Consider the following 64,817-nt stretch of genomic DNA (forward strand, 5'->3'; position numbering starts at 1 on the left):
TTCCTGGAGTGAGCAGTAATATACAGAATTGTTGTATCAGTGTTGGACACCTGAAACTAACATAACATTACATGTTGATTATACTTCAACTAAAAAACCAATGCTTTCTGAAGTTAAAAATGTACACTTCTCTTAAAGTCTTGGCTATATTTATTTATGTGATTTAAAAAAAGATTAAGGGCAGCCTGGGTGGCTCAGCGGTTTAGCGCTGCCTTCAGCTCAGGCCATGATCCTGGGGACCCGGGATCGAGTCCCACATCGGACTCCCTGCTTCTCCCTGTGTCTCTGCCTCTCTCTCTCTCTCTGTCTCAATAAATAAATAAAAATCTTTTTAAAAAGTGTATAATACATTCATTTGATTAGTAAAATATTCTTGCAAACCATGAGAGGCCTAAAGGAAAAGAGCATTTTAGGGCCAGAGCCACCTACAGAGTCACCAATCTGTTGCATCAAAGGAATTCAACGTACCTGTGTGTCTGCTTCATAAGGTCAAATCTACATCTAAACCTTTAGATTTTACATGAACAATGTGCTTTCCCCCTCCCCAAAACGGCCTCTGATAAGCTTTACAATAAAACCCACCAACATGGGACACCTGGGTGGCTCAGTGGTTGAGTGTCTGCCTTCTGATCAGGTCGTGATCCCAGGGTCCCGGAATCAAGTCCCGCATCAGGCTTCTCGCGTTTCAGAGAGAGCCTGTTTCTCCCTCTGCCTGTGTCTCTGCTTCTCTCTCTGTCTCTCATGAATAAATAAGTAAAATATTTAGAAAATAAATAAAATAAACCCCACCAATATTATAAAACATTGACTCTGAAGTCCTGAAAGAGGGAAGGATTGCAAGGAACAGAGCTGAATATAGTTAACAAGACAAAGCTACCCTGGTCAAAGGAACAAGTCTGCCCTTCACGGGAGATTGCTGTCAAAGAAAGATGTATTGTTGTACATGTCATTTGGAAGAAAAGTAATTTTTCATTGAATGACTGTAATTTATCCATGTTAGGGATTGCACTGTGCAGGCAGTAAGAATGAAGTTTCAGGAAGGAGGGAGAACTTTACTTTTGACTTTATATACAGACTCCAGTATCATTTTTTTTTTTAAGATTTTATTTATTTATTCTGGAGACACACAGAGAGAGAGAGAGGCAGAGACACGGGCAGAGGGAGAAGCAGGCTCCATGCAGGGAGCCCGATGTGGGACTCGATCCCAGGTCTCCAGGATTACTCCATGGGCCGAAGGCAAGTGCCAAACCGCTGAGCCACCTGGGCTGCCCTCATTTGATTTTTTTAAAATAAGATTTATTCATTTGAAAGAAGGAAAGAAGAAAGAAAGAGAAAGAAAGAAAGAGAAAGAAGAAAGAAAGAAAGAAAGAAAGAAAGAAAGAAAGAAAGAAAGAAAAGAAAGAAAGAAAGAAAAAGAAAGAAGAAAGAAAGAAAGAAAGAAAGAAAGAAAGAAAGAAAGAGAAAGAAGAAAGAAAGAAAGGAAGGAAGGAAGAAGAAAGAAAGAAAGAAAGAAAGAAAGAAAGAAAGAAAGAAAGGAAGAAAGAAAGAAAGAAAGAACAAGGTGGGGGGACAGAGGGACAAGCAAACTCGTGATGAGCACAGAGCCTGATATCATGACCTGAGTCCAAATCAAGAAAGGGTCTGACACTTCACCGACGGAGCCACTCAGGTGTCCCAATATCAATTTTAAAGAAAGATCTCTCAGGACACCTGGGCAGCTCCGTGGATTAAGCCTCTGCCTTCAGGTCATGATCCCAGGGTCCTGGGATAGAGCCCCGTGTGGGGCTCCCTGCTCAGTGGGGAGCCTGCTTCTCCCTCTGCCTTTCCCCCTGCTTGTGCTCTTGCTCTCTCGCAAATGAGTAAGTTCTTATTAAAAAAAATAAAAAAGCATTTCTCACCTCTGCAATGAAACCAAGCCAAAACACCCACCCAAGTTTTAAAGGAAGGGCAGTGGAAGTTAAGCACAGAGCATGTCGCCAGGGCTGGAAAGGTGCCACCGCCAAGGGAAGCTGTGTTGTGGACAGATGGGCCACCAGTAGCTACAGGGCTGCCCCTGCTCCCTAGACCCGAGGTGCCTCCTGTGTCCCCACCAGCGGCCTAAGACACCTGGGCTGGGATATGAAACCGATGACAGGAGAGGGTTCCCCCTCCCCCAGGCCCTGCGGTCTCCCAGCAGGCATCTGCCACACACCCATCACCTGGTTATCCCGAGGGAGCCTGGAGTGAGCCCACGGGGGTATGCCCCCCACCCCCTGCACAGCCTTCCTCCCTCCTTCCCTACCCAGGACACCGTGAAATGAGAAAGGACAGTAAATACCTTTTTAATTTCTTAGACTGCAATCTGAGAGGACGTTCTGTCCTGCACCTTACACACTGTTGAACGAGGGGGAACAACGGGCGCATCTTTATTTCAGCCCTTCCCAGAAGCAGAAAGGACCCAATTGAATTACGATTAATATTCTGGAAGCAAAAATTTTGAAATCGTCTTCCGGGAAGACACAGGGCTGAATGATGGGCTGATTAGTGGTCGTTTTTCAGGACTGCAGAAGAATGTTTATAGTTAGAATCAATATTATTATTCCCTTGTCATTTAAAAAATGTGCCAGACACACGGCGGTGGCTGAGGGTTTTGCTTCTGCCCACAGCTGATGGAAACCTCACCCAGGGCCCCCCAGGGCCTGCCGGGACTGGGCTCACACACAAAGGACCAGGGCTTTATTTCCAGGCTTTATTTCATTCTTTAATTTTGTTCACAGCTTAAAACATAACTTACAGCTTAACATTTCCAGTGGTCAACCTCTAGAATTTGGTATTTTCTTTTTTGAAAAACAACAACAACAAAAAAATCCTTCAGGCTCAGGAATCAAATACTTCCCAAGACAATGTTCAGAATGGAGGAGCTTTAAAAGTGCAAATAAAGAAATGGAAAGCTGGGGGAGCAACTTTTCGTGAGTTTTGGGGGGCAGTTTATTTTACATTTGGGTTTGTCAATGGAAGCCTCTCACTGGGTATGCTTTTCCATTTCTTTTTCTTTTTCAAGATTTTATTTTTAAGTAAGCTCTACACCCAACATGGGGCTGGAACTAAGAATCCTGAGATCAAGAGTCACATCTCTACCTCCTGAGCCAGCCAGGTGCCCCTCCATTTCTCCTTTTATTCTGAAGATAACCACACCTGACTTCTGACAAGCTGAGAAGTTCTGGAAAGCAGGAAGTGTGACAGAGGACACAGAGATGCCAGCAGCTGCCCAAATCCAAATCGGTTTCCCACTGATGGGCCTTCTGTGTGAAAGAGGAGAAAAAAACTAATCAGATTATCCTTGACTCTCTTTTTGTTTTGCTACTCCCACCCCACTTCTTCACGGCATTGGGGACTGGTACAAGAAACCTGTCCCAGCCCAGAGCCTGGGGAAAGGACCCAGGTGTGCACAGGAGGTGGCCTGAGAGTGAGAACCTTCTGTGGCAGGTGCTCAAGCTACAAATCAGTTGTGTGGACCAACTGCTCTCTTGCCTTTTGAATCGAGTAGTGCCTTTAGAGTCCTTCTGGAAGATCGAAGAGCTCCTGTCTGACTACTCCAAAAGATCTCTTCTGGTAACCGTGAATTTAGAGAACGGCTTCTTACCCAACTTCTCCATGCAAATTCTTATTTGCCACATGGGAAGTAAAACAGATGTAGACATTGAAGACTTAAGGAAAAGAGAAGGGAATGTTCTAGCTCTCCTTCACATCCACATGGGTGAATTTGCAGGTGACATAGCTCCTGACCTCAGCCTTCACTGTAACCAGGATGGTACTTCTGCTCTGTAGCTAACAGTGTTACAGAGAGAAAAGATAATGGAACATAAATTCATGCTACTTTAGAGCTTGCCAAATGCAAGGCGGGATGGAGACACTTTCAAGTAAACACAGTGGCCAACAAGCTGAGGATGAGAGCCAAGGCCAGTTGTGATCCAGTCCCTCATTTCAGCTGGAGCCCCAAGACCCCAGAGCATTTTATGGGTGGGGAGCACTCAGTAGAGTGCTTACTGCTTTCCAGATCCTTGAAGAATCCTCATGCTTTCCTCCAATTGTTCGGTGGGCTGTCTGGACACTGTGGGCTGCACGGATACCCTGACCCTGAGGTAGGTGAGTGCCAAGCGTTCCTCAGCCCACTCGGGAGAGCGCGAGGGCCCGACTTGACACAAAGTGTTGGTGACTGAGGAGCAGCGGTCTGAGGCCCCAGCTCATTTGCCAGTCACACCACCCGGTGCAGGCTGACTCTCACACAGGCACCATGACCCGGCTGGGTGGGAAGCCATCTGGACCCCAGTCTCCGCCCACTGAGGACAAGAACATCTGTTTTTCTCACACCAGCCTAAGTTGGGGCTACAGGAGAGAGAAATCCAGTGAATGTTGGAAAGGTTATTTTCTCCCTATTCCTGCTTCTAGGGCCGACTCCTCGGGAACAGGCGAAGCGCCTTCTCCCTAAAGCGTCAGCCCAGGACCTGGGCCTGCTCGGACCACCTCACCAGGGCCTGGCAGCCTCCCGGGCTCTCCCTCTGTGCGGCAGGCACATCCTCTAGCTTCTCACAGTAGCTCCCACAGCAGAGCGGACAAGAGCACGGGCGGCCAGGCCGGGCTGGCTGCGCACTCGGCGGGGACGTGCGGCCTGGGCCACCCTGGCGTGGGTGCCCAGCAAGCAGCCAGGCCGGCGCCAGGCCCTCCATGCGGGGGGCAGGAGGCTCGGAGGGTGCACGGGACGCCTTGGCTCCTTTGGCTGGAAAATGCTATTTTCCCTGTGAGGTAGGAACGTAAGTGGGCGCAGCCGTGGCTAACACTCGACGTCCTGTAGCTCGATTTCCTCCGTTGCGCTCTCTGCAAAGCAAATACAAGTGGCTCAGCCGCGGATGGGCCGCACGTGGTTTCTGGGGGGGACAAGGATGCCCCGCACCCCTCCGGCCGTGAGCGTGAGGCCGGCTTATCAGGGGGCCCAGAGAACTACCTGTGAGTTTGTGGCGTCTCTTCCGCTGGAACTTATATGCGCACTTATTACAGACCCACATGAGGCTGATGAGCAGCGCGGCCACGGCGGCCAGGAAGGCCAGGAAGACGGCGACGAAGTGCAGGTCTTCATAGAGGATCTCTGCGGGCGGGAAGGGGACGGTCAGGCCTCTTCTTGGCATGGGGTGTCTCTCCCACAGCCTGGCCATGCCGAGGGTGCCCGGCCCCGTCTTACCCGACACGTGCAGCACGATGGTGCCCAACTGGCTGCCCCCCAGGCGCTCTGTCACCGTGATGACGTAGTAGCCAGAATCTCTCACGCTCACGCTGAAGAGCTGGATGGAACCGTTGTCGAAGGTGCAAAGCCTGTCCTGGTGGCTCCGGGAGATGTTGGCCTGAGTCCCCGGCCGCCACTCCACGAGCTTCTGGGCTCCCCAGCTGGATGTGTACTTCCACTCGATGGTGGGGACCCCATGGCAGGAGTAGTCCACCGACAGCAGGATGTCTTCCTCCACCGTGGCATTGATGGCGGCCTGGGGGATGTACAGGGACACACCCTGACCTGCGGGATGGAGTCCAGACGTGGGGCAACGTACAGATGAGCTGACAGGGCAGTGGACTTCCGGGATGTGTTAATTAATTTAGCAAATATTTGCTGAGCGCCTCTTACGGGCCAGCCTGTCTTCTAGGTTCTGGTGCCGAGGCCACAGTGGTGAATGTTATAGACTGGATGTCTGCATCCCGTGGCCCTGAAATCCCTAAGTTGAAGCCGCAACCTCTAGGGTGACTGTCTTTGAAGATGCAGCCTCCAAAGAGGGAGTTGAGGGTCAATGGGATCATAAGGGTGGGGCCCGGCTCCAATAGGATTAGTGTCTTTTTAAGAAGAGACACTGGAGAGATCTCTTTCTCTCTCATTTCTCCACAGGGATACAAGAGCGAATTGAGAGAAAGTACACTGAGAGGTTGTGGTGAGAAGGTGGCTGGTCTACAAGCCAGGAAGAGAGCTCTCACCAGAAATTGAACTGTGCTAGAACTTTGATCTAGGAATTTCCGGCCTCTGGAACTGCAGGAAAGTAAACTTCTGGTGCCTCAGCCCCACGGGCTGTGGGATTTTGCTATGGTCTAAGACCATGAACAAGACATGAGGTTCTTGTATCCTGGATGAACGGGAGGCTCCCTGGAGCTCCATCCTATGAGGGAGACATGCAAGGGTGCACTAAACCAGCAAGATCATTTCAGATCGTGCCAAGCGCTTGGAAGACAATACAACGGGACGGGGCACCAGTGACCGGTGAGGGTGAAGATGGCACACGGCCTTCGAACAGGCAGGGAGGACCTCGTGCGGAAAATGACATTTGAATGGAGACCCGGAGGACGGGCAGGCGGCTGTGGAGACTGGAGGAGGGAGTGAGCACAAAGGCTGCGAGGTGAGGCCGAGTGCTGGGCTCCTTGAGGGACAGAAAGCAGGCCAGCATGCTGGAAGGCGAGCCCTGGGGAGAGACGGGATGAGGCTGGACAGCTGGCAGGACACAGGCCGCGACGGGAGGGTTAGGGGCAGGGTTTCACTCAAGGCAGCTGGGAGCCACCGAGGACTTAAGCGGGAGGAGGCACTCTCCATTAGGCTTGAGAATGTCTGCTGTGGAGAACGTTCTCGGGCTGAGGAGACGAGAGCAGAAGCAGGAAGGGCCATCAGGTGGCTGCGACAGGGGAAGCTGTGTATTTGGAAACAGGAAGGACAAAACATGCTAACGACCTAGATGTGGGCGTGAGTGAGGCCAAGGCACCAAGCAGAGCTTTCTCTGCGAGTGTGCGGATGTGCAGTAGTGCCCGCCGTTGACCAAGGTTATGTATATATGCCGTTGTGCACGTATTAAGCAAACACCACGCATAGGCCCCATGCCAACCACTTGATATGCATTGTCCCACTAAGGTCCCACACACAACCTACCACAGTTCCATCAAGCATAGAGCAAGCCTTGTTGTCAACAGGACTAACTAGCTTGTCAAAGTTCATTCTGCAAGGCAAACAGCCACATAAGGGCTGCTCGCTCCAAAGCTCACATATTTGACCTCTAGGTTCATGTCAGTAGTCAGTGGTTGGCAGTGGAGAGCACAGAACGTGACAGGTGCCCCCACACCCAGAGAGACTGGTCAGAGCTGGCTGGACCCTGGATAATGAGCAGGGCAGGGCCTACACTTGGAGCCCATCCCCTGATTTCCATGTCCACTTCCGGTTCGGCCCCCTCAATCTTTGAGTGCCCAGTTGCCCCGAGCCCCTGCTGTGTGGCTCCGGGTAGCCACACCTGTTACTTTCTCGCTGTCCTCTCCCATCTCATCCCCAGCACAATCCATCAGTATTCTTCTAAGGCTCTTGGCTAGGTGACTGGAAATAATCTGATAAACGTCATGCTGAAAAATTGGGAAGTAATAATGGTTTTCAAGAGTTACAACTGCCAAGTAACAGAAATACAGTTTTTCCCCAACTCTGTATTTTAAAACATGTTAAATTCAGAGAGAAGTTGAAAGGCAAGTACCATTAACATGTACCCTCTCCTTAATTCACTAGTTAGGACCATTCTGCCATATTTGCATTCTCTCTCTCAGAAAACAGAAGTCAAATTCTAGATCAGCCCACAGAGGGCAGGAGGTATATATTTTCTTCATCTTTGTGTCCCCTAACAATTCCTCACATGTAGTGATTGGTTAAGTGTTTGTTGAGTGAATAAAAAAGTGAGTGACAAAATATTTATAACAAGAAGGGTGAGCTTTCCTGATAGAAACATTGTGCTCATTTTTCAGAGCCCTTCAGCAACGTCTAAAAAGTAACACACATATAATTTAGCCCAGACTTTATGTGCCGGTTACTATAATATATACTTATTGTACTTACCAATCCTTCCCTAATGTTTTACATAAGTCAGCAACATGCCCATGTAGCAAGGAAATGGAAAAGATGGGACTTAAATGCAGCTGATTCAAAGCCCTGTGTTTTTCCCTAAAGACACCAGCAAAAAATTAGAAATAATAAATGAATTCAGTAAAGTTGCAGAATATATGGTATATAGAACTGTCGTATTTCTATGTACTATAATGAGGTAGCACAAACAGAAGTTCAGAAAATATTCCATTTACAATTGCACTAAAAATAATAAAATACCTAGGAATAAATTTAATCAGGGAGGTAAAAGACCCCAATGAAGAAATCAAAGAGGAAATAAAACAAATAAACACAAATAAAAACACAAATAAAACACATACACACAAATAAAAACACAAGCCAAAATCTGGGACACAGCCAAAGCAGTTCTAAGTGGGGAGTTTATAACAATGTAGGCCTACCTCAAGAAACAAGAAAAATCTCAAACAATCTAACCATACATATAAAGGAGTTAGAAACAGAAGAACAAAGGCCAAAGCTCGTAGAAGGAAGAAAGTAAGATTAGAGCAGAAATAGAAACTGGAAAAAAAAAAAGAAAGAAACAATAAATGAAACCAAGAGCTGTTACTTGGAAAAGATAAACCAAACTGATAACCCTTTGGCCAGACTCATTAAGAAGAAAAAAAAGAGAGAGAGAGAAAGGAAAAATACAGCAAAACCAAAACCAAAACAAAACAAAACCCTCCCAAAAAAAACCAACAAAATAAAAAAAAAAAGGAGGAAGGAGTCAAATCAGAAATGAAGTAGCAATAACAACTAACACCACAGAAATACAAAGAATTATGAGAATAATAAATATGAAAACTTATATGCCAACAAATTGGACAACATAGAAGAAATGGATAAATTCCTAGAAACATATACACTCTTTCACAAATGAATCAGGAGGAAATGGAAAATTTCTATTACTGATCAATTACTAGTAAAAAAAATTTAAATGGTAATCAAAAAACTTTCAACAAATAAAAGTCCAGGACCAGATGACTTCACAGGTGAACTCTAGGACATTTTTTTTCCCTAGTTTTCCTTCCTCTTCTATTTTTGGAATAATTCGAGAAGAATAGGTATTATGTCTTCCTTAAAGGAGTCCTAAAGGGGCGCGTGGGTGGTGCATTTGTTAAACATCTGCCTTTGGCTTAAGTCATAATCCCAGGGTCCTGAGGTCAAGCTCCACATCTGGGCCCCCGACTAAATGGGGCGTCTGCTTCTTCCTATCAAAATGCCAATAGCATTTTTCACAGAACTAGAACAGTTAATTCTAAAACTCACATGGAACTACAAAAGACCCTGAATAGCTAAAGCACTCTAGAAAGAGGAGCAAAGTAGAAGGTATCACAATCTCAGATTTCAAGATATACTACAAAAGTAATTAAAACAGTATGATATTGACAGAGAAAGACACAGATCAATGGAACGATACAAGGACCAGAAATAAACCCACATTATATGGTCAATTAACCAATGACAAATGAGGCAACATTATACAATGGGGAAAAGACGGTCTCTTCAATAAATGGTGTTGGGAAAAATGGACAATCACATGCAAAAGAATGAAACCGGATCTCTTTCTCACACACAAAATGTAACTGAAATGGGGCAGCCCAGGTGGCTCAGCGGTTTAGCGCTGCCTTCAGCCCAGGGCCTGATCCTGGACACCTGGGAGTCCCACGTCAGGCTCCTGCATGGAGCCTGCTTCTCCCTATGCCTGTGTCTCTGCCTATCTCTCTCTCTCTCTGTATCTCTCATGAATAAATACATAAAATCTTTAAAAAAAAATGCAACTGAAATGGATTAAAGACCTGTGAGGCCTGAAACCATAAAACTCCTTAAACAGAGGCAATAATCTCTTTGACATAAACCTTAGCAACATTTTTCTAGATATGTCTCCTCAGACACGGGAAGCAAAAGCAAAAATAAAGAATCAAGAGTACACCAAAATACAAAGGAAACCATTAACAATACAAAAAGGCAACCTATTGAAAATATTTGCAAATGGTACAGCCAATAAGAGGTTAATATCCAAAATACATTAAAAAAAAACTATAGAACACAACACCAAAACATCTTAAAAATGGGTGGCAGATGATCTGAATAGCTATTTTTTCCCAAGAAGACATCCGGGTGGCCAACAGACACATGAAAAGATGCTCAACATCACTCATCATCAGGAAATATCACCTCACACCTGTCAGAGTGGCTAAAATCAAAAAGTTAATAAGTGTCAGTGAGGATGTGGAGAAAAAGGAACCCTCATGCACTGTTGGTGGGAATGTGAATGAGTGCTACCATTGTGGAAAACAGTATGGAGGTTCCTCAAGAAAAGACAAACAAAACTGAAAACAGAACTACCATATGATCCAGTAATTCCATTGCTGGGTATTTACCTAAAGAAAACAAAAACACTAACTTGAAAATATATATTCACTGGTGTGTTTACTGCAGCATTATTTATAATAGCCAAGATATGGAAGCAGCCCACGTGTTCTAAAATGAATGGATAAAGAAGATGCAAGGTACACACACACACACACACACACACACACACACACAGGAATATTACTCTTAAAAAAGAATGAGATTTTGGGGATCCCTGGGTGGCGCAGCGGTTTGGCGCCTGCCTTTGGCCCAGGGCGCGATCCTGGAGACCCAGGATCGAATCCCACATCGTGCTCCCGGTGCATGAAGCCTGCTTCTCCCTCCGCCTGTAGATTTTGCCATTTGCAAAAATATGGATGGCTCTAGAGAGTATGATGCTAAGTGAAATAAGTCAGAAACTCAAAACCATGTGATTTCACCTCTGTGAAATTTGAAAAACAAAACGAACAAACAAAAAGCAGAAACAAACACATAAATTCAGAGAAGAAATTGCCGGTTGCCAGAGGGGTAGGGGTAGGGCAATGGGCCAAATGGGTGGAGGGGAGTGGGAGGTGCAGACCTGTAATTACGGAGTAAGTCATGAGATGAACGGTACGGCACAGGGCGTATAGTCAATGATATTGCAATAGTGTTGTACGGGGACAGAGCCACGCTTGTGGTGAGCACAGATGGCATAACAACGACCTGTTGAATCACTTTCAAGCTGTGTACTTTGTGTACTTGAAACTAAGGTAATATTGGTTTTTCTTATGATAGTATAACTGACATACATAAAAACAGACAAAAAACTTTTTCCACTTCACTTTGTGACTATCGTCTATTTGTCTATGTTTTTGGATTTCTCTGACCCCAAATATGAGCAGTTAGAATAGTAATTACTCTCAGATTGGAAGAATCACATTTTGAACTCATGACAAATCTGGATCACAACATATGTGTATTTCATGTACACTCTGTGTTACACATGTTGGTCCAGGTTACCACCAGGCTAGTTTCCTGAACTACCCTTCCAATACCTTTAGGGACCTGCATTTTAAGCCTTTCAGGTTAAACTCTGGCCCAAGAAATAGCAAAACTGAAAAGCAAATAAACAAAAGTAACAAGCCCCAGTTTCTGAGGTGCTGATATACCACCTGGGTGGCTCAGTCAGTTAAGCGTCTGACTTTTGGTTCAGTTCAAGAGTCATGATCCCAGGATCCTGGGATTGAACCCCACAGTCAGGCTCTCTGCTCAGCAGGGAGTCTGCTTCTCCCTCTCCCTCTGCCCCCATCCCCTTGCTCTCACGCTCTCAAATAAATCAATCTAAGAAAAAATAAATTTTTAAAGAAGCCTTTTAATAATCAGACAAACTAACCAGGCGTTTAACTAGATTTTTGGAACAGAGAGTTCCTTCTATCTATCACATGGAATTAGTAATAAATTGTCTATAATAAAGATGGAAAATTAACAGTTCCAAGAACTTAAAGGCAAACTGCTTGTCACCTATTTAAGAAGTTGAATTAATGAGTAACCACCTCTGTACTTCATGCTAAAATCATTCAGAACAATTCTAGAGAAAGCTAGTAGCTACCCCAATACTCAGACCTGGCTCAAAGGTTCTATCCAAGAAGTTTGGTTCAATAAATGGGATTTTACTTATAAAATGAATATAGGCAGCCATTAACAAGAATGAGTTTTGGGGCACCTGGGGGGTTCAGTCGGTGAAGTGTCTGCCTTTGGCTCAGGTCATGATCCTAGGGTCCTGGGATCGAGTCCCTTGTCAGGCTCCCTGCTTGGTGGGGAGCCTGCTTCTCCTTCTCCTTCTCCCTCTGCCCCTTCCCCTGCTTATGCACTCTGTCAAAGAAATAAGTAAAATATACATTTTTTTAAAATGTCATTCTGGGAGGCAGGGAGGTATTGTGGAGGCACCTGGTGTGAGCAGGATCCACATGGTTTGACCCCAGGGCCTCCTCTCTGTGAGACGTGGAGAAGTATCATCACCTTCCAGAACCGAGGACTGGAAAGCCTCTGGAGGAAGGCTGCGAGGCTGAGGTGACAGGACCGGTGTGAGGCCTAGCAGCGTACAGCCCTTAGGCCCCCACACCTGCCTTCCTGGGCTCAGGTCTGTGTCACTGGCCTTGGGGTGGCCAACCGTCCTTGGGTGCCAAGGTCTGAGTGTTTGCCCAGGACTAGGGAGTTTTGGTGCTTAAAGCAAACCAGGACAGCTGGCACCCAGACATTCAGAGCAATGCTAAAGAGCAAAGAGAAACCTCTAAGGTATACAGGAGCAATTTCTGAGGCTCCCAGGGGTGGGGTGCAGAGGCAGAGTGGAGGGAGGACCAAAGCTACTCCTCCCTTACCCCTCTGGCTTCCTAGCTCACCTTCATGGTCAGCGATCCCACCACAGCCCCACAGTCACTGAATGCCACCCCCACCTGCCATCGCTTGCTCTGAGGCAGGGCACTGGCTCATGGGCGCTGGCCTGGGGAAGAGTATCATGATTATGCCCATTTAAAAAAAACTTTTATTTATTCATGAAACACACAGAGAAGGCAGAGACACAGGCAGAGGGAGAAGCAGGCTCCTTGCAGGGACCCTGATGCGGGACTCGATCCCAAGACCCCGGGACCACGCCTGAGCCCAAGGCAGACACTCCACTACTAAGCCACCCAGGCATCCCTGTTATGCCCATTTTACAGAGGGGCAATGGCAAGTTCCCTGAGGTTAGGGATGTTTGCAACATCAAAGTGGCTGAGCCAAGAATGAAGTCCTGTGTCCTCTCCATTGTCTGGGTGGTGAGCCAGGAAGCCTGCAGGAGCTGGGGAGGGGAGGGAAAAGATATTCATGGAAACGGAGGCTTGAAGAATATAATTTTAAAAGCGTGGAAAAGAGAGGAAGAGCAATCAGGGCTGGGAGAAGGGTGAGCCCACCCCGTGAGGCACGAGGGATCCCCAGCTCTCAGCCCAGCTGAGTAAGAAGCCAGGTTATAGGCTGGGGAATCTGTGACAGGCCAGAGGTTCTGTGAGGGAGCGAGCCCTCGGGCAGGGAGTGATGGAACGAGTTAGGGACAGACGGGGCTAGGCAGGGAAAGGCCCAAGGCCAGGCTCCCAGCAATCTATGGGCTCCCATAAACCCCAAGGACACCAAAAGGCCCCAGAGTCAGGCTCCTACTAATCCCAAGAAAACGGAGTTAAGACGGTAAAAACAAAAAATAAACCTGGCTCCAAAATGTTAGGGAGGGTCCCTCTTTTAATGGCTACTAAGTAATCACAGAAATCCCAGCTGTAGGAAATGTGGGGAGGAGACAGTAACCCGAGAGAAGGCAACACCTGGTTAGGGCCCGGGATATTTACAAAAACACATCTTGTTCGTTATTAGGATAGTTACAAGTCCTCCCAGTTTGTTCTGAGTATCGGCTCTTTGATAAGAAATTCACCGAGTTCCCTGGTCAGTTGCCTACAGAGGGACCCTGCAGGCCCTCAGGGCCACCCTGCCGGACCCCTCTCGCTTCTGCGGCTTCTCTGTTTCTCTGCCCGATAAACGTCTATCGCCTGGCCCACTCTCTGGTGTCCGTGAGATTCATTCCTCGACCCCGTGACACAAGAACCAAGCTCTCCCGTAGCAGGAGGACCGGGGGTGGTCCTCAAATAGCGGCACAGCATGATCGGAACTGGGCTTCCCGAGGGCAGTCTGGCCTCAGATTTATCGTTTACACACATCCCTTGCCCTGCCCGATCACCACGATCACCACGGGCGCCTGTCCCACGCCCCTTCAGCCCCAGGACAGCCCGCGGAGCGCTGGGGAAGGCCCAAGGCACCGGCTGGCAGCCCTGGGGCAGGGCCGGGCAGCAGGAGGAGCACACGCCTAGGAGGCCTGCCCAGACCTCCTGTCCCATCACGCAGCTCAGAAACCCGGGAGCCCAGCACAGTGCCTGACACTTTGTGGGTGCTCACGATATACTGGTATAATGAACAAGTAGACACGCGTGGCCTGCTTGTCCAACTGCTGCCCCTTTGCGGGGCTGGGGGAGGGGGTGGAATCAGAAACAGGGAGATCTGTGTTGAGCTGACGGAGATGCTGGTGAGACTCCTTTTCCCAGCCCCAAATCTGCTGAGGAAAAAAAAAAAAAAACACCACTCAAAGGAGAAACGGTTGTTTTAAGCTGCAACTAAAACATCCACACCTCTCTCTCAACTTCTGTCATTCTTGAAACAAGCAAGCCTGGAATTTTGGAAACAGGTTTCCTTGTGGGAGGTCAGCTGAGCAACTCGAAACATTGGGGCTTTGGGGCTGAGATGCCATGGAACAGTGTTGCCGACAGACATCTGTGCACAGTTTACAGGTTCTCCATCCCTCCTGTTAGCTTAGGAGTAAATTCCCCCTCTCGGTGCCTGCTTACCTGGTGACCAACACTCAGCTCGTCTGCCCCCCACCCCACCCCCACCCCCACCCCCACCCTGGCACCATACTGCTCCCTGGTGATCTTGCTGCATGATGGCCATGGGGAGTCACCCAGATGTCAGCCAAACCCAAACAACATGGATAGAGCAGACTTAGGCGGAGGCTGGCAGGCTGCTCCCCGTCATCAGGCTCCTGTAGTGGCACCTCAACCACAGGAAGATACACAGATCACTCCAGAATGGCGACAGCCACCATTTCAGTTGGTAACCAACCACCTGTTGGGTACTAGCTGTCATATGCAGTTATCACAGCCCAGTGAAACCCAGGCTGGGAAAGCTGAACGCCTGAGCCACTATCAGCTGGGAAAGATGAAGAAGTTTGATAACGTCATGTCATCAGAAGTATGCAGAAGTCACACTCCCACATTACCGCGCAGTTGTAAATGGGTGTAACTTTCTTGGAGGGCACTACGGTAGAATCTATAATAATTATTAGCACATATGCACCTTGATCCAGAAATGCCACTTTTATGAACTGATCCTACAAGTGATAAGGGCACACAGAGGTAGGTTTTTCATGGACGCAGAGCGTGGACCATAGCAGCAACAAAGGACTGGAGACATCCTATGTGCTCACTGGTAAGGGACCAGTAAAGGAAAACAGGCTCTTCCACTACTCTGGATACTTCTGACACCAACCACCTGGTGCACACCCCACTCTGGAGAGTGCCCCCACCTCGGACACCGACCACAAGTCCATGCCTCCTGTACTTCTGACCACCTGGCCATAAATCAGCTGTTTCCACCACCCCTTCCTCAGGTTCAATAATTTGCTAGAACGGCTCACAGAATTTAGGGAAGCACTTGACTCACTACTACCCGTTTATGATAAAGGATACAAGTCAAGAACAGGACATGGAAGAGATGCACAGGCAGGTATATGGGACTGGGTGTGGAGCCCCCATGCTCTCTCTGGGTGACCCCCACCCTCCTAGCACCTTGATGTGTTCACCAACCTGGAAGCTCTCCAAACTTCTTCAGTTAGGGTTTGGGGGAGGTTCCTTACTTGGGAAGAATTGATGACATCATTGGCCGTTGGTGATGGACTCAATCCCTAGCCTCTCTCCTCTCCCCAGAGGCTGAGGGTGGGGAGGGAGATCAGGGCTGAAAGTTCCAACGCCCTAATCCCACCTTTATTTCCTCCCTCAGCCAGCCTTCCTTTTCCAAGAGTCACCTCGTGAGCAGACTTAGCACTCTGGAGATTCCAAAGGTCTTAGGAAGTTGTGCATTAGGAACCAGGGGATAAGACCACATATTCTAACAGGAGATGCTCCTATCATTCTTGTCACCCAGGAAATGACTAGGACTTCAGGAGCTCTGTGTCAGGAGCCAGGCAGAAGGGACCAAATACAGATTTCTCACTGTCGCAACTGGCTAAACAAATGATCAATATTTACATTCTCATACTACAGACATTTAAAAAATGAGATACATCTATATGCACAGATATTAGGTTATCTCAAAAATAACATGAAATGAAAAAGCACAAGGAAGAACAGTATGTAGGGAATACTTGCATTTAAGTAACTCTATGTGCATAGCCCACACCAGCTCATCCATATACAGCACAGAAAATCTCCGGGAGGATACTGCAAAAGCCAGGGCTGTGGGGATCTCTAGAGAAGGACTGGACGTCTGCGTGGAAGAAAGTTTTACATTTCACTTTCTACCCTTTTGAATAGTTGGGACTATCTTAGCAAGTTTGTGAATTGCTAAAAATAAATAAATAAATAAAAGCGGCATGGTCCTAAAAATAAATAAGATGCATGCCAAGGTTGGGTCTGAGCAACAGATTTTTTGCACTTGAAAATGCACGTGTGTACAATTAACAAAGTGCTTCACAAGCACTGTCTCCACCAGGGAGGCCGGCAGGAGACCTGAGTTAAAGAACTATGCTTTGGGGGATCCCTGGGGGGCTCAGCGGTTTGGCGCCTGCCTTTGGCCCAGGGTGTGATCCTGTAGTCCCGGGATCAAGTCCCACGTCGGGCTCCCTGCATGGAGCCTGCTTCTTCCTCTGCCTCTCTCTCTCTCTCTCTCTGTGTGTCTCATGAATAACTAAATAAAAATATTTTTAAAAATGGCTTCTCTTTAAAAAAAAAAAAAAACTATGTTTTTTGCTTCACTTGCTTATTTGATGTTTACTTTAGGGCAAGGACACAGAGGCCCCGAGGAAGAATGAGCCTGAAGTCTCACCAAGTAGAAAATGAGAGCTCTGGTTAGAACCCAATGTGTCTTCAGTGCCCCCACAACTGCCTCTAATAAAATAAAACACTGAGTATAGAGGTGGAGTATTATACCTCTTATGTTTCCCAAAATAGCAAAAGGCTCAGTGCTGGTAGAGACTTAGGAGACCCATGTCATTAGAACCAACAGTCCCCTTACCTGGGCTTGCCTGAATGGGAGCTGCTAGCCACATGCTACTTTTTTTTTAAAGATTTTGAGAGGGCAGCCCAGGTGGCGCAGCGCTGCATGGAGCCTGCTTCTCCCACTGCCTGTGTCTCTTTCTCTTTCTGTGTCTCTCATGAATATATAAATAAAATCTTAAAACAAACAAAAAAAAGAATTAGAGAGAGTGAGAGTGCATGCTTGTGAGCCAGAGAACTTGAGCAGAGGGAGAGGGAGAAGCAGGCTCCTCGTTGAGCAGGGAGCCTGAGTCCAGTCCCAGCTCCATCCCAGGACCCTGGGATCATGACCTGAGCTGAAGGCAGATGCTTAAACCACCTGAGCCGCCCAGGTGCCTCTAGCCACATGCTACTGAGCACTTGAAATTAGCTAGTCTGAATGGAGATGTGCTTTAAGTGTAAACTACACACTGGATTTTGAAGACAGTACTCAGTATGTTAAACGGAATGTAAAAGGATCTCAGTAATTTTTTTTACATTGATTACATGTTGAAATAATATCTTGAGTATATTGGGTTAAAATATAGTATTAGATTACACCTGTTTCTTTTTACTTGTTTAATGTGGCCACCAGAAAATTCAAAATTACATATGTGGCTTGCAATATATTTCTCTGGGACAGCACTGGTTTAAGAGAATCACTTCTTGGGACGCCTGGGTGGCTCAGCAGTTAAGCTCAGGGTGTGGTCCTGGGATCAAGTCCCACATCGGGCACCCCGCAGGGAGCCTGCTTCTCCCTCTGTCTATGTCTCTGCCTCTCTGTGTCTCTCATGAATAAATAAAAATTTTAAAAAGTCACTTCTCCACTGCCTTGCAAAACAAAATTCTGTTCTCTTGAAGTTGCTCCACGCTCTCCTCAACAGCATGAGAAGTCCCTCAGTTTTTTTGTTTGTTTGTTTGTTTGTTTTTAGATTTGAGAGAGTGCAAGAGAGATCACAGAGGGAGAGGAAGAAGGAGAAGCGGACTCCTTGCTGACCAAGGCGGAGCTCGATCCCAGGACCCTGGGATCATGACCTGAGCTGAAGGCAGCCGCCTACCAGGTTGAGCCAACAAGGCGCCCCTCCCCGACTCTAGTCTTCTTCATTCCTCAAGCACATTGGCAACTCTATCATGGGGTCATCGTTGTAAGTACCTCCAGCAGCCCCCACCCCCTGGACAACCCATCCAGCATGTTTGCCTACCAGAACGTTCTCCCTCGGCCTCCAGCGGAGCAGCCTTCTCTCGGGGTTTGCTGTTCCACGGCTCCCGCTGGCCTCCTCGGTCTTTCCCCTCCGCCTCCCTCCGCTCTTCCCTACCCCGAGTCCTCACTTCCCTCCGAGCCAGCCTGGCTCCCGCGGCCTGGCGTGTTCCACACACTCTTGCCAGCTCCTTAAGCTCCATCGGCCTCTGTGCTTTCATATCTGCCTAGACCAGGGCCAACAAGGCTCTGCTTCCCCTCTGCTCAAATGTGAGCAGTCCACACCGGGCAGACGTCCCTCCACAGCAGCAAAGCACACGGTTTCCAGCACGGGTTCACGGGTCCATGCACGTGGCCTCCGGGGCCTTCCATCCTATCTCCCCAGCTTCTTCCTGTCCACCGACTCCCTTTTGCACGGTTCCTCCGACCAAGTCCCTCCAAATTCCTCTTCCTGCTCCCGGTGTCCCTCATGGCTCCTCTGACCACGGGGTGGAAGCCCCGCAGGCTAACAGGAGCTCTGGCTTCCTCAGATGCTGGGAAGGCTCCCCTGCCTGCCGGAGCAGGGGGGCCAGGGGGCAGGTGCGGCCGGGGAACCCAGAGACCCGGGCGCCCCGTGGGCCGTGCCACACCGGCTGGCTCACTCGGAAAGGCCTTGACCTCTGGCCTGCCATTTCCTCATCTGTAATTAGGGACTGTCCCCGCTCAGCTATCAATAATCCAATAATAATAATAATAATAAACCAACCAAAAATCCATGTGGGTGTGAGAACTTGACAGGAGGAGCAGTTTCCAAGGGTGCAGGAGGACCTCCCTTCCCTGACTTCTTGCCCAGACAATGGCCCTAAGAACTCAATCCAGTCTCCTTTCACTCAACAAGCACTTAGGGAGGGACGCGAAGGGACTGACATTTGCAGAGCACCAGCTGGGGCCAGTGGCCTTGTGTGGAAGGCCGTTATTAATTCGGTGCCTAAGGCACTCCCCGCCATCTTTCTCAGAGTCCCCAAAGAGAAGGCCTCTCGGCTGCCTCCCCGGCCACCGCTGACTGGACCTAGGTGGGAAGCTAGGCCTCATCCACCTATTCCCACCATGGCTGAGAATCCTGATTGAATCCTGACATCCTCAACTGACCATCAGATCATCTAGGGAAGCTTTTAAAAATCCTAGCCTGGACTAATGAATTCAGAATCTTTAGGGGGGGGTGGGGTGGGGGGTAGGGGTAGGAGTGGGGAGGACCCAGGCCTCTGTGGATTTTATAAAAAAGATTTTATTTATTCATTCATGAGAGATACACACAGAAAGAGGCAGAGGGAGAAGCAGGCTCCTCCTCCGATGTGGGACTTGATCCCAGGACCCCAGGATCACGACCTGAGCCAAAGGCAGATGCTCAACCACTGAGCCACCCAGGCATCCCACTTCTATGGATTTTTTTAAAACCCCTGGGATGCAGCCAAGCTCGGTGACTCCTGAGTGAATCTGCAGTAAGGAGTTAACAGCTGAAACTCCTAACCCTTCAAAGGGACACTTACTAAAGCCTAAAGCCAAAGCAGTGAAGGGCTGACAGGTGAGACAGGAATGTCTGCGACAGCCCTTTCGGTGAGCTATTTGGGGGAAATGAATTTTTTCTGGCATCTCTCAAACTGTATTATTTCTAGTGATGCTCTGGGGTTAGGGAGCAGTTCCACTTCCCAGTGCTCTTCTTCCTCAGTGCAATAATCATTTTCAGCATCAGAATCACTGCAGGGCCTGTTCAAATACAGTTGCTGGGCCCCCTCCCGTTCCTCATTCAGTAGGTAAGGGGTGAGGCCGCGGAGTTGGCATTTCTAACATGTGGCTAGGTAATGCTGCTGCTGGTCCTAGGACCACACGGTTAAAGCTTTGACAGTTATGATTCTGCAAGCTTGGCCAGCCCGGGTGGCTCAGAGGTTTAGCGCTGCCTTCAGCCAAGTGCGTGATCCTGGAGACCCGGGATCGAGTCCCACGTCGGGCTCCCTGCATGGAGCCTGCTTCTCCCTCTGCCTCTCTCTCTCTCCTCTCTGTATATTCTCATGAGTAAATAAATAAAATCTTAAAAAAAAAAAAAAAAGATTCTGCAAGCTTTTGGGGCCCAGGAGGTACTAAGGACGCTGCTAGCATTCCTGCAGGCCAGTCCTTCCTCTTCTCCAACAACGCCAACACCACTTATACCACGCAGGGGACCTGCCTCTGCTGTAGAACTTGTTATCTTGGAGAAAGGAAGATGTGGGAGACCGGATCATGGCCAGAATGACATCTAGTGGGTAAAGACTGAGAGGACACAGGTTCTGGTAAACAGAATTGAGGCTGTGCGGGTATAATGGACGCATTCTTGGGCTCTCGAGTCAAAATTTAGGTTGGCCAGTAATTGCCACGTGATCTGAGGTAAATTCCTTAGTTTCTGTCATTCTCAGTTATAGTACTTATGAAATAAACATACTATGATAGTGCTGTGCTCAGTTCCTGCAGCAGAATGAAGTGAGACAGTACATATAAGGAGCTTGGTACCGTTTGGCACCGTTTCTAATGCTTGGTGATCACTCAATAAATACTACCTATTATTATTATTATTATTTTTTAAAGATTTCATTTATTTATTCATGAGAGACACACACAGAGAGACAGAGGCAGAGACACAGGCAGAGGGAAAAGCAGGCTCCATGTAGGGAGCCCGATGAGGGACTCGATCCCGGGACTCTAGGACTGTGCCCCAGGCCGAAGGCAGGCACTAAACCGCTGAGCAACCTAGGGATCCCCAATACTAGCTATTATTAGTGAAAATTCCTGGAAGATCCACTGAGCTGCTCACTGAGGTAGTGAGCTCCCCATCACCAGGGGTGTGTAAGCAGAAGCTGGAGTTAGGCCAGGGATTGAAGCAGTCTATTTGAGACTAGAGGCTGGAGTGTTGGTGGAGCCTGGTCCTTCCCAAATCACATAGCAGGTATAGACTGGAATGAGCATCTGTAAATCTGTGATTTCCTTGTGAAAGTATGTGAAGAGACTGGATGACCTGAAACTCCTCCTTGTGGAATTCCTTCTGGAATCTTTCTACCATAAGCAAGAGCCATCCTTGCTGGAAAGCTGAGCTCTTCTGAATGGCCATGGGCTGCATTTCTACTCAGATGCCAGGGAAGCCAAGCACAGTGGAGGCGGCTGGCTGGTCCTGCACAGGCTGGGGGTGGGGCACTGCCGGGGCTGCCGTCTGCACAGCGGGGCTGCAGGGCTTACGGTTGGACCTGGGCCAGCGCCCAGCCTGGGAAACTGGAAAGTACGGTTCTCGGGTTCCTCTGCAGTAAATGTGTGTGGAATAGGAGGACTGAGGAAGAAATGAGGTGCGGTGACATCCCAATAGTTCCCTGGGACGAGTTTATAGGGCGCCTGAAGGCCTCTGGAAGAGGGGCATAGAGCAATCAAAGGATTCAGGCACACTCATGACTGGGTACCACGGCCAGGGCACGAAGCTGCTCCTTCAGAGAGACTAAGGGCCAATTTTAAAAAAAAAAAAAAAGGGCCAATTCTTCATCCTGCAGATTTTAGTTTAAACATCACTTCTTCCAGGAAGCCTTCCCTAATCGCTCAACACCAGGCTGGAGGTCCCAGCTCTGTGTTCCCAGGGCTCCCTGTTCCTAGTCACACGCTTACCCCAGTTCCTTGTATTTCCTCTCGGTTAGTGGCTCATCCTTCTAGATCAGCTCTCAGCTCTGAGCCCAGGGGCGGATCCATGGTCACTGTTGAACCCTCTGAACCTCAGTTTCTTTACCTGTATAATGGGGACTAATAGCACCTGTGTGACGGTGAATGGAAAGCAGCCGTTGCAGTACCAGGCACAAAGCACGTGCTCCATAAACAGCCACACACACTGTTGTCTTGTAACTGTTATTAACAATCACAAAACTCAGGAGAGGCTGGCTTTTCTCCTCTTCAGCTCCCGGCCTGCCTTGCGTTCATTCTAGAGGAGCGACTGCCCATCTCCCCGCTGGAAGCGGCCGGCAAGCGCCCGGCCCGAGCTCAGGTCTGTATCGCCGGTGCCCAGCAGTGTGTATGATATGACAGATATCAGGCTGCGGCTGTCAAACCTGACATAAAAGAATAAGCTCTGGTTCAGGAACCCCTGAAATCCCATCCCAAAGTACACAGAAGGCGTGGTTGATGGTAACAGGAAAGAGCAGGTCTGCTGTTTTGCTTCTGGGCATTGGCTTCCAAAAGGAATGTGATCCACTCCCCTGGTGAGCCTGGGGCAGGGATATGAGTAGAGAAAGGAGCCTCAGAGGAGGTTCTCTAGTCACTGCTTGGTGCTAAGGGACCCACATCTCCCTCCTGATTCTGTGGCATTAGTGTAAGGGTCTATCAGAAGAACGATTCCAGCACCTTCCACTAAGATCCAAAGCCTTCCCAAGCTCTATCCCTTTACGTGCTACAGAACTTGTAAGATTACATAGGAAGAAACTGGCAAGTGTTGGAAAAGCTGGTTTAACTAAAGAATGGTCACCCTGCTACTGGCACAAAGGGAAAAAAGATGGCAGTGCTGTGTCTGTGTTTATTATTTCCTGTTACTCAGAACCTTCTCCCTCCTGGCTCACCTGGCTACCTCCTATTTGGCCTTCCAGACTTGTTCTTCAAGAAGCCTCTTTCCAACTCCAACCAAGCTAAGTAAATCCCTTTCTGTGCCCCAGGGCACCTAACAGCAAATCATCAGGTTAGGATCTGACATCCCCCTGGGCCATGCCATCCCCTATTGCTGAGTATCCTTAGTTCCTGGCACAGTGCCTCTCACATAGTAGGTACTCAGGAACTATTATTGAGCAAACCGAACTCCCAAGCCAAGCAGCCTTATCTCCTGACCCAAGCCTGGTGGGAAATTATCTATAGGTTTGTCAGGATCAAACCATAAATAAGACATAAATGAGGGGCGCCTGGGTGGCTCCGTCGGTGAAGCGTCTGACTCTTGGTTTCAGCTCGGGTCCTGATCTCAGGGTTGTGAGATTGAGCCCCGCATCAGGCTCCTTGTTCAGCTTGGAGTCTGCTGGAGATTCTCTCTTCCTCTCCCACTCCGTCTCCCCCTCCAGCTCATACTCTTTCTTTAAAAAGTAAATAAATAAATCTTTAAAAAAAAAAAGTGAGACTCAGCCATACAATGATGGATGTTCTGAGAACAGAAGGTAGAAGAAACACACATACTTCCTGACAAGTCGTTTCCATAGGGTAAGACTAATGGAAGGAACCTAGAAACGGCCTTGTTGAGGAGCACCTCCTGGCCACATATTAGAAGCACCCAAGGAACTTAAAATTGAAACAAAGCAGTACTGGGTCCTGCCCTTGGAGATACCCACTTCACTCTCTAGAGTAGGTCTGAACATCTGTAGGGCTCACAAGTCCCCCCAGGTGGCTCTAATGTGTGGCCTTGGCTGTGAGCCACTGAGCCAGCCCATCCTCCTTGTCTTGTGCAAGCAAGGGAAGAAGGTGACTTGTATGTGTTATCTTCCTCTGGGACTGGGACCAGTCACCCAGGCTCTTCCCCTTCTCCCTCTGAGGCTTTCTTGGGAAATTTCAGACCAGTCAGGCCCCTCTGCGGTCAGGATGGCACAGGCCTGAGCTGTCCCTCAGGGTGCATCTTAGCATGGGACCGGCCAATGTGTTTCCTGAACCACACATGAACGATGAACATCCTGTGCTCCCTTCACGGTCTGGTGTGTCATCTCCCCTTTGCCCACAGGGCTGACTGGTGCCTCCCCAGCCCAGCAAACCAGTTCAGGAGAAAATCATTTTCTAACTCTGAACTTGCCAATCTGGCCTCTCTCCTACCCTCATTTCTTCTGGATAACTAAATAGATTCCTACCTCATTTTCCAGGGAAAACAGAGGTGCGGGCAAACCAGGGTCCTGAATGCACTGGACCAGGGACTTACAGCGTCAGCAGGATCTCAGAGGGAGGTTTCTGCTAAGATCCTGGTAGAGGATGCTAAGGCAGCAGCTTCCTCTTCTGTTTTTTAGCACGTCCAGACCCTGCCAGGCCCCCAAAGCAATAATGCATCTATTTTTTGAATGCCTGCTGTATACCTAGAATTCTCTTCTCCATCTTGTCTTATACACTTACTTCAAGACTCAGCCTCACCTCCTCCATGAAGCCTTTCCTACTCCCCAGATAAGCTGCCTCCTGGTGACTGCCAGAAGCAACACATGTCCTCTCAGGAAAGGCTTCACTTCAGTCCAGGCCAACAGAGATTATAGAAAAGCTACTGATTTGCTATTGATGCATTCTGACCTTAGAAAATTTTAAAAATATTTTAAAAAGTACCACAGCAGACAGGATAATGAAAAGTAACCTTTAAGCTGAGCAGCAAAAAGGGGGAAAAAATCATAAAAAATGAGAACAAGTTAAGGGAACTCCGAGAAATCATCATGTGTAATAACATTTGCATTATAGAGATCCCAGAAGGAGATGAGAGAGAAAAAAGGGGAGACGACTTATTTGAAGAAATAACAGTTATCTGGGGAAGGAAACTGACATCCTGATCTAGGAAGCAAAGAGAACCCCTAACAAGATTAACCCTAGGAGGTTCACACTAAGACACATAATTAAAATAACAAAACGTAGGGGGTCCTGGGTGGCTTAGTCAGTTGGGCATCCAACTCTTGGTTTCAGTTCAGGTCAGGGTCTCAGGGATGTGGGGCCAAGCCCCCCGTAGGGCTCTGCAATCTGTGGAGCCTGCTCGAGATTCTTTCCCTCTTCATCTCCATCTCCCTCTGCCCCTCCACTCTCTCTCTCTCAAATAAAGAAAAAAAAAAATCTTAAAAAAAATAAAATAACAAAAAATCATTGAGCTTTAAATTTTAAAAACAGCAAGAAAAAAGAAAACAATTACATATAAGAGGAACTCCACATGGCTATCCACTGATTTCTCAGCAGAAATTTTGCAAGTCAGAAGGAGTGGCCTGGTATGCTCAAAGTGCTAAAAGGGAAAAACCTACAAACAAAAATGCCCTACCTGGCAAGGTAATCATTCAGAATAGAAGGAGAGAATTTCCCAGACAAACAAAAGTTAAAAGAGTTCATCACCATGAAACCAGCCTCACAAGAAATGTTAAAGGGAATTCTTTGAGTAGAAAGAAAAGGCCATAACTAGAAATTTAAAGAATTATAAAAGGGAAAAAATTTCATGAGTAAAAGCCAACACCTAGTTAAATAGCAGGTTGACCAGTTACAAAATTGATATGGAGATTAAAATACAAAAATAGTAAAATCAGTTATAGCTACAAAATTAGTTAAGGGATATGCAAAATAAGAACATGTAAAATAGAGGCAGCCCGGGTGGCTCAGCGGTTTAGCACCGCCTTCAGCCCCGGGCATGATCCTGGAGACCTGGGATGGAGTCCCACATCGGGGTCCCTGAATGGAGCCTGCTTCTCCCACTGCCTGTGTCTCTGCCTCTCTCCCTGTGTCTCTCATGAATAAATAAATAAAATCTTAAAAAAAAAATACTGTTAAAGAAAAAGAACATGTAAAATATGACAACATATACATAAAATGTGGAGGGGGAATAAAATTTCATGCTTTTAGAATGTGTTCAAACTTAAGCAACTGTCAACCTAATATAGACTTCTTTACACATAAGATGTTATAGATGAACCCAATGTTAGCCACAAATCAAAAACCTGTAATAGGTGCACAAAAAGCAAAGAGAAAGGAATCCAAACATAACACTAGAGAAAACCAATCGAAACCACAAAGGAAGAGAGCAAGAGAAGAAAGAAACAGAAGAACTACATAACTACCAGGAAAAAAATGAACAAAATGGCAATAAGTACACACCCATCAGTAATTACATTGGGGATCCCTGGGTGGCTCAGCGGTTAAGCGCCTGCCTTCGGCCCAGGGCGTGATTCTGGAGTCCCGGGATCGAATCTCACATCGGCTCCCTGCTTGGAGCCTGCTTCTCCCTCTGCCTGTGTCTCTGCCTCTCTCTCTCTCTGTGTGTCTCTCATGAATAAATAAAATCTTTAAAAAAAAAAAGTAATTACTTTACATGTAAATGAACTAAATGCTCCAATCAAAGGACATAAGGTTACTGAATGGATTAAAAAAAGAGACCCATTTATGCTGCTTACAAGAAACTCATTTCAGACCTAAAGACACATACAGACTGAAGTGAAAGGCTTGAAACACATACCATGCAGGGCTACCTGGGTAGCTCAGCTGCTTGAGCAGCTGACTCTTGATTTTGGCTCAGGTCATGGTGTCAGGGTTGTGGGATCAGCCCTGCATCAAGACTCTGCACTGAGAATGGAGCCTGTTTGGGATTTTCTCCCTCTCTCTCTCTCTCTCTCTCTTCACCACCCACCCACTGGCTCTCTCTCTCTCTCTCTAAAAACCAAACCAAACAAAACCAAAAGCATATACCATACAAATGGGAGGAGAAAAAAAAAGCCAGGGTAGCAGTATTTCTATCAGACATAAGAGGCTTTAAAATGAAGACTGTAGCAAGAGAAAAAAAGACACTACATTATGACAGAGGAATCAGTCCAACAAGAGGATATAACAATTGCAAATATCTATGCACCCAACACAGAGTTCTTTTTTTTTTTAAAGATTTATTTATTTATTCATAGAGACAGAGAGAGAGAGAGAGAGAGAGAGAGGCAGAGACACAGGCAGAGGGAGAAGCAGGCTCCACACATGGAGCCCAACACAGGACTTGATCCCGGGTCCCCAGGACCACACCCCGGGGCTGCAGGCGGTGCTAAACCGCTGCACCACCGGGGCTGCTCAACACAGAGTTCTTAAATACATAAAGCAACTATTAACAGAGATAAAGGAAGAAATTAACATAATACAGTAATAGTAGGGAACTTTAACACACTACATATATCAATGGATAGATTATCCAGACAGAAAATCAACAAGGAAATAGTGGCTTTGAACAACACATTAGACCAGACAAACAAATATGTACAGAACATTCCATCCAAAAAAAACAGACTGCATATTTTTTCAAGTGAACATGGAACATCCTCCAGAGTAGGTCACACAGTAGGCCACAAAACAAGTCTCAATAAATTTAAGAGGATTGAAATTATATCAAGCATCTTTTGCACCACAACCATATGAAACTAGGAATCAATTACGAGAAAAAGACTGGAAAAAACACAAACACATGGAGGCTAAACAACATGCTACTAACCAAGTCAATAAAGAAATCAAAGAGGAAATGATTACAGCAGAAATAAACGAAAGAGACTGAAAAAAAAAACAGAAAAAAAAATTAATGAAAGCAAGAGCTGGTGCTTTGAAAAGATAAAATTGATCAACTTTTATCCAGACTCATCAAGAAAAAAATGGAGAGGACTCTATTAATTAAATCAGAAATGAAGGAGGAGAAATAACAACCAATACCACAGAAATACAAAGAATTACAACAGAATATGATGAAAATGCATATGCTAACAAATTGAACAACCTAGAAGAAATGGATAAATTCCCAGAAACATACACTCTTTCAGAAATGAACCAAGAAGACATGGAAAGGGACACCTGGGTGGCTCAGTGGTTGAGCGTCTGCCTTTGGCTCAGGATGTGGTCCTGGAGTTCCAGGATCGAGTCCCACATCGGGCTACCCTTGAGGAGCCTGCTTCTCCTTCTGCCTATGTCTCTGCCTCTCTCTCTGTACCTCTTATGAATAAATAAACAAAATCTTTAAAAAAAAGAAAAAAGAAAAAGGAAGACATGGAAAACCTGAACTGATCAATTACTAGTAATAAAATCTGTTAAAATAAAAAAAAAACCCCAACAAACAAAAGTCCAGGACCAGAAGGCTTCTCGGGTGAATTCTATGACACATTTAAAGAAGACTTAATACCTATTCTTCTCAAATTATTCCAAAAATAGAAGAGGAAATAAATCTTCCAAATTCATCCTATGAGGCCAGCATTACCCTGATACCAAAACCAAACACACGAGAAAAAAAAGAAAGAAAGAAAGAAAATTATAGGCCAATATCCCTGATGAACATAGATGCAAAAATCCTCAACAAAACAGCAAACAGAATTCCACAAAACCATAAAAAAGTCATTCACCACAATCAAGTGGGATTAATCCAAGGATGCTAAGGTGGTTCAATATCTGCAAATCATTCAAGGTGATACATCACATTAACAAGAGGAAGAATAAAAACCATATGATTATCTCAACAGATGCAGAAAAAGCATTAGACAAAGTACAACTTCCGTTCATGGTGAAAACCTCAACAAAGTGCGGTTAGAGGAGACATACCTCAACATAACAAAGGCCATGCATAAAATCCACAGCTTATAACATACTCAGTGGTGAAAAATGGAAAGTGTTTCCTTTAAGATCAGGAACAAGACAAGGATATCCACTCTCACCACTCTGATTCAACATAGTATTAGAAATCCTAGCTACAGCAAGCAGATGAGACAAAGAATGAAAAGAAGCCATACTGGTAAGAAAGTAAACCTAGGGGCAGCCCCAGTGGCACAGCGGTTTAGCGCCGTCTGCAGCCCTAGAATGTGATCCTGGAGACCCAGGATTGAGTCCCATGTGGGGCTCCCTGCATGGAGCCTACTTCTCCCTCTGCCTGTGTCTCTGCCCCCTTCCCCCCCCCCCGAATAAATAAATAAATCTTAAAAAAAAAAAAAAAGAAAGTAAACCTATTTGCAGATGACATGATGCTATATGTAGAAAATCCTAAAGAAATTAATCCAGTAAAGTTGCAGAATACAAAATTAACATACAAAAATCGGTTGTATTTCTATACACTATAATGAAGTAGCAGGAAGAGAAATTATGAAAACAATTCCATTTACAGTAGCACCAATAAGAACAAAGTACATATGAATAAACTTAACCAAGGAGGTGAAAGACCTGTACTCTGAAAACTATACTGATGAAAGAACATTGATGAAAAATAGCATTGATGAAAGAAATTGAGGACAACACAAACAAATGGAAAGATATACTATGGTCATGGATTGGAAGAATTAATAGCATTAAAATGTCCATGTTATCTTAAGCAAACTACAGATTCAATGCAATCCCTATCAAAATGCCAATATCATTTTTCACAGAACTAAAATTTGTATGGAACCACAAAGACCCCAAATAGCCAGCCACTCAGTCCTGAGAAAGAAGTACAAAGCTGAAGGTTATCTCAATCCCGGATTTCAAGATACACTACAAAACTATAATAATAAAAACTGTGTGGTAGGTGCACAGAAACAGAGATCAAAAGAACAGAACACAAAGACCAGAAATAAACTCATGGTTGTATGGTCAATTAACTTACAACAAATGAGGCAAGAATTTATAATGGGGAAGACAGTCTCTTCAATAAATGATGTGGGGAAAACTGAACCCCTTGCTTACATCACACACAAAAATTAACTGAAATGGATTAAAGACCTAACTGTGAAACCTGAATTGATAAAACTCCTAAAAGAAAACAGGCAGTAATCTCTTTGACATTAGCCTTAGCAACATTTTTCTAGATATGTCTCCTCAGGCAAGGGGTACAAAAGCAAAAAATAATCAGGACTACACCGAAATACAAAGCATTTGCACAGCAAAGGAAACCATCAAAACAAAAAGGTAATCTATTGAAGATATTTACAAATGATATATCTGATAAGGGGTTAATATCCAAGATACATAAAGAACTTCTACAATTCAACACCAAAAAACCACAAACAACCTGATTTAAAAATAGGAAGAATATCTGACTAGCCATTTTTCCAAAGACATACAGATGGCCAACAGACACATGAAAAGATGCTCAGCATCAGCAATCATTAGGGAAATGCAAATCAAAACCACAATGAGCTATCGCTTTGCGCAGGTTAGAATAACTACTATCAGAAAGACAAGAAATAACAAGTGTCGGTGAGAATGGAGAAAAGGTAACCCTCATGTACTGCTGGTGGGAATTTAAACTGGTGCAACCACTGTGGAAAATAGTATGGAGGTTCCCCCCAAAATTAAAAATAGGACTATCATACAATCCAGTAATTCCACTGCTGGATATTTATCCAAAGAAAACAAAGGCACTAATTTGAAAAGATACATGTACTCCTTTGTTTACTGCAGCATTATTTACAATAGCAAAGAAGCAACCCAAGTGTTCATTGACTGAGGGATGGATAAAGAAGATGAGGTGTGTGTACACACACACACACACACACACACACACACACACACACAATGGAATATTACTAGGCCATAAAAAAGAATGACACCTTGCCATTTCTGACAACATGGGCCAGACCTAAGGGGAATTATGCTAAGTGAAATAAGACATGGATAACACAAATACCATATTACTTCACTTAAATGTGGAGTCTAAAAAACAAAACCAATGAACAAATAAACAAGCAGAAACAGATTCTTATATACAGAGAACTGGTAGTTGCCAGAGGGGAGGTGGGTGAGAGGATGGGTAAACAGGATGCAGAGGCATAAACTTTCAGTTACAAAATAAATACAATATGGAGATGAAAAAGTACAGCATAGGATACACAGTCAATCATTCAAAAAAAATTTTTAGGGCAGCCCGGATGGCTCAGTACTTTAGCACCACCTCAGTCCAGGGCATGATCCCGGAGACCCAGGATGGAGTCCCACATTAGGCTCCCTTCATAGAGCCTGCTTCTCCCTCTGCCTGTGTCTCTGCCTCTCTCTCTCTCTCTCTCTGAAAAAAAAATTTTTTTTAAAGATTTTATTTATTTTTTTTTAAAGAGAGCACAAATAAGCAAGGGGAGGCACAGAGGGATAGTGAGAGGGAGAGAGAATCTCAAGTAGACTCCACCCTGAGCAGAGAGCTTCACACAGGGCTTGATCTGAGATTATAACCTGAGCCGAAATCAAGAGTAGGTCCCTTAACCAAGTGAACCACCCAGCTGCCCTCAGTCAATCATTTTTTAACAATGTTCTTGGTGACTATACTTATCTTGATGAGCACTGAGTAATATATAGAATTATCTAATCAATATGGTGTACACTTTAAGGTAGCGTAACATTGTATGCCAATTATGCATAAATAAATAAGTAAATAATAATAAATGTTAAAGAAAAAGTTTTATAGGGAATGAAATATATAGGTGTCCTTAGGTCCTGGTGATAATTAATGGAGAAAGGAGGGTCTCCTGACTGTAGCCCCATCCCAGACCAGCATAGACTATATCAGATCTCTCTTGGAGATCAGAAATTAAGAAATCTGGATGATTTTCTGTTTGAAAGCCCTCACCACTCCCTCAATAGCTTCATTTAATCCTCCAATAATTTTTTTGAGCACTACCCCTGTGGAAAGGAAGTGTGTGTGCAAGGCATGCCATGTTGTCCATATGATGTGCGTATCACTAGCCATTGTACTTGTCATCCTGTGATGGGGGGCTGCTCTCGCCTGAGTGGGGGCTGAACACTGAAAGCTCAAATGTCTAGCAGGACAGGGCTGGCTAAGTACAAAGCAGAATATTTATATGATGACACAGGTATAGCAGCCAAGAGCAATGAGCAAGATCTCTGCTTCTCAACGTGGGTAGAGCTGAAAAGAAAGTGGTGTAAACACTAGGTTTCTGAATAACGAGTACAGCATATTGCACCTTTTTTTTTTTTTTTTTTTTTTTGCTGAGTACTGTTATATGTATACAAACCCACTGTATATACATCTAAAATGACAGTGCAGAGAGAGACCTCAGCTCGTATGTCTCTGTTTCATCAAGGGCCAGTGAAGAGCTTAATGCTTAATAGGTGCTCAGTAAATGTGAGCCACACAGACGGCAGCACCAGGTGACCAGTAGGGCCTTGTCTTGGAGTAATGGATCTGGGCCTCTCCAGGGGCTTCAGTGAGATTCCTCCTACACTGACTCTCCCTCCCCCACCCACCCGTCCCACCCCCAGCGGAGCCCAGACCCCACAGCTCCATTCTAGTCGTGGGTGCTCCTGGCCTATCCACTCCCTCCCCAGACCCAGACTCAGCCTGCTCTCTGTTCCCCTGTTCTCCTGGGGACTGGGCCATGAATGACTCAGCGGGCCAGTTCTCCATGCCAGGTTCTGAACCTCTGGGGCTCCCAGAACATTAGCATCTGCAGCCTCTCAGGGCTCAGTGCTGCAAGCTGGTGCCCTCGTTTGCTCTCTAAGGGCACGACTGTGAACTAGGTTCCCCCACTGTGGCCTGCTTCCTACAGGCCGAGGGTGCCAGCAATGGGAATGAATGAATTATGCACTGTGGCAAATGGCTGGCCCAGAGTGTCAGGAACATCTGCACAGATGTTGTATAAGAATGGCGGGTGGAAACGTGTTGGAGGGCTGAAAAACAGCTGAAAAGCTCACTGCAACGCCAGACACACCGACCTACCCGAAGGACTAACAACCAGTTATTTCTTTCTCAACAGGCCTCCAGAAGTGTACATGATCTATCCCGATCTTTCTAGGTTTCTGAGGTTTGCAGTCTCCAAAGCGGGGCTTTAGCCAGAGCAGTGTAAAGGGTCCAGAGCGAGATTGCCTGGGTCTGGACTGAGTATCTGGTGACTGTACAAGCAAAAACCTCTGCGTGCCTCGGTTTCCTCACTTGTGAAACAGTGAAAAGTGATCGAGTGGCACTTACAGAAATGCCTTGTGGATTCGAAGACAGAAGTCTTGTAAAGGCTGAGGGATGGTGAGTGCATAGGTCTTAATTGTGCAGGCTTTTACTGCGGGTGCTCCCACCTCCAATGGCCCTGCACCAGTTACTCTAAATCTCAATGGACTAATCTGCAAAATGGGGAGGACAATAATGTTCCGGATGAGATGAGAAGGTTAAACTGTTACAATCTGTGGCTCGTGTCGTCGGGAGTTTGCGCAGACTCCTCCAGATCGGGAGACTCTAGGGCCAACCCGCCCGGGCCCGCCCCTCGGTGCACCGGCGAGGACACCTCCAGCCTAAGGAGCCCAGGCCCCGGGACCCGACCCGAACCCCCAGGACCCCTTTTCTTCAAGAGAGGTGGCTGCGGGTTCATCTGGGTGACCGGGGAAGCCCGCGGAGGTCGAGGGGTCCCCACCGTCGGAGCGGGGCCCGCGTGCCCTTGGGGGTCGGGGACGCCTCGGCCGCAGTCCTCGTTATTCCAGGAAAAAGAAACAGAAAATACTGCAAAGGAGGTTATCTCCCCGCCGGCTTCCGGCTCTGATAACGCCCGGCCGCGCGGGGCCGCGGGCACCTCGGAGCGCCCCGGGGCGCGGGCGGGAGAGCCTCGGCTCAGCGGGTGCCCCGCCGCCGCCGGCGCCGCAGGGGACGCGCCCACCCCTCGCCGGGCCCGCGGGGGGCGACTCCGTGCGCGCCCCGAGCTCCGCGGGCCCCGCCGCCCCCTCCCCGCGCCCCGCCGCCGCCCCCCGAGCTCCCCGGGCCCCCCCGAGCCCCCCGCCGCCCCCCGAGCTCCCCGGGCCCCCCGAGCCCCCCGGACCCCCGCCGCCCCCCGAGCTCCCCGGGCCCCCCGAGCTCCCCGGGTCCCCCGGACCCCCCGCCGCCCCCCGAGCTCCCCGGGCCCCCCGAGCCCCCCGGACCCCGCCGCCCCGCGCTTACCTTGCAGAGCCCGCGCCGCCGCCAGGCAGAGGGCGAGGAGCCCCAGGGCCGAGCCGCAGGGCTGCCTAGAGCCGCGCGGCGGAGGCCTCATGGGCGATCCCTGGGCCGCTCGCGCCGGGCACCGGCTCCCAGGCTGCGCCGCCACAGCGCCGCGCGGCGCCCTCCCGCCTCGGCCCGCCTCCCCGCGCAGGTCCTGGCGGCCAAATGCAGATGAGCAGCCGGCCTGCGCGGGAGCCGGTTCCCAAGAAGCGGGAAGGAAGGAGGAGAGACAGGGAAGGGGGAGCGGCGGGAATGCACACGCTCAGAAGCAAATAATGGCAAGTGACGAGCTGTCTGCTTCCGTTCACACCCAGTTCACTAGCATTGATTCCAGAGGGCTGGTTGCTGGATGGCAGGAGGGAGGGGAAGCACCGGCTGTGGCTGCTGCCCGAGGACCAGTAGAGACCGTCTGATGGCTCTGCGGGCAAGGAGAAGGCTTTTTGAAAGTGAAGTGACAAACTGGTGAGAAGGGTGACAAGGGGGTCTCAGGCTGCTCTGGGTGAAGCCATTGGATACTACCGTCATAGTAGTGATATCCGTCCACCATCCATCATCTACGCATCCATCCGTCCGCGCATCTAGCTGCCATTCGCCCATCCATCAACCTTCCCATCCATCCACCCATCCATCCATCAGTCCATCCACCTCCACCCCCCCCCCATCCATCCCTCTCTCTCTCGAAGTGTTCACTGACAGCCTCCTTGTTTGCACAAGGACTGGCACATAGTAGATACTCAGAGAGCATGGAGGAAACGTTTGAACCACATAGTGTTTGGTTCAGGGACGGGCACATTGGGCCCTCCAAGTCTGTGCTTGGATTGCTAAAATCAGAGGATACAAACCTGGGAATACTGGAGGAGCATCTTGCCTGTCACGTGGAGAGGCCCTGAATTAAGAATGAAGCCAAGATGACACAAACTGAGCCACAGGGAACCACCAAGAGAGATTGAGCCCTAATGACATGGTTTGAGCTCTGGGATTCTGTGCACTTGCCTTTGCCACTTACGAGCAAGTAAATGATCTCTCTTGACTGGGAAAATTTAATTTAGATTTGTATGACATAGGATTGAAAAAAATGTCTTGACTAATAAAAGTGATCTTGACACTTTTCTGTTTTCTTTATCCCACATATGGGGATTTAGAAATCATTTGTATTTGTTTCTCTGTCAAACTTTTATCAAATCTGCCTTTGTACTGAGTAGTGTGCTAGGCTCTGCAGCTCCAGAGATGAATATCATGGCTCCTAATCCCAAGAAATTCACAATCTAAGTAGAGACCTGGAGACTGAATGATCCAAATTGGGAAAGATGTCCAGGTATGAGGACTTTTCCTGCTGAGGCCAAGACCCAAACTGGCTGATTTGCTCACTGCTGCATACCTGGCACCTGGCACATGGTAGGTGCCTAATAACTATTTGTTAAATGAATATAGGAATGAGAAAAACTGAAGCCTGAGAAATTTGAAAGAGAAGGATTTCATGATATCAAGAGCTGTGAAAAGCCTAGAGTGACCCAGTAATGCTGCGAGTTTATCTCCTGACTCTGTCACCTACCAGTTCTCTGGCCATGGAGACATGACATCAACTCTCTGGACCTCTGATGGGACCAGACTGTGCCAGAAACGGGCAACCCCGTCTGCACATTAGAAATAAAGCATCATGGCTTGGGTGTCCCTCCGGTTCAATTGAATCAGATGTTCCAGGGGTGGGGCCTGCACATTAGTGTTTTTTGAAAACTCTGAGTGATTCTGATGTGCAGCCAAGGCAGAAAACCACTGCTCTAGATTAGTTAGAAGCTTCTTCTGGTCACGTCTGATGACACTTAAATCTGAGATTGTCAGATCCTTTCTGTAGAGTAGGATTGTGTAGAGCAGGGAGATAGTAGGAGTCCATTTAAGTCTTGATTATATTGACCATTTTATTTCCCTTCTCTGTTCCTTTATTCCTCTCTCTCTCTCTCTCTCTCTCTTTTAAGTGTTTTATTTATTTATTCATGAGAGACACAGAGAGAGAGGCAGAGATACAGGCAGAGGGAGAAGCAGGCTCAATGGGCAGGGAGCCCAATGTGGGACTTGATCCCAGGACCCTGGGATCACGCCCCAAGCCGAAGGCAGACGCTCAACCATCGAGCCACCTAGGTCCCCTCTCTCTTTCAACAAATATCAGTTAAGGGCCTGCAAGATACAAGGGATGACATCAGTCTGGTTGAGGCCGAAAGGAAGGAGCAGGGAGGAAGACTGGAAAAGTAGATTGGGACTAAGACTTAGAACGTGCTTGTTTTTACTAAACTCAATATTGAGGGTGCGTGTTTTTGCTAAAAGTATATAATTCAAGATTCATACCTAATCTGATACATTGGCTCCTTCTTTGCCATCTTTGGCATATACTATAGCTCTCAGGTATTTGGTAACTTTTCTCACCAACCAATCACTCTGGAAAAAAAAAAATCAACACCCACCAATGCTATTTTCTCAAAATCTTTGGAACCCTTTTTTACTTCAAGAGAAACAAATTATGTTCTCATCTTTGAGAACAGTCCTGACTTTAAATATGCTATTCCATTGTTCCTGTCAGTACATATGAATTTGTGAGCCATGTACCCTGGTGTTTGGTTCTGGAAAACTGATCACTACATTCAGATGATCTGTTAACTTCTTGCTTCTTTCATCTCTCTTGAAAATATGCTTATTGTTTCTTATGTATGGACGTTGTTATGGTGCCATGCAGGTGGCTGAGCTGGGAGGGGATGGAATGTTACAGTATACAAACTTTGTTAAAGTTTGTTCCTTGGAACAGGGTTTTTACGGTGCCATATAGCATACTAAAGCTCTTATGCTCCACTGGCTTGGTCCACACTGCCTGTACCGTGAAGCCCGAGTGTAGCCTCTATGAACAGATGTTCCACTCTTAGCTGTGTGAGCTTAGGCAAGGTATTCAACATTTCAGCAGTTCTCTTTTCTTTTCTTTTTTCTTTTCTTTTCTTTTTTTCTTTTTGTAAAAGATTTTATTTATTTATTCATGAGAGACACACAGATTGAGAGAGAGAGGCAGAGACACAGGCAGAGGGAGAAGCAGGCTCCATGCTGGGAGCCCGACATGGGACTAGATCCCCGGTCTCTAGGTTCCCACCTTGGGCTGAAGGCGGCGCTAAACCGCTGTGCCACCCAGGCTGCCCCTCAGCAGTTTTCTTAACTGTAAAATGGGATTCCGATATTACTACTACTGATGCTGCTCTGAAGATCAATAAGATACAGGTGAGAAGGGAGATGATTGCACAGAAAACCCTCGATCCATTATCACAATGTCCAGCTCATAATGGATGCATAATAGATGCTCACTAACTGAATAAATCTCCCCATGGTATTCATGCTTTTTAGCCTTGGGCTCAAAGATTATATTTCTAAAGGACAGAGACCATTTTTTACAGATCTTCTATGGGTTGTCTCTTCCTGCACAGTGCTGGGCATATAAAAGGTGTTCAGTAAATATGCAGTGGGGGCAATGTTGTGGATGGTAAAAAGTCTAACTTGAATTCTGGTCTTAGCTGTTCCATTACAGAAACGATTTAATATCACTGGGTCTCAGTTTCTTTGGTAAAAATAGGGTGTTAGCCCCAATATTTATAGCAGCAATGTCCACAATAGCCAATCTATGGGAAGAGCTGAGATGTCCATCAACAGATGAATGGATAAAGATGTAGTACATATATACAATGGAATATTACTCAGCCATCAGAAAGGATGAAATCATACCATTTACATCAACATAGATGAAACTGGAAGGTATTACACTAAGTGATATAAGTCAATCACAGAAAGACAATTATCATATGGCTTCACTCATATGAGGAATATAAAAAATAGCATAGAAGATCATAGGGGAAGGGAGAGAAAACTGAATGGGAAGAAATCAGAGGAAGACAAACCATGAGAGCCTCTTAACTATGGGAAACAAACTGGAGTTGCTGGAGGGGAGGCAGGTGGGGGGATGGGGTAACTGGATGACGGGCATTAAGGAGGGCATGTGATGTGATGAGCACTGGGTATTATGTGCAACTGATGAATTACTGAACTCTACATCTGAAACTAATGATGTTCTATGTGTTGGCTAATCGAATTTAAATTAAAAAAAGAAAAAAAATTGAGTGTTAGGCATTGAGTACATGGTCTGGAGCAGATGCCATGTGCTTAATCAGAATATGATCCACAGGAGATTTTCAATCAAATGTAACAAAACAAACATAAAAGTTAGACAAGCAAACAAAATGGTTTTCCTGAACTACCTGGCATTCGTGAGCTAGTTGGCACACAGAGTCCAACATTACCATGGTGTGCCCGGATGGGCTGGGTATCCCAGGTACAGGTGGGTGCTGGCTGTTCAGTCTAATTCCAAAAAAAAGCCAATGAAAAAGTCACAAAGCCAGGGCACTGTGAAGGAGTGCTGCTAAAGTAAAACATGCGTGATCAAAGCTTATGAGTTGTATTTTTAAAATCACAATTTACCACCATGTTCAACAAAAATTACTGGGAACCATATGCCCCACAGAATTTTCTGATCTTGTGGACCATCACAGACAACACTGGTGTAGGAGCAATCTGCTCCAGCACAGAAGAGCATTTTATCACTGATATCGTTTAGAATTGCTGGTGCCTGGGGATGATAAAAACTTTCAGGTGGGTCTTAATTCATTTTTAAATTCTCTTTAGACACTGAACCTCCTTGCATCAGGGGTCAGCCTCTCCCTGCCCCTGGTTCACAAGGGATTACAAATACTTGGTTGTCCTTGGACTCGATTTCTCTGGCTTCTTACAACCTGAACATCATTCTCATCTCAGTACAAACATCATTCTCTTTGAGAGGCTTCCAGTAGCCCTGTCCTACTGATCTTCACAGTCACTGTCCTGTATTTTAAAACCAGCTCCACTGAGGTTTAATTGATATGCGGAGAAATGACATTGGGTGATTTGATGAGTTTTATTATATGGATCCACCCATGAAATAACGACCACGACCAAGACACAGATATTTCCATCACTCCCAAATTTCCTCTTTGCAGCCTGTCTGTCCTCCTCGCTGCCCTCAGCCCCGGGCAACAATTGGATTGTGTTTGTCAGGGCAGCAGATTCATTTACATTCTCTAGAATGTTATATAAAGAGAATCATACAGCGTGCAGTGTTTCGCTTTGTTTTGTTTTTGTTCTTACCGAGCATCATTTTGAGATTCTTTCATGTTGTTGTATGGGTCAGTGTTCCATTTCTTGTTATTCCACTGAAGGGCTAATCTGCAGTTGGTATATTCATTCACCCACTTATGAACATTTGGGTTATCTTCTGTTTTTGCTGGTTGACATCAGTCTGTTTTATTGTCTTCATTGACTAATCATTATCTGATATAATCTTTTGATATCTTCTTTTTATTCATTTGTTTTTACATTTTTTACATTTTTATTTTTTCAGATTTTATTTTATTTTTTTTAAAAGATTTTATTTATTTATTCATGAGAGACACACACAGAGAGGCAGAGACACAGGCAGAGGGAGAAGCAGACTCCCTGCAAGGAGCCCGATGGTGGGACTCGATCCCAGGCCCACGGGATCACAACCTGAATGGAAGGCAGATGCTCAACCACTGAGTCACCCAGACGCCTTCATTTTTAAAGGATTTTTTTAATCTTGTTTTTTGTTATTTTGGTTTTTTTAAGTCTAGTTGTTTAGGTGACTCCCCTCTTCTCCTGAGCTAAAACACAAAGGACCTTAGTCTATTGTTTTTCACTGCATCTTCAGTAGGGATGCAAGATAAGAGTTCATGAGTTAAATAATCCTAGGAATTTCAACACTGGGAGCATTCCTGAGTTCAAATACCAACTACGGGCATCATTAATTTTGTAACCTTGAGCAAATTGCCCCACCTCTGAATTTCAGTTACTTTATCTGTAAAATTTTTAATTAATTAATTAATTTATTTATTTATTTTAGAGAGGGGTGAGGGGCAGAGAGAGCAGAGAAGAGAGAATCTCAAGTAGACACCCTGCTAAGCAGGAAGCCCAATGCGGAGCTCCATCTCACCACCTGTGCTGAAAGAAATGGTGGGATGCTTAACCCACCACACCATCCAGGTGCCAGTCTTCATCTGTAAATTGAGCATTAATCATACTATCTCACAAAGTTTTCAGGGTACAGGTTGGTTACTAACAGTGAAAAGTCAGTGCTGTCCTAAGTGTCTCAGAAGTAAGAACTTACTTAATCATTTAATCAAATAATCAATCCCATGAGGAAAGGACTGTATCTTCCTACCCATTTCACAGATGAGGAAGTTGAGGCACAGAGTTAGTAACTTCCAGAGCTTCAACTTGCACTCAGGCTGTTTGGCTTATGAGACTTACCACTCCATTATTCTGCTTCTCTATGTTATCAAATGACATAATACGTGAAGTGCTCAGCACAGTACCTGACATATACCTGCTTCACAATAAATATGACTTTCTTTCTTCCTTAGGTATAAAGTCAGAGAGAAGGATGCCAAACATCCCACTATTTACCTATAATTCCAGAATCATAGGTGCAAAGTTGTAGCTTGTAAAATTCAATGTAATTTTGTAGATCGGGATGTACGGCATTATTTTCAACCTCTTGACAGTTTCTTAGTCTAAGACACGATCATAAGTACTGAGAAGGATGATAAGTTGACCAAGTAAATCAGTGTTACTATATTTTTCCAGTAAATTGATTGTGAGCCCTTGCTTGTTTTTTAAGATTTCATTTATTTGGGGATCCCTGGGTGGCGCAGCGGTTTGGCGCCTGCCTTTGGCCCAGGGCGCGATCCTGGAGACCCGGGATCGAATCCCACATCAGGATCCCGGTGCATGGAGCCTGCTTCTCCCTCTGCCTGTGTCTCTGCCTCTCTCTCTCTCTGTCTGTGACTATCATAAATAAATTTAAAAAAAAAATTAAAAAAAAAAGATTTCATTTATTTATTTGACAGAGAGAGACAGCACAAGCAGGGGAGCCAGAGAAGGACAGAGAGAAGCAGGTTCCCTGCTGAGCAGGGAGCTGGAAGCAGGACTCCGTCCCAAGACTCCAGGATCAAGACCTGAGCTAAAGGCAAATGCTTAACCCACTGAGCAACCCGGGTGCCCTGATTGTGAACCCTTGTTTGTATGTGTGGCCTAGGAGACTCCTGAGACCCTTTGAAGGCAAGTGAGGGCTGGCCTGAGGGTGTCCAGGGTAGCTCTGTAAGCAGCCTGTCAACAGGCACGATCAATGTCAAGTGATTGGTGTGGGGGAGGTGCCACCCCTCAGGGGTGGGACAGCTATTTTCTGATTGGGACTATAAAGCACTTTACAAACAATAACTGTTTAGGAATATTCTTAGAGTCATAGCCTGTAAAGTCTATTTATAGCCTGTTATCTGAGTGGCCAATCTGGGAGAAGCCCTTCTCCAGGGCTGGAGGGAGCGGGAAACCAGCTGAGCTACTCACAGCAGCAGAGCTCTGCCTTTGTGGGGTGTGAACCCCCAGGAGGTAGGTGTTGGACAGGTGACTCAGGTAGGGGGATCTCCTGATCTTGGGGGACTTACACAAGCCATGCCCTGTCTTCTGTGAGAACTGGTTGAGGAGGAGAGGTTAACAAAGGAATCATTCTTTCTGCCTTTTGACAGCTTCCAGTGTCATGGAGGCACAGGAGCTAACAAGACCAATGCCTTGCTATAGGATAATGTGTGAAGGAGTTTTAGGCATAGAGTATGGCACACTCCAGTGCAGATGGGATGGGAGATTGGGTGACAGGGGCATCAAATGTGGTTTCTTGGAGTAATTGAGTCTTGATTTTGACTAACATGTCTCTGGGCTGATTTCCTGGGTATAAGACCCATGCTCAGAGATCCTCATACTCTTGGATTAAAGCTCTGCTGTCACCATCTTGAAATTCTCTTTCTTTTCTTTCTTTCTTTCTTTCTTTCTTTCTTTCTTTCTTTCTTTCGACAGAGAGAGAGAGAGAGAGAGAGAGAGAGAGAGGCAGAGACACAGGCAGAAGGAGGAGCAGGCTCCATGCAGGAAGCCTGATGTGGGACTTGATCCTAGGACTCCAGGATCACGCCCTAGGCCAAAGGCCGGCACTAAACCACTGAGCCACCAGGGCTGTCCACGATCTTGAAATTCTTAATAATTTTTGAATGAGGGCCCCTACCTGTTCATTTTGTACTGGGTCCCGCAAATTCCATCCTGATCATCCCTTATCAGGTTATTTCCATCACTTGTTTTTCCTCCTAAATAGGCTTCTCCTTTTTCTTTTTTTAAGTGAGAGATATCCTAAACTTTTTATTTTATTTTTTTTATTTTATTTATTTATGATAGGCACACAGTGAGAGAGAGAGAGAGGCAGAGACACAGGCAGAGGGAGAAGCAGGCTCCATGCACTGGGAGCCCGATGTGGGATTCCATCCCGGGTCTCCAGGATTGCGCCCTGGGCCAAAGGCAGGCGCTAAACCACTGCGCCACCCAGGGATCCCCAGGCTTCTCCTTTTTAGATTTTTTTCATCTCACCAAAAAACATCAGCTTCTTCCCAACCCTCTGGCTTGAAAACTTGAGGAGGCTGTCACCTTGGTGTCACCCTCCACACCCAGATAATTGCCAAGACCTGAGAAGTATTCCTTTAAATGCCTCACATCCCCCTGCTGCTCACTGTTTCTGGAGCCATCCAGGTGGTCCAATCTTCTCTTGGCTTTTGCATGGAGTCCCTGAACCCCTGTTACTTGGGATGGTCTAGGAATCGTTGGTATCATCATAAACTGGACCTTGTTGGAAATGCAAAACCTTGAGCCCCACTCTAGATCTATGTTTTGACAAAATACTTATGTGATTCCTATGCATTTTAAAGTTTGAGAAGAAGCTCGCTCAGTCAGCAGACTCTGGCTATGTTTTGGAATCACCTAGAGAAACTTAAAAACTACCAATGATTGGGTTCTAACCTTAGAGATTCTGATTTAGCTAACTTTACTATTTATTTTTCAAGCCCCTCTTTCCCACTTGTTTTAATCTATTGCTGGGCAACAAATTGCCCTAGCTCTTAGTGGCTTGAAACAACACATATCTGGGGCACCTGGGTAGTTCAGTCAGTTAAGCACCTGCCTTCAGCTCAGGTCATGATCCTGGGGTCTCGGGATTGAGCCCCACATTGGGCTCCATGATCAATAAGGAGTCTGCTTCTCCCTCTGCCCCTCCCTCTGCTCATGCTCTCTCTTTTTCTCTTAAATAAATAAATAAATAAATAAAATTTAAAAAGCCCCATATATTTATTATCTCACAGTTTCTATATTCTATATATCCTCTGCTTCACAGTCTCCCACTAAGTTGCTGTCTAGGTCTTGGTCCAGGGTCTCCCAGAAGACTGCAGTCAAGGCCCAACAAACAGGATCTGTTTCCAAGCTTACTCACTACCTTATAGGCACCTGCACTGAGGGTCTCAAGTTTCTTCTTGGCTGTTGGCTGGAGGCCACTCTCAGTTCTTAGCACTTGGGCCTCTCCAACACAGAAGCTTCCTTCATTAAAGTGCATGAGAGAGGATCTGCTAGCAAGAGGGAAGTCACAGTTGTTTCTAACCCATTCATGGAAATGACATTCCATTGCCTATGCCATATTCTGTTCATTACAAACAAGCCACTAGGTCCAGCCCACACTCGGAGGGAGTGGATTCATAAGGGCATGCCTGCCAGAGGTGGGGATCACTGGGGCTATCTTGGAAGTCTGCCTACACCTCTCAGTGACCCCAGTATGTACCAGGGTTGGGAACAATTGTTCTACCAGGGAAGCTGGAGATGAAAGGGAGTACAAGGTTATATTTAGGCTCTATGGGAATGGCGTCATAACAGAAGAGTGCTGTCTGCAGAGGTCAAGGGATGAGGCAAATATGGAATATGCCATCCCTGGTCTAGACTCTGCCAACCCAAACACAGACTTTGGGAGCAGATTAGTAACCCTCTCCGGGCTCCTCCAGTCCTCCAACAATAATAATTTCTTTCTACTTTGTTTGCCACATCCATTGTTCTAAGTCTAATTGTAGGTCTTTCCTCAAACAATATTGTAAATAATAGCTAACACTTTTTGAGGACTAACTAAATGCCAGGCATTGTTCTAAGTGCTTTACAACTAAGACCCCATTTAACCTCACAACAATGTAGTGAGGGGAGTTACTCTTAATATCGACACTTCCAATGAGGAAATTTAAAAGAGAAAGGTTCTTATTTATCATTTAGAGGAGAGAGCTGTGTGGGCGGGGCAGAGGGAGAGGGATAGAATCTTAAGCAATCTCCACACTCAGCAAGGAGCCCACTGTGGAGCTCAATCTCATGACCCTGAGATCATGACCTGAACCAAAATCAAGAGTCAGATGCTTAACCAACTGAGCCACCCAGGTGCCCTGAAGCAGAGAAAGATTAAATAGCTTGCCTTGTTCACAAAATGTAAGTGGTGGGCCTGAAATTCAAACTCATGGATGGTCTGGCCTCCAGAGTACCTGCTCTTAAACTACTTTTTTAATGTAAAAAAACTTCAGTATCTATACTTTTCCATTTATGTTTGTCATGACATTGCCATTTATAAAATGAAAAATTGGAAATGATATACCTGTCCAGCAACAGGAAAATGGTGAGGCACATCATGAAGATCTTTTTTTTTTTTTTAATTTTTATTTATTTATGATAGTCACACACACAGAGAGAGAGAGAGAGAGGCAGAGACACAGGCAGAGGGAGAAGCAGGCTCCATGCACCAGGAGCCCGATGTGGGATTTGATCCCGGGTCTCCAGAATCGCGCCCTGGGCCAAAGGCAGGCGCCAAACCGCTGCTCCACCCAGGGATCCCATCATGAAGCATCTTTATGATAACCTATTACACCTATTAAAAGGCATGCTTTTCAAAGAATTTTGAAGACGTTAGCAAATGAGCAAAAATGATGTTAAGGGAAAAAGAACTGTATACAACATTTAACCATGATTAGGAAAATAGATATGTATATGAATAGAGTAAGTGAAAATATAGTGGTATTTTTCTGCACATTATGTAATGATGGGTGATTTTTAAAAAATGAACATAATTCATACATGGTAGAGTGCCCAAACCTTAAGTGTCCAGGTCAATGGAGTGTGAGAACTATATATGCCTGTTTTCACTGCCATCCACAATGATAGAACCTCTCTCTCATCTGATGAAGTTACTTCATGCCCTTGTCTCCCTGCCAGTCCCACACCCCACCCATAGTCTTATTTTATCACAGATTAGTTTTTTTTGAGAGAGAGAGAGACAGCGAGAGAGAGTGAGTGTGAGAGGAGTTGAGGAGGGATAGGAAGGGCAGAGGGAGAAGGAGAGAATCTCCTCACTTAGCACAGAGCCTGACGTGGGGCTCAATCTTACGACCTTGAGATCATAACCTGAGCTGATGTCGAGAGTCAGATGCCACCCAGGTGCCCCACAGTAGATTAGTTTTAATGACATGGAAAAATGGCCCTCTGTTTCAGAGTCTCACAAAGCTGCAGTGAAGGTCAACTGCAACAATTTGTTTTTGAATTTCATATAAATGAAATCATATTCCTTTGTGTTTGGCTTCTTTCACTCAACATAACATTTTAGAGATTGTTATGTTGCACATTCCTTTTTATTGCTGAGTAGTAGTCCATTGTATGAATATACCATGATTGTTTCTCCATTTTCTTATTGGTGGACATTTGGGTATTTTCCAGATTTTTGCTATTATGAATAAAACTACTGTGGATATTCGTGTTTTCTTTTTATGTGAGAATAGTTTTTTACTTCTCTTGGGTATATACCCACGGGTGGAATGGTTAGGTTATGGAGCAGATGTGTGTTGAATTTATGAGAAACGAAAAGGACAGATTTCCAATAGGGTTGTAACATTTTACATCCCCACCAGCAATGTATGGAAATTCCAGTTGCTTCTACATCCTTGCAAAATTTGGTCAAGTCCAATTCTTAGCAGTCTTGTGGGTATAAAATGAGGTCTTGTATTTTGAGGAGGTAGGGAGGACTCCTTTTCATTCTGGTTTCAAGTTACTGATAGATAATTCAAATACCTTCCCAGATTCCTCTGATCAGCCTCCTCTGTATGTTCCATGTTCATCTAGAACTGAACTTTCTTGTATGCCCTGAACCATTCATGCTTTTCTGTCCCCATAATGGTTGCAGATTGAAGGTGAGGAGTTGGGGTGGGGAAGGTGAGGAGCAAGAGGACAACCCAGAAAAGGAGACAGGATACATACAAAAGGATAGAAAGAGGCAAACTGGCAGAAAGATGGAAATTAACAAAGATGAGAAAGAGTGACCGTGGAGGAAGAGAGGTAGGCACGGGATAAAGGAGGAGAGGGACAATGAGAAAGCAGAAAAAGTGATTAAGAGTATGAAGAGGTATGTGTGGGGGAGGGGGCAAAAATAAAGTGAAAAGGGGGCAAGGAAAGGAAGGAAAGATACAGATGGGAGATGGAGGAAGGGAGGAGGCCAACAGAAGGGAGAGAAGCCAAATCCTTCCCATGCTACCTATCCAGCCGGCATCCTTGGAGCACCAGGATCAGAGGGAAGGGCACTTGCCAGGGAGATCTGCCTGTTTGATGGGCTGGCATTCAGGAAGCAGAGTTGAACTGTGCTGAGAGCATCCCTCATTAATATCAGAGGACCCAGTCAGCCCTAATGGCCCTGAAGCCTATAGGCTGCAAAGGGACTGGCGTGCTACCATTGAGGATTGGGCACATGTCAGGCTGTGCTCATCTCATCATAGAAATGGCATCACCCTGGAGGCTGATGCCAGACCAGAGACTAGAGACTGCTGAGTCATCTGGAGGAGAAGGGGTAGTTTGCTTGGGGTGATGAAAACATGATGAGTCCAGTTCCCTTTCCTGGGCCACCAGGGTGACAAGAAACCCCTGGGAGTATAGCTAATGGTCAGAGAAGAAGTCTATAGCAGCTGTCACTTAAGAAATGATCAGTCCTTTGGGTTCATTCGGTCAGATAACAGACACTGGAACTTGTCTGGATTCCACCTGGCCTCAAAAAGCTCAAAGCCTAGTCACTAGGAGATGACAGTAAATGGAATTACCAGTAAGACTGAAATATGTCTTATAAGAAATAAATACTGTAGCTCCTGTCAAATGTCAGGGCAAATGTTCTTTGCAGAGGGATTGAACACATGGTAGACTAGATATCCAATTTAGTCTTTTCTTTTTTTTTTTTTTTAAGATTTTATTTATTTATTCATGAGAGACACACAGAGAGAGAAGCAGAGACACAGGCAGAGGAAGATGCAGGCTCCACACAGGGAGTCTGTTGTGGGACTGTTGTGCCCAAGATCGCGAATCCGAGAAACCACCAAGGAGCCAACACCGATGCAAGCACACGAGGGTTTATTAGCAAGCTCGAGCTTGGGTCCAAGTATACCCGACACAGGGGAGCAGGGACTTGGACCTCGAAGTGGGTTACAGCTGGGTTTTTTATAGGCTGGTCTAGGGGATTTTCAGAAGGGGTGGAAGAATTTCTCAAGTTCTGTTTACATTTTGATATGGGGCTTTCAAGGGCATTGAGCTCTGTTCTCATTCTAAGATGGGACTTTCTACCACGGGCATGGACTCTGTTGTCTTTCTGATATGGGATTACCTGCCAAGGACATTGAGGACATTCTGCAGTTTTTCCCGTAAAGTTCAGCTCTTATTCACAGGGACCTAAGATGGCTGTACTTGTGCTAATGCTAAACTTGAGGTGGAATGGCCTTAATTTTTCTCGGCCACCACAGGACTTGATCCCGGGACTCCAGGATGACATCCTGAGCTGAAGGCAGATGCTAAACTGCCGAGCCACCCAGATGTCCCTCAATTCAGTCTTATTAAATGAATTGCTGATTACATTTCACTCACAAAAAAAAAAAAAAAAGCAATACTCTCCAGAAAACACTCTGAGCTGCTGTTCTCACTGGTACCTTAACACAAACTTATTCCTGTTCTTTTTTGCTAATATTTATAAATCACATTACCTCCATTCTGTGAGGTGGGCAGGGCTAGAACTGAGGGTCCGGCAGGCTGAGCGTTGTGCCCAATTGAACTACTAATGCCACATCTGGAATGCAGGGCTCCACAGCTCACCCGGGGCTCATTCTGTTGCTCTACGTGGCCATCCTCACGCCCAGTAATGGCTAATGGATGGTGCCTCTGAGGCAGGTGGGGTTGTTGGGAGGAGGACTGATGGTGGTGGGGGTGGGAACTATGTGCTCGAACTAATGTAGTGGCTTGATATAAATTATTTCATTTAACTGTGACAACAACCTTTTGAGGTAGGAATTATTATTATTATTTTTTAAATATTTTATTTATTTATTTGTGAGAGACAGAGAGAGAAAGGCAGAGACACAGGCAGAGGGAGAAGCAGGTTCCCTGCAGGGAGCCTGACACAGGATTCGATCCCAGGACTCTGGGATCACACCCTGAGCCAAAGGCAGGTGCTCAACCAGTGACTCAGCCAGGTGCCTTGAGGTAGGAATTATTATCTCCATTTTAGAGATAAGGAAAAATCAACTAACTTATCCAAGGTCAGAGCTGGGATTCAAATCAGATCCATTGCACTTTAATGCTCACATTTTTTTTTTCCCCAGTGCCTCATGGTTATAGTTACTGAGGTGATTTTGGAGCGAGAAGAATGAATGATAACATGAAGTCTCTGAAGGGAGTGGAAGGGTGGAGGTGGCGCATCTGTAGGCCTCGGGGCACTTCCAGATAGATTTCTTCCCTGTAGGGTGAACACCCTGGATTTTATCTGGCTTCTTTTCCAGAGATAGAGTGAAAAGTTCCCATTATTCGGGTGGCTTGGTTTCTAGACAAATTCAGGGATGAACCAACCAGGTAAGGTTAGGTGGGACAGAGTAGGGGAGAGGTTCTGCCCGGGAAGGAACATTAGCCTGTTTCTCTAAGGTAGGTTTCCGCCTCCTGCCTGCAACCGGCTTGGGTCATTTCTGTGTCTGTGGAACGGCCCAGCTTCTCCTTTCTCTTCTCTTCTCCCTTTCATTCCATTGGCTTCAGCCATCACTCCCATGGCCCAGCCCACAACCCTGCTGCTACCAGGAACAATTGGACTTCTGACATCTTATTTTTTTATTTATTTATTTATTTATTTATTTTTTTATTTATGATAGTCACACACAGAGAGAGAGAGAGAGAGAGGCAGAGACACAGGCAGAGGGAGAAGCAGGCTCCATGCACCAGGAGCCCGATGTGGGATTCGATCCCGGGTCTCCAGGATCGTGCCCTGGGCCAAAGGCAGGCGCTAAACCGCTGCGCCACCCAGGGATCCCCGACTTCTGACATCTTAAATGGCTTTCTTATAGCTGCCATTTCCAGCTGCCATTTTAAAATTTATGGAAGCCTCCAGAGACTGGAGGTCAGTCCTGATCTCTCTGTTATCCTTCATTCTGTTTGTCAGTGCGCATTATTAGATGGGGCTTTTCCAGTGGCAAGTGATAGGACCCCATGTTAAACTTGCTTAACAAAAAAAAGGAGTTCTGTTGTTTTTTTTGTCTTTTGGCTGTCCTAAACTGAGTATTAGGTAAGAATTTTACAAACATTACGTATATTAGCCGTCATGGTGGAGCTGGGAACTATTGCGTCTTCTGTAGGCTGCACAATGAGAACCACTAATAGTGTGGTGGAACCTGTGGGCCCTTCCAAGACCATGTTCTTGTGGCCTACAGGTGTCAGCCCTTGCATCTCCCTGTGTTTGTGGATGGGTTTGGTGATCCACTGGGTCAGGATTTCTTCTGATGACTTTATGGAATGGATTGAGAGGATAACTTCAGAATTTGTACATGGAATCTTTGTCAACCCACTAAGAATTCAAGACCCTCAGAGCCCCATCGTGGTTTTCAGCTCACTCCTCTGCAACAGACAGAAGGCTTCAGGTAAACTTTAGTCGTTTAACACCATGAGGGGCAGGCTTGCTGTAGGTAGCAGCCTTAGGGACTGGGCTTTCGTGGGGACCACATCGCACATGTATCTGATACATGCTTGGCTGTATACCCCAGTCTGTATGCTTTATTTGGCGGGGTTGGGTGGGAGTGCCCAGTGGAGTGCAGAAAGTTGGCAGTAGTGCCAAGCAGCCCACTCTGAGAAGAAAGTACATTACATGGGACTGCTTCTTCCTCCATAGCTCCTGGCTGTATGTGTAAGCACCCATCTTGACTTACTTTTGAACTGATGGCTGCTGCCAGACTGAAAAGCAACTTTTATTGACCTTTTAACTGGGGAGTACAGGGATTCAATATCTAGGGTCAGAGAATGTTGGCAGACACAGGGTCTCCGTGTACAATTGTTTAGGTTGTGCACTGTACAAGGATACCATGTCTAACAGAGGGCCCTCTCCATGGTATTATATGTGAAGCACATGCCACTCACATAGTAATGCACACTGGCACATGAAGTCTTGGGCAAGCTTAGGAGACTACGTACACACACAACTTTGCCCTGTCCCAACCACTGCCTGCCTCCCCTGAGACTGCCTCTATTACCCTATAGCTCTCAGAGGCACATTCCTGTTTCTCTGCCCCTCAATCCCAGCATTCCTGAGAGGGCAGGACAGCCACTGGGTCTAGAAAGCTTCTTCAGAGTGGGGCTGTGGCCAGAGTCCCTGAATATGGCACAGGGCACAGCAACCTCTGTTCTGTTTTCAGAGCCTATGACTTAAGGTTGCTCAGGTTGCACGGTGATGTATTGACATGTTTTTGTTTTTTGTGTTTTTTTTTTAAACCCTTTTCTAGGGACACCTGGGTGGCTTAGGGGTTGAGCGTCTGCTCTCGGCTCAGGTTGTGATCCTGGAGACCCGGGATCGAGTCCCACATCAGGCTCCTTGCAGGGAGCCTGCTTCTCCCTCTGCCTGTGTGTCTGCCTCTCTCTGTGTCTCTCATGAATAAATAAAATATTAAAACAAATAAAATGTTTTCTAATTCACACAGAAAATAGAGCAGCTGGGTAGGCTGGGATGACCCTGGCCAGCCGTCTACTCTTCCTCTGTCAGGTTGGCTTCTGTCATTCCCCTACATTGTCGCCGGGCTCCTCCCCGCGGTGGGGAGATGCCTGTGCTCCCCCGGGGCTCACACCTCCAGGACACCGCCTCTGCAGGAAGCACCTTGGCTGGCGGCGCCTTCCAGCTGCAGAGGGGCCTGCCTTGGCTCACAGGACCGCCTGGTACCAAGGCGATGGAGACCTCTGATTGGCCAGGCCTCCATCACGTGATCACTCTGGTGCCCAGGAGAGGGCATCGAGCAGCTCTTGTGCTTACCTGTGCTAAGCGTTCCTCCTTCGCAACCTGAACCCTGAGGTGAGTCATCGAAATTCCTCCCTCGCCAACAACTTTCACTCTCTGCTCTGATATGGTGAAATCTGGACTCCGTATCCATCTCTTACACTAGCTTTTCTGCTCCTATACCTGGTCTGTTGTTAGAGAAAATGACGCAGTAGGGCAGGTTGGTATCTCTACAAATTCACTGTTTCTCGTCCCAGCTGGATCTTCAGTGCAGCCAGATAATCTTTCTGCTTGTCCCCGAATAACTCCTCTCATTCATTCATTAGTGCAGTAACCCTGGATTTACACGTTAGAAGGATCGCTCTGGAACCAAGGTGGGCAGATAGAAATCAGCGATACCTGTTCTGATTTGGAACCAACAAGTGGGTCATGTTCTCAGAAAGCCTCTTGGGCCTCCTTATTAGTTTATGTAATACAACTGAACACATTAGTTTGGTCTCCAGAGCCTGGCCCCTCCCTTACTACCAGCCTTAGTCCTTTGCCCTCCTGTCTTCCCACTTGCTGGCCAGTGAACCCTCACCTCAGCTCATTCCCAGCTGGCCTATCCTGTTCATGCTGCTGAGCTTTTGTGTACACTGTTGTCCCTGCTTGAATGCTCTTCTCACTTTCTTCCACTAGTAAATTCTTGTTCATACTTAAAGGCTCAGCTCAAGTGTCATTTCCTTCAGGGAGTCTAACCCCTTTGCAAGAGGGGGTACCCCTCCATCATGCTCCCATGACATTACTCTATCACAGTACTTAACTCTTTTTTGCTGATGTTATCTGTTTGTTTTCCCCCACTAGTTGGTCTGTTCTGGGAAGTCAAGAGCTATGTCTAGTTCATCTGTGCACCTCTGGGCCTGGCACGTGGAAGGGAATTGAATTGATCTGAACTGACCTCTGATCCATTAAGCTTTTCCAGCCAGCTCTCTCTAGAAGCTTCAATAGGCACCATCTTCCTCACACGCCCTTAAGAGCTGCTGCCTTCACTCCAAGAGAGTAAAGTGCATTTCAGTCTCATTGGTGCTGCGCTGGGTTTCCGGCATTAACCCGAGAGCAGATGCCCTATAGAGCTATTGGGCAAACCACTCATTAGCTTCCTGGTACACATTCCTCATTACAGCTCCTAGCATATAGTCTGAGAAGTAGACCTCTCCCAGCATTTGGATTCATGCTTCGCCTCCATCATCACTGACTCCCCAGATTTGAGTCACTTTTCTGTTAGGATCAATGATTTTCCAAAATGGTTTTGCCTGATACAAAATTGGCCCCTGGCCAACAATTGCCCAAACATGTTTGGTTAGGTCTAAACCCACCAGTAGATGTGGCTTAGCTTTCCAAACCAAGGGACTTACTTTCACAAGAAGTTGGTTTGAGCATGATTTTTGAAAATCAGAAGCTTGTTTCCCTTGGACAGCCTCACTGATGACCCACCAAGGGGTCCAGGAAGAGTCACTGATTTGATGGGATTGTTCTTAAAAACTAAGCCACCAGGTTGTGTGAAAAGAGAGGAAGAGAGAAGGCTTCTCTCTGTAGACCTTTGAGTAACAGAATGGCTGCTGGCTTCTTGTGCCCAAAAAGAAGAGGCCACCACTCATAGGAATTTGCATCATTCAGCATTAAGTATTTCTAACATAGTTCTGTTGAACAGTCTAGGGAAAAAAAGTGAGTTTCCAAGAACTGTTCAGTGTTCTCATTAGGAGGGTATGTATAACAGGGCGGCACCGTAGAGCCCAGGTCTGGCAGGCTTGGGCTTAGCTTCTGGGCTGACCTGAGCCAGGAAGAGAGAGAGTGAGGGAGCAGTTACAGGGAGTGGTGTGGCAGCAAGGGAAGAGCAGGGTGTTTGGAGTCGGCAGATAAGATCCAGACCCAGCCTTGATACCAGGGAAGGTCATTTATTTTGTAGCTAATTGTCTCAGTAGCACTTATTAAAACTGTCCTTTGCTGCCTCTATCAAGTGCTCACAAAATAGAGAGTTCTCTTTCTGGACTCTATTTTATTGGTCTGTTTATTGGTCTGGACCCACATATTGTTTTAGGTATTATAGCTTCCATTCTTTCTTTTTGATAGTGCCAGTGCTCCGTTTTTATAATTTTTCAAGTGTATCTTGGCTGTTCTTTGCCCTTTGCATCTTCATATAAACGTGAGAATCAACTTGTCAGATACTCCTGAAAATCTGTTGGAATTTTGACTGGAATTGCATTGATTCTATCATTGAACTGGAAAAATTGGCTCCTTTACAACACTGAGTCTTCAGTCCACAAACACGATATGCCTCTTAATGAAGTTATCTCTAATGTTTCTCAGTTCTGCAATTTTTCTCATTAAAATCTTGCACAGCTTTTATCATATTTATTCATAGGGCACTTCATTTTTTAAAAATTTCCTTTTAGAGAGAGAGTGTGAGGGAGAGAAGGGGCAGATGGAGAGGGAGAGAGAGAGAATATCAAGCAGGCTCCATGTCCAGCACGGATCCAACGTGCAGCTCCCTTCCACGACCCTGAAATCATGACCAGAACCAAAATCAGGAGTCTGGGGATGCCTGGGTGGCTCAGGGTTGAGCGTCTGCCTTCAGCTCGGGACCTGATCCCGGGGTCCTGGGCTCCTTGCAGGGAGCCTCTTTCACCCTCTGCCTGTGTCTCTGCCTCTCTCATTGTGTGTCTCTCATGAATAAATAAATAAAATCTTAAAAAAAAAAACCCAAAACCAAAAACCAAACAAAACAAAATCAAGAGTTGGATGCTTGACCAACTGAGCCACCCAGGCACCCTGGCACTTCATATTTTTTTGATGTGCTTATGAAAAGTAGAGTCTGTCTGCCACAGAAACAGAATATTTTTCTATATAGTCATTATTATCTGTGAAGTGAAAAGGTGTCTTTTTAAAAAAAAAATTAATTTATTCATTTAGAGAGAGAAAGAAGCAGAGAGAGAATCTCAAGGAGACTCCATGCTGAGTGCAGAGCCCGATGCAGGGCCTGATCCCACAACTCCGAGATCATGACCTGAGCCAAAATCAAAGTTGGCTGCTTAACTGACTGAGCCGCCCAGGTGCTCAGAAAAAGTGTCTTTGATAAAGGCCTCTGCATTCACCTCACTCTTCTCATATGTACCCGGGTCAGTGATGGCTCGCTAAGGACAAAGGGAAGCATTTTTCCTCTAGGGAACGTACCCTTCTGTGGACTAACAATTAACAATGACTAAAATTTAACCAGTACTTTGAAAAGCATTTCCCACTTTATTATCTTATTTAATTCTTATAGCTGTTCTGAAAAGTAGACATTTTTATTTCCATTTAGTGAGGAAACAAAAGGCTCAGAGACATAAGAAGGATTTTGCTTAACTTCACCTGGCTTTCTTCAGCTCAAAATCAGGACTGTTGACTTCAGCCTGGTTCTCTTTCCTGTCCATAGATGCCTTCCCAGTTAGCATCTTTGAAGAAGTGGGTTTTGTCATGTTTTATAGTATCTGCTCAGTAAAATTGGGAGAGCTAGAGAAGATAGAGGAGGCCCAGGACAAAAATAGTCTACATGGATGGCCTGGATTTTGGATTTTCTATTTTCTATTTAACAGTGGTTGCTATGTTCTCTTCTATGAGGAACCATAGTCCAACCAACAGATGGTAGTTCTCATTAAATTTGCTTTCATATGGGCTTTCAATTCAGTTAGTTTTTTTCTTATTATATTGGCAGAAACTTGAGGACATATGTTCATACTCCTGGTGACTGTCGCAGTGTTTTTAGGGGCAATAAATCCTGCTGAATGGATACAGTTTTCTCTGATTTGTACAATCAAGAACTCTTTCCTTTGGAAGCTAAGTGTTTAATACCTTGAAGTCCCACCAGGTGGTGTTCTAAGACTGCCTGGTGTAGGTCATATTTGCTGAAAAAGAATTCTGGGCACAGACACAAGTTACTGAACTGTGATTTTTAGTTTGAAAGAAGGAGAAGGGAGAGAGAGAAGAGAAAACACCCTTGGTCTTGTCATTCTTTGCATTTACAGTTGATCCACAGTATAAGACTGTCTGTGGTTTTACTTGGGCATTCATGACTCCCTCACATCTGATGCATTTTCTAGCTCATCCAAAGTAGAGGCTCTCCTATTTTTCTTTGTATTCAATACAAAGGTCCAGCACATAGTAAGACCCTGGTAAATTCTCGTTGACCGGAGATGGGTAGCTAGATGCAAGTCTTATCCCCCCCAACTCTTCCCTACATTAGGCTTCCCCTTCATCCATTCTCTTTCTTGGTTGATTGCATCCCCTGCCCTCTGATGCCCACCATGGCACCATGGTTGAATCCTTAGAGCCACCTGCTGCGAGCAATCCCTCCAGGAGTCTCTGCTGGACATTCAGTCCCACTCCCTACATAGGTTTCAGACCTTCAGTTCTCTTTTCACCCATCCCTCCTCTTTTGTGCCACCCTTCCCTTTCAGGAGATAATCTCTCACCCCCCAATGCACAGAAAAAGTAAAAGACATCTTACAGAGACTCCTTCAGCTTCCTACCTTGTGCCTTTGAACTTCCTCAGATTCATATCTGTCTTCCTCTACTTTCCTCCCATGAAGCTAGTCTTTGATTTAGGTCAAGGTGAATTCTCTCTGCCTAAACTCTTTTATTCTTTCATTTCATTTATTTACCCATTCTTCTAAAACTAATTATTACTATATGCAAGGTTCTGGGAATACCACTGTTAATTGAATAACCAACCCTTTAGATGAAAGTAGAGTCAGCATTTCATGCTACATTGAGATGTGCTAAGAAAACATGGCTTTTCTGCAATGCCCACAATAGCTGACATGGAAAGAGCCCAGATGTCTATCGACTGAAGAATAGATAAAGAACATGTAGCATATATATACAATAGACTACTACTCAACCATCAAAAAAATGAAATCTTGCCATTTGCAACAAGGTGGATGGAACCAGAGATATGCTAAGTGAAATAAGTCAATCAGAGAAAGACAATTATATGGTCTCATTTAGGGATCCCTGGGTGGCGCAGCAGTTTGGCGCCTGCCTTTGGCCCAGGGCGTGATCCTGGAGACCCGGGATCGAATCCCACGTCGGGCTCCCGGTGCATGGAGCCTGCTTCTCCCTCTGCCTGTTTCTCTGCCTCTCTCTCTCTCTCTCTCTCTCTCTCTCTCTGTGACTATCACAAATAATAAATAAAAGAAAAAAATTAAAAAAATATATATGGTCTCATTTATCTGTGAAATTTACAAAACAAAACAGAGCATCACAGGGGAAGAGAGAAAAAAACAAGGTGAAATCAGAGAGGGAGACAGGCCATAAGAGACTCTTATTTAATCATAGGAAATAAACTGAGGGTCTCAGGAGGAGAGGGGGGGTAACAGGGTGATGGACATAAAGGAGGGCACGTGATGGGATGAGCATTAGGTGTTATATGAAGCTGATGAATCACTGAACTCTAAAAACAAAAACCTTTGGAGAAAAGAAAAGAAAATATGGCTTTTCAGTTCTTATGACTGATAAATCTTCCTCACAAGCCAGTTGTGGTGCCTCAAGACTAAGGAGTCAAATTAAACACACCCAAGCCGGCAACTTCCTCTGATAGAAACACCTGCACTGCTAGGGGAGACCCCAAAGGAGAGGCTTTGCTGGGCACAGGGGCAGGAAGGCCCACCAAAGGCTGGTGACTGTTTCTTGTGTCACACAGTTCTGTATCTGGGGTTCAGCTCTCCTCATGGGCTGTGTGTTAGGGGATCAGAGGGATACCAGGTGGGGGCAGAGTAGGTGTGTAGCCATATGGCTACACCAGAGTGAAGGATTCTGGAGACAAGCAGGCAGCCTGGTGGGTTTTCAGGCCGGGTCCATGCCCAGGGTTATTAAATCCCAGGTGTTACAACATGAGGATGGCAGTCACCATGGGAGCTGAGCGAGTCAGTGATTGACAGGATTTAAGTGTGAGGAAGTTTTCAGCAGGTGGTGGGAAGGCAAGGGCAGGTTGAAGGGCTGGAGCTGAAGGGTCAGAATCTGCTTCATGGCTTCCTAGTAACTGTCACTCATATCTGCAGCTCCACCATTAGCTCCTTGTCCTGTCTCAACATTTCAGCAAACTCTGTTAAAAGGGGAATAGTATCTGGAAATGGGTGTCTACTCTTATCTCTTAGACTCTTACCGTTAGATTTAGATGGCATTTGGTAAACATTTTTTAAAAAAGATTTTATTTATTTATTTGAGAGAGAGAGTATGTGTGTGTGTGTGAGAGAGAGGGGGGCGGGAGGGAGCACTCATGAGCAGGGGGGAGGGAAAGAGGGAGAGGGAGAAGCCAACTCCTCACTGAGCAGGGACCCCAATGCGAGACTCTGTTCTAGGACCTTGGGATCATTGACCTGAGCTGAAGGCAGACATTTAACCCACTGAGCCACCCAGGCGCCCTGCTGGACATTTTTGATAAACCAGAGATCATGTCTGCTTTCACTGATACCTGTAGACTGAGAGTCTGTGTCCCCTCCAAACTCATATGTTCAAATCCTACCCCTCAATGTATCCTATACCTCAAGGTATTAGGAGGTAGGACCTTTGGGAGGTGATTAGGTCATGAAGATGGAGCCCTCATGAATAGGATTAGTGCCCTTATAAAAGGCACCAATCTCAAAGACCTCTCCCACCCTTTCCTATGTGAAGACAACTCTTTTTGAGCCAGGAAGCAGGCTCTCACCAGGCGCTGAAGCTGCTGATGCCTTGATCTTGCACTTAACCAGCCTCCAAAACTGGGAGAAATAAATGTTTGTTGTTTAAGCCAGAGTGTGGTACTTTTGTTATAGCAGCCTGCATGGACTAAAACACATACACTTTTATTAAAAATTTAATTTCCACGACAACACTGTGAAGGTAGAATCATTACCTTTATTTTGGAGTTGAGGAAATTGGGATATAGAGTGGTTGCTCCACTCTTGTGGCTGGTAAGTGATATCTAGTCTCTGGTTCTGGGTCCAGTGTTCTTTTTCCTGCATCACATGGCTTTCGTAGCAAGAATGTGTCAAGCTGTTATATATATAGAAGAGAAGCCCCAGAATATGGGGTAAAATGAGATAAAAATGTCCCCCAGGAGAAACAAAGTTAATAAAATCTGACACCCAGTGGATGAGTGAGGCCCCTCCAGCCTCTCTCCCGAACACCTCTCAACATGGGGCTGTAGTCAGGAAACAGCTCCTTAAGTCTGGACACAAGCCAACTGTTGAAGCATTGAGGCTTGGTGATGAGTACATGAGGATTTCTCTCCACTTTGTATAGATTTAAATTTTTCTATACTAAAAGTTAAAAAAAAACCCCACAAAGAATCTTTTCACTTTTCTTTTATTCTTTCATCTCTTCTTGTGAAATTTCTGTCCTTGAGTCCTGAGATAATAATCCCTGGAGCAGATGCTGAGGATATGGGTACAAAGGTCTGAAATGGAGGATCAACGTACCTTCTCCACATATTTTTCAGTTTATAGTTGGCAGAATTGAATGGTTGAGCTCTTTCTTGATAGTTTAGCAATTTCGTGTTTCTTTTCTTTTTTTTTTTTTTTTATTTATGATAGTCACATAAGGAGAGAGAGAGAGAGAGGCAGAGACACAGGCAGAGGGAGAAGCAGGCTCCACAAGGGAGCCCGACATGGGACTCCATCCCGGGTCTCCAGGATCGCACCCTGGGCCAAAGGCAGGCGCCAAACCGCTGCGCCAACCCAGGGATCCCCAATTTCATGTTTCTATGCAGGCTCCTTCCTTATACCTTCCTCCATAACCTGGAAGCCTAAATTAAAGTGCCATTCCTGATATTTACCAGTTATGAGATTTGGGCAGTATTCCTAAATTTTCCATCTTTTAGTTTTCTTCTTCATAAAACTGGACATTGGTGTCTTACTTTCCAGATTATTGTGGACATGAAATGCACTGATGTGCCTAGCAAAATGCCTGGTCCATAATGGGTGTTAAGTGTAGATGTAAATTCTCTTTACTTGTGTTTATATTTCATCTCCACTAACTGAACAAAACAAACACCTGTGGAAAGGCAGGATCTGGTAGTCCCTGTATCCAATGTCTAGCAGAGTCCTTGCCCCAGGAGAAGGGATATGCTCAATGTTTGTGAAGCTAGGAACTAAAAAAGAATGGAGAAAAGAGACAAAACCGGATGAATTGATTTTTCCCAACTGCAGTAAAACCTGCTTCCAAGATAGCCTCAGTGATTCCTGACTATTGGTATGCACACACCTTAGTCTGTGTGACCAGTTGCCTCTAGCAAAGGTGATGGTATGTCACCACTAAGATGAAGTTATAAAAGACTTGGGCTTCTATTTTGGGTATCTTCTCCCCCGACCCCAGCCCTCTTCAATCTCTCATTCTGGGGGAAGCCAGCTGCCATGTTGCAAGCTACCCTATGGAGAGGCTCACATGGCAAGGAACTGAAGCCTCCAGCCAATAGCCAGTGAAGACCTGAGGTGTGCCAACAACCTTGAGACTGAGCTTGGAAGAAGCATCTTCAGCCCCAGCCAATCCTAGGGATGATAGCAGCTCTGGCTATCAAATAATTTGACTGTGTATGATCTTGTGAGAGAACCACTCAGAATCACCCAGCTCAACTGCTTTCCAGATTCCCGACAGTGGGAAACTGAGATAAAAAATGGCCATTGCTTTGGGTTGCTAAGTTCTGGAGTAATTTGTTCTAAAGTAGTAGATAATTGGGGATCCCTGGGAGGCTCAGCGGTTTGGTGCCTGCCTTCAGCCCAGGGTGTGATCCTGGAGACCGGGTTGGAGTCCCATGTTGGGCTCCCTATGTGGAGCCTGCTTCTCCCTCTGCCTGTGTCTCTGCCTCTCTCTCTCTCTGTGTCTCTGTGTCTCATGAATGAATAAATAAAAAAATCTTAAAAAAACAAGTAGTAGGTAATTAACACAGATTTTGGTTCTTGGAGGTGGGGTGCTGCCATAACAGAAACCTAAAATGTGGGAGTGGCTTTGGAAGCAGACTATGAGGTTTTGAAGTGAACTTAGTGAAAGCTTTAGGTGCTCATGGCTCAGAGAATTTTGCACTTCGAGGAGGTTGTGAGGGCTTAAAGGAAAGTAAGGAAAATCTTACTGGAAACTTGAGGAAAGGTGGTCCTTACTATGTAGTGGCAGAAACAAGAAGTAGCACCATTGTTGCAGCAATAATAGAAAGTACAGAGTATAGTGAATGCAGCGGGTGGTCTACTTCATGGGATTTCCAAATAAAGAGTTGAGGGTGCCTTCTAATTCCTCCCCACTGCTTTTTGTAAAATGTGAGATGAGAGGGAACCTGCTGGAAGGACTGGGAAACAAAAGGAAGCCAGGATTTGATTGTTTTGAATATTCGCAGCCTCTCTAGATGGCAAATGGTGATAAAATTAAGAACAAGGCTTTTGAGTGAAGATCAAATCCAGGGCATTGCCAGGAAAACCTGAAGAGGAAGTGCAAACGTTAAACCTCTTGTTAAGATCTTAGTAACATCAAAAATGGTGCCTATGAGCCCCCAAACTGCCATCTCTAGCCCAGGCTCTGACGTCTAGACCCCTGTTTTCAGGCCTGTTGCACTTGGGTGCTCTGTAGTCACCTCGAAGTTCATATGCCCCAGCTGAGCTCGGCACCTGCCCTCCCCCACCTGGGACTTCTCTTGGGCTTTCAAAATACAAGCTACTCCAAAAATATACACTTGATTGTGTTTTTCCACAGCTCATCATTCTCTAATGATGTTCTTCTATAAAATTCCTTATTTTGGCTCTTGACCTCTCACTCTTTCACACATGCTACGTATCAGTCATTAAGAAGGCCTTGCGTTCCTCACACTTATGCTGTCTCTCACCTTTCAACCTCATGCTGCTGTTACCTCTGACTAAAATACTTACCTTCCCCATCCCTCTGCCGGCTCTTCTTTTGGGCTTCCCCGAGTCCCTGATGAGGTAGATGAGGTATCCCTGCTCTGTGCTCCTCTGGTGTGGACAATGGGGATTGGAAGGTGACGGGCAATGAGGGAGACAACGCTTTGAGAAGACAGAGCCCTGGTCATTAGGAAGAGCCACTGTGTAATAACATCTGTGGTTCAGATTTACCATGAGACCTGACCCTGTGACTATCTATTGAAAGGAACATCTTGGTGAGTGCCCAGGACAACTGAGTCAGGGCCCAAGGTGTATCCTGAGCATCTGTGGATCATGGGCCGCATCTACCCTAAGGGACAATGACCAAAGCATGAGACTATTCTGCCTTTATACTTTCCATAAATAGGCTGATTTACTTTTCTCTGAAGAGCCTGGGCTAAAAAGGACCCATTCCATTGGTCCCTAGAGGAGGCATCACAATAGCATATCTTGGACTGTCTCCTGGAGCCCAGTCCTTCAGGGAGAAGAGCCAACAAGAACAGGGCAGCCCTAACCCCGACCTGGAGGGCAGGAATTGCTTGCTCAGCCACTGGCTTATGTGTGGCCCCAGATAATTCACTCCTCCTCCCCTGGTAGTCCTTTATTCACCTGTAAAATGGGTGTAATAGTTTTTACCTACCTCAGAGGTGTGTCGGGAGGTATAATTAATGGTGGTTAGAATACTTTGAGAGGCACAGATGAAAGGTCTTGTATAAGTACACATGATTATTATGACTAATGGTATTTTTCTTCTTCGAACACACTGGGAGATGGCCCTCTTAATTTGAACCGGCGTCTCAGCTTCCCATTCAGATAAGAGACAGTACAGCCTCCGGCCTGGCCACACAGCAAGCCTTTAATGTTTTGGCAATCCACAGACATCCTAAAAGCGATTTGAATCTCTCTCTTAACCACCCTCTTTTGACATTCTTTCAACATGACCTGACTTGAAAAGTGGCAGTTTTATTTATCATGAATAACCCGTTTACTCCAAAGCATTTCACCAAGTGTGAAGGAAGGAGAGAAAAATGCTCGTTGTTATTATGCCTATTAACCCAGCATGGGCTCAAGCTTTTCCCAGACTGCAGAGAAAACCCAGATATCTGTGAGCCAACAAGGGACAGATTTCCCAAAGTGGGAACCGAAGTGACTTATTAGGGGGCAGTGCTAAGATCATTTGGGTCCTGGGGTTCCTGGGATTTGGGACCCCCGAGAGAAAGGACTTGCTTTGTGGCTCCCACCCAGCCCCTCCAGCCCCGTCATGCAGAGCATGATGTTTATTTAATGCAGGCTGCAATGAGAGTGCTGGCCCAAAATGTACCTGCAGAAAGGAAAAATAGTCAATCATCTTAGAGCAAGTGAATAGTTGTAATCATAAGGAGAAAAACAGTTTTAGATCAGGAATTAAATCAAGCTGAGTCCTCTGAGTATGGCTTTCTGCAGTAAGTACCATTACTATGCATTATCGTTATTTGCCAGATAAAGGTAGGAGGACCTTTCTCCATGAAATACATGGGCCTCGAGGCTGTCATCTCAGCCCTGGCACCCCTCCACTCCTCTTGAAGAATCCAAGAGGCTGGCTTTAGGTGGCACATTGTATCTATCTTCCTGATGAGCTTTGAAGACAGCTTCAGGGGATCCCTGGGTGGCGCAGCGGTTTGGCGCCTGCCTTTGGCCCAGGGCGCGATCCTGGAGACCCGGGATCAAGTCCCATGTCGGGCTCCCGGTGCATGAAGCCTGCTTCTCCCTCTGCCTATGTCTCTGCCTCTCTCTCTCTCTCTCTCTGTGACTATCATAAATAAATAAAAATTAAAAAAAAAAAAAAGAAGACAGCTTCACGTTGAGTATAATAAGGGATTTGACTACAATTCTCTCAACAGTCCGAGCTGATCTTGCCCCAGTTCTTTTTTTGTTTTGTTTCTTAAAGATTTTATTTATTTTGACCCAGTTCTTGAAGAAAAAATCCAAATGGCTCTAGGGTGTCCAGAGCTTATGATGCCCATGAGAAAATGGGCTCTCCCAAGCCTTCCCCAAGGGGTAGTGTGATGTGGGAAGTGAGGTGGGCAAAACTGGAATTTCAAGCTCCCTGCTTCTTGGGTGGTGACCTTGGTAGATTTCCTGAATTAGAGACTGAACTTCTGTTTTCTTCTCTGTAAATTTAAACTTTCCTCTCTGGGTTGTTGTCGTGATTAAATAAAAATATGCAGGGTATTTAACAATGAACTGGACACACAGGAGGTGCTCAGTAAAGGTTGATTTGCCTCTTTTTCTCCTTCAGTTCTGCCTGTAGACCCAGAAAAGAGCCAACAGTGCATGGTGTCTATAGGGTTGTAGCCATGTCATGAAGCAGTTAAGAGCAGAAAACCTAGGTTTCAGTCCTGGCTCTGTTACTGAGTCATTATGTGGCTTAATGCAGGTTACCTAAACCCTACCAGCTTCAACTTATCCATGTGAATAAAAGTGATGATAATAGTATCTCAGACCAAAGCATTTCTTTGCTTGCCATTGCTTTGATACTTATATATGAGAGTTTGAGCTTCATGTCTGGGCCAGCCAAGTCTTCTAGTCTTTTGCTTCCCTGTGTCTGCTCTGCTCAGAGTGCTCCCTGCAGTCTGTCAGGATGACTGGAGCATGCCAAGTTGGGATGGTGGCCATGAGCCCCCTGGTTGGGGCATTGTGACCCATTCTATACATGATGGTAGTTACCACTGTGGGATCTGGGTCAGTTACAATCCCCCCACCCAGAGTCTGGGTTCTGTCACTTACAGTTGGTGACCTTGGGAGATGACTTTTTCTCCTCATCTATAAAAAGGGACTAATGCTTCGGGGAATTGTGTTGAACTTTAATATTGGCTAATAGTTGTTGAGCATTTAATCTGTGCTTGGCATACGTTAAAGTGTTTCAGGTGAGTTTCTTCATCTAGTTCCCACAACTCTGTAGGACTGATACTATTATTATCATTCCCATTTTACAAATGAGAAAACTGAAGCTCCAAGAGTAATCAATCTTGTTCAAGGTCATATAGCTATTATGTAAACAAAAATGGATCAACACCCACATCTTTCTGATTCCAGATGTAACCTCTCAGGAAGATAATGAGATACTGAGAGTATAGTTCATGGTCAGAATAAACTCCTTACTGTGATAAATAGAATATATGGAGTATGGTGAGATTGATAATTCTTTAGCTTTTAGGGATGACCACATGCCGAGGATGGAAGCCAGAGACTCGCCTCAATCCCTGCCACTGTCTCTTCCTGTATCTGCTCTCCCAGTAATCATCCTACACTCTCTGGAAGGGAAGAAGGCCACCCTATGGCAAAAGAGCTACTTCCTCATAACGATTGCACCTGGCTAGCTCAGTGAGTGCTAAATAAAAGAAATGGTTCACTAATCAGACCCTACTGGAGAGGCGATTGTGAGGAGATAGAGATAAAGCTCAGTCTCCAGCTCCTATTGGGTTTTCCACTCACTGCCTATGGAATGAGGTTGGGCCTAATGAATGTTTGTAAAGGGTCTTTGAAATTCGTGAGATAAAAGGCCATGCCCTATTTTTCAAGGAGCTTTGCTAATTCTCATTGATCTATTTGTCTGCTATTGGGGATAGAGGGCAATTAAATCATCTGTGCACATCAAAGACATGTTACACCACCTTGCATCCTCACCACCTGAATGCCCTGTGTGTAATGAGAGCCTTA

The 64,817-nt window shown here is 45.9% G+C and overlaps 1 protein-coding gene and 1 pseudogene across 1 annotated transcript; both read right to left on the reverse strand.

Moving 5' to 3' along the window:
• Positions 1–2,714: 2,714 nt before the first annotated feature.
• On the reverse strand, positions 2,715–34,174 carry VSTM5 (V-set and transmembrane domain containing 5). Its single transcript, XM_072726185.1, has 4 exons — positions 33,888–34,174; positions 5,216–5,542; positions 4,982–5,122; positions 2,715–4,854 (listed from the first exon to the last, which is right to left on the reverse strand). Exons 1-4 carry the CDS (start codon positions 33,976–33,978, stop codon positions 4,811–4,813), a joined length of 603 nt encoding a protein of 200 aa, XP_072582286.1. The 5' UTR covers positions 33,979–34,174; the 3' UTR covers positions 2,715–4,810.
• A 15,365-nt stretch (positions 34,175–49,539) lies between these two features.
• Positions 49,540–50,139, reverse strand: LOC112915830 (large ribosomal subunit protein eL15-like; annotated as a pseudogene).
• Between the last annotated feature and the right edge of the window lie 14,678 nt (positions 50,140–64,817).

This window comes from Vulpes vulpes, chromosome 11 (assembly GCF_048418805.1).
Source record: "Vulpes vulpes isolate BD-2025 chromosome 11, VulVul3, whole genome shotgun sequence".
NCBI lineage: Eukaryota > Metazoa > Chordata > Mammalia > Carnivora > Canidae > Vulpes > Vulpes vulpes.

Coding starts and splice junctions, on each gene's coding strand:
- VSTM5 (XM_072726185.1), bottom strand. CDS start 33,978: ATGAGGCCTCCGCCGCGCGGCTCTAGGCAGCCCTGCGGCTCGGCCCTG. Junction 5,543..33,887: donor GGCGGCGCGGGCTCTGCAAG/GTAAGCGCGGGG, acceptor TCCATCCCGCAG/GTCAGGGTGTGTCCCTGTAC. Junction 5,123..5,215: donor CATCGTGCTGCACGTGTCGG/GTAAGACGGGGC, acceptor TCCCGCCCGCAG/AGATCCTCTATGAAGACCTG.